The sequence below is a fragment of the Triticum urartu genome, chromosome 7A (assembly GCF_056163025.1).
Source record: "Triticum urartu cultivar PI428250 chromosome 7A, HENAU_Tu73, whole genome shotgun sequence".
NCBI lineage: Eukaryota > Viridiplantae > Streptophyta > Magnoliopsida > Poales > Poaceae > Triticum > Triticum urartu.
In genome coordinates this window covers 674,255,776-674,327,864 of record NC_141879.1, presented here as the reverse complement: position 1 = coordinate 674,327,864, position 72,089 = coordinate 674,255,776, and the positions used below count along the sequence as shown (strand labels likewise).

Genomic DNA, 72,089 nt, shown 5'->3' with positions numbered 1-72,089 from the left:
GCAGGGGCTGCGGAAGGCGTCTACGGCCTCCTGGCGTTGCGTTGAGCATGGTGGCAAGCTCGGGCGCTAGCTACGGTGGCCTTGGCCACGGCGGCGACACGGCCGGCGGCGAGGCACTCGCGGTTGCGACGGTAGCAGGCTACGGCATGGAATCGAGCACGGTGAGGGGAAACGGAGGAGAGCTCACAGCGAGGTCGATGAGCAGATCAATGGGCTCGGGGGCGACCAAAGCGAGGCGAATCGACGAACGGCGTCCAGCGGGTACCGAGGATGAAGACGACCAGATGGCGGTGATGCAGGCCTCCGGCGAAGCGTGGCTCGGTGGGGAGGGCGAGGGCGTTGCGGAAGAGGTCTTGGACAGCATGGGGAGGCGAGGGGAGAACGGTGGACGCGGTGGCAGTGAACGGCGGCGACGGCGTGTTCGGGCATGCGTGAGAGAGAGAGCAGAGGAGGGGGAGGGGTCCAGAGCGAGAGGGGAGAGACGCAGGGGGTCGAGGGCGTCTCCGTGGCGTCGTCTAGGCACACCGGGGAGGAGCCAGGCAGGCAGGGAGGGAGGAGGTGGCCGGCGCGTGCACGCGCGCGTCGGGCACACGCGGGCTGTCCTCCTGGCAGGAGGTAGGCGATGACTTGGCCTGGGCCAACAGTGCTGGGCCGGCACAGGTAAGGCCCAGGTGAGTCATTCTCTCTCTGTCCTCTCTAATTCTTTCTGTTTTCTAATTTCTGTCATTTGTTTTGACTTAGTAATAATACTGAACCATTTTATTTAATTCTGTCAAATTTTGCAGGGACCTAAGGGATTAATCCAAAGCCCCTCACCAAAATTCAGAATTTTTGGACATATATTGTATATATAGAAAATATATATATCCAAAGCAAATAATTACTGGATTAATTCCAAATGCCCAAAATAAATACTTATGAGCTCTTAAAAATATTGATTTGATTCTTATCTCTGTCCAATATTTTCAGAGAGCAACATGAGCATTTTCTTGGACCCTTTTGGAGCAATTTTTACTTGGGTCATTTTCAGAAATGATTCTGAGGGTTTCACAAATCCCCATTTCAAATTTCAATGAAATTTAAACATGATGCAAACATGAAGGCTAGCCTAGGTCATACTAGAACTAGGGATGTGACACCTTTCTCCAATAATTCCTTAATCTGCTTCTTAATTTCCTCCAGATCATTTGCGGGCATCCGGTACGGTCTCTTGGATATTGGTCCAGTGCCTAGTAACAATTCAATCAAAAACTCTATGTCCCGATCCGGTGGCATGCCGGGCAATTCCTTGGGGAATACATCAGGATAATCCTTCACAACTGGTACTTCCTCCTGAACAACTCCCGAAAGAGAATTCACTTGAGTCCTTCTTGATGTATGCCTCGACACATACTTGATCCATTTCCCCTCTGGGTGGTGAGAAGAATCGACTTACGGGCACAACCAATATTCCCTTCATACTTGGATAACTAGTCCATGCCTATAATTACGTCCAATCCTTGTGATTCTAGGATGATGAGGTCTGTAGGGAAAACATGTCTCCCTATGATCAATGGAAACTGAAAACATCCCCGACTAGCCATATACTCTACTCCTGGGGAACTCACTAACATAGGTGACTTAAGGGCTATGCTCGGCAACTTAAACTTATCCACAAACCCCCTTGATATGAATGAATGTGATGCACCAGTGTCAAAAAGAACAAGGGATGTAAATGAATTAATCAAGAACTTACCAACAATGGCATCAGGCTGGTCATAAACTTCCTCCACATTGACATGGTTCACCTGACCTCTGGTGAAAGGATTGGGCTTCTTTCCAGAGCTTCCATTTCCATTCCCGTTCTTCGCCTCGGGACACTCGGTGGCGTAGTGTCCGGTCTTCCCGCACTTGAAGCAGGTAATGTGGCTCAGATCCTTCTTTGCCCGTGTAGCGGGGTTGGACTGATGCTGATTGTTGTTTCCTCCGTTCCCATTGCCATTCCTATGGCCATTATGGTTGTGCCCATTCCCTCCATGATGTGAATGTCCTCCATGGTTATGGTGAGTGTGTCCATTATACTTGCCAGATCCTGGTCCATTATTTCCCGAGTATGGGGTATAGCGGGGCTTCTGCTGAACTCCAGAGTTGTACTTTCCCTGTCCGTACTTCCTCTTGCGATTCTCCATCTGCTGCTTGCCTTCCAGAATGAGAGCCTTGTCGACCAACTCTTGATAATTGTTAAAGGTAGCCACGGTAAACTGAAGTCCCAAATCATTGTTTAGTCCCTCCAGAAATTTCTCCTGCTTAGCGGCATCATCAGCCACGTCTCCGGGAGCATACCTGGATAACTTGTTGAATTCCTCCACATAATCACCAACAGAACGATTTCCTTGGCGTAAGTTGCGGAACTCACGCTTCTTCAGACTCATAGCTCCGGCTGAAACATGTGCGGTACGGAACGCCTACTGGAACTGATCCCAAGTCACATTGGCTATGGGGAAAGTGGTGGTGTAATTCTCCCACCACGAAGCTGCTGGTCCATCCAGTTGATGCACGGCAAAGCGCACCTTCTCAGCGTTAGTGAATCTGCGGTGGTCAGCTCTCTTCCGATCTTGCGAAGCCAGTCATCTGCAACGATCGGTTCCGTGCTGCTAGAGAACACTGGTGGGTTCAACCTCGGGAAACGGGTAAGGTTGTCGACCGGGGGTGGTGGCGGTGGGTTGTTGTTGTTCTGGTTCTGATTCTGGATTAGTAGCTGCATGAGGGCATTCTGGTTCTGGATCAACTGGGTAAGTTCCGGTGGAAATTCCGGGTCACGTCTTGGAGGCATCTGTTAGGTTTAGAGTGGACGAGAAACTAGAATAGAATAAGGGCCTAATGAGAGAAATCACTACCCATATGCTTATGATAGCAAGAAAAACTTCAAATCAAGCAATTCACACGAATCACACCACATAAGCAAAAACCTACAGGTAAGGTCATATCCACAAGAGATATGATCTCTTCATACTACCGCAATCATTCGTTGGACTCAACTTGGTAGTGGTGGTATGAACTAAATCTTCTCAAATTAAAGTCAACTCTAGCTTCTTCTTCTTCGTCAATGATGCCTTCATAGGTCATGGTCTCATCAAGCTGAGCAACTTGGTGATGGGGTTCAACAACTATTTTATTGAAGTGGAGAAGAGATAGAAATGAATAGAGAAGAGTATAGACCAACGGATATTTAAGGAAGTCATAAAATTAAGTTTTCTTCCTATGGCTTTCCATTTCCTAGTGGTCGCGTCCTACAGTCAGCGCGTGCTCTGATACCATCTTGTAGTGACCCGACCCAAAATGGATCGAAGTCTCTGTGCGTAAGTGTCATCCCTGGATCGGTATGCTGACACACACAGTACTCGAGGAATTATAACAGAGTTCAATCACACTTTATTACATCGAGATCCTCAAAAGAGTATTTATTACAATAACATGGCCAAAGGCGATCTAAATAAAAATAACTACGGAAGCTTCAAAGGTAAATGAGTCCATCCAACTCCACGGCAAACTGAGTGCAGAACAACGACCTATCGCACCTTTAATCCTCATCAGAAAAGTCTGCAACATGAGACGTTGCAGCCGTGTAGGTCAGCACATGGTATATGCCGGCAATTTCACACCATAGAATAATAATAAATGAAAAGACTATCTCTATATGCAAATTTAGCTGGTGGAGGCTCTAAGTTTTATTTTGCATAAAGCTAATTTTACCCTACAACAAAGGAATACATTTTTTTACTACTAAATTAAAATGCCATTATTGAGAAGGTTCCTCCAACTCAATCCCAAAATTCCCAAGTTATTAGTAACCCAATAATTTCATTAAATAGAGTGATGAGATCAACCAATAATTCACTTCTAGATACTCAAATTGTCCATAACCGGGGACACGGCTAATCATGATTAGTTTGTACACTCTGCATAGGTTTGCACAATTTTCCCCACAAGACTCGACCGCCTCCATGAGCGGAAGATCGAGACATAGCCTTTCAGAAGCGTTTCCCCTTAACCCTGGGTAGACCGGTACACCTACTTTCCCCTACATCAGCTAGTCTACCACGGAAAGAGGTCACACAACTTACTCAACTATGCCAGAACCCATAATGACTTGTGGCTGCACACGGAAGTTTCTAGGCATGAAATATCTTATGATCCCTTTGAGCCTGGGTGGCGGACCTAGGGTAATCACACGGGTACTCCGGGATTCCCCTTGGGGAAGCACTGGTTTCTCCAGGTGCCCCAAACAATCCACCCGGATGTGTATTAAAGTTGCCACCTTAGGTTATCCCAAAATTATTAACTCTCGCAACTTGCATGGATCACACATACCAATCCCCGTCTACGAGCATGGCTAAGCAATATATGACATAACGAATATTCCCGGGGTGATCAAGGTCATAGGTTCCTACCACATGAACTACAAAGCATAACCACATGTACCCAATCCTACTCATGCAATCTTTGAGGGTGAAACTGATGCATAGTAAAAACTGGGTATTGAAAAAAAATGATCAAAGTGTGAACTTGCCTTGCTGACGTTCATTTCACTATAAAGATTCGTAGTAGCAAGCTTCGCACTCCGGATGATCTAGCGTAAGCAAGCAATAACATACATAAGCATACAAGCAAAGATCCAAAAAGAAAACAAATGAAAGACTTCGAAAAACTCCAAAACATCCAAATATAGTTTCTGTACAGAACGTAATTTTTACAGCAACAAAAATAAATGGTTTTGGTTTTAACAGAAAGTACACGTTACGAACTTCGATTTGCAAAAAGAATCGCCTAAAACGGAGTTACGGAACTCGAGATACGGCCTAACGAAGTTTGAATTCAGATCTGTTTGAATTCAAATTTTAAAATTTTCAAAATATTTTTCGTTTGGTTCTCTGGATAGATGGGATTTCTATGAACTACTAGGAAAAATAATCAACTAAATTGGATCTATAGACTAAAAGATATACAAGAAACAAGAATTGGTATAGAATCTAACACTACTAGGAAAAGGGCTATAGATAGGATTGATACTAATGGCGCACCATGGAAGCAGTGCGCCACTACTATATACTAATTGCGCAGCGGTTGGTGATGCGCCATTAGTGTGGAAGACACTAATGGCGCACCAGAAACAGGGTGCGCCACTAGTATTAAATTTTTTTCCATTTTTCCATACAAACTAATGGCGCATCAGGTCGAAGTGCGCCATTACTAGTTCTAACTAGTAATGGCGCACCAGGCAGACAGTGCACCATTACTGTAAAAAAAATATTCTTTTTTTTGCAAAACTATTAATGGCGCACCGTTTCACAGTGCGCCATTACTAGTTTAAACTAGTAATGGCGCACTATTACCCGGTGCGCCATTAGTATATGTATTTATTTATTTTTACTTTTTTGCAAAACTACTAATGGCGCACCACCTGCAGGTGCGCCATTAGTAACCAGGGTTACTAATGGCGCATTTGCTGGTGGTGCGCCATTAGTAACCTGGGACCCCAACAAGATATTTTGGACAGCCCCACACCTACCCACTCACTTTCCCCACTTCATTCCCTCCACCTCCTTCTCCAAGCTTTTGGCTGCCTCCTCCTCCTCACCTCATTTCCACCATAGATTCATCAAAATTAAGTGGTGAAATTACCTTTTTTGATAGGTAAGTAAGGGGAAAGCTATCTTCATGATGTAGATCTACTTTTTTTCTCCCTTGCTCGCTCCAACAACGTGCACATGCACTTTTTGTGGCCTAGCTAGATCTATGTATGTTTGTGGTGTTGCATGTGTTTGTGGTGTTGCATATATGTTTGTGTTTGAAGGTACCGGTATTTGAAATGCGATAGTTGCCAATATTTTGCTGGAATGTTTTGATTCATTTCCGTTTCGGCGAGAATTTTGGCACTATGCATTATTTTTGGTCCTATTTTTAGGGAAGGTCATGCCAAATTTTTTCTTGGTTCTGAAATATCGTTTTGCTCTACCCCGCAGGCGACCATGGTCCGCACGATGACTGAAGGCATCGTGAATAGGTTTTTGAGCTCCACGAAGGCCGAGATGCTTCAAAAGAACGAGACGGAGATAAGATGTCCGTGTCGAAGATGCAAGCTGAAGAGCCTTATTGCGGACCCGGATTCCGGGCAGGTGCGGGACCACCTGCTCTTGCGTGGTTTCATGGATGGCTATCGGTGGCAAGGTGATGAAGATGACTATGAAGTCGTCCATGGGGGCCGGGCAAGAAATGAGGAAGGGCAACAAGACAAGTACCACCGCGGCGAGGGCGGGCGAGAAGACGAAGAATCTCCAGGACATGATCACGACGGTGATGTTGTACACAGTCATCATGTAGAAGATGTCATACATGATGATGAGGAAGATCAAGACGAAGGGCATGATCATGAAGATGAAGATGCCGAAGCAGACGGTGATGGAGGCTGGGTGCAGGACCCTCATATTCAAGAGTTGCTTCTCAAGTAGACGGATAACGCAAGAGCTGCCGCCCGAGAGAAAGCCAAGATGGATCAACTGGAGATAGACGCGGTTACTCCATTGTATGAAGGATGCAGGCCCGAGGATACCCGCCTGAAAGTAACGCTCATGGCTCTGGAGATGAAGGTAAAACACAAAATGACTGACGCATGCTTCGACGAGAACATGTCATTCTGGCACGAACGTCTTCCCAAGGGGAACAAGTGCCCGACCAGTTTCGAGGAGGCGAAGAAAATCATGTGTCCTCTGGATTTACCGCACGTGAAATACCATGTGTGCATGAACAATTGTATCATTTATCGGGACGAGCACGCGGAGTCTACCATATGTCCGGTGTGCGGCGTCACTCGATACAAGAAGAGGAAGAAAGCTCCTCGAAAATCGGTGTGGTACTTTCCGATCACTCCTCGTCTGCAGCGGTATTTCGCGGACCCTAAGGTAGCAAAGCTCCTGCGTTGGCACGCGGATAGAGAGGAGAAGAAGCGGGAAGATGACGGAAATGATTCGGAGATAAATAAAAAAGACAAGATGCTGAGTCACCCTAAGGATGCGAGCCAGTGGCAAGCGTTGAACTTCGAATACCCAGAATTTGGGAAGGATCCAAGGAACATCGTGCTGGGCGCGAGCACCGATGGAGTCAATCCGTTTGGCAGCTAGAGAAGCACACATAGCACCTGGCTTGTGTTTGTGTGGATGTACAACCTTCCCCCCTGGTTGTGCATGAAGAGGAAGTACATTCACATGAGTATGCTAATTGAAGGGCCGAAACAACCAGGGAACGACATCAATCTGTATCTGGGGCTGCTGAAGGAGGAGCTAGACACGCTGTGGAAAATGCCAGCCAATACGTGGGACGCCGCAGAGAAAGAATATTTCCCTATGAGAGCCGCACTGCTCACGATGGTGCACGACTATCTCGGTTACGGATATCTCGCGGGGCAGGTAGTCCACGGATTTTCTGGATGCGTAAGGTGCATGGATGACACAACGTATTGCCAGCTAGATAGAGATCCCGGGTCTTCGAAAACCGTGTTCATGGGACATCGAAGGTGGCTTCACGACGATGACCCGTGGAGGAAACACAAGGATCTGTTCGATGGTGAAACCGAACCCCGAAAACGCCCGTGTACGAGGAGCGGCGAGGAAATAGATGAGCTGTTGAAAAAGTGGAAAGACTGCCCACTGCCGGGAAAGAAGCAAAAGGCGCCAGAGCCGGGAAAGAAGCGAAAGGCACCAGAGCCGCTGCTGAAGGTATGGAAAACGAGGTCTGTTTTCTGGGACTTGTCGTACTGGAAGATCCACCGTGTGCCTCACAGCCTTGATGTCATGCATATCACGAAGAACGTGTGCGAGAGTCTGCTTGGTACCCTGCTCAACATGCCAGAGAGGACCAAAGATGGGCCGAAAGCAAGGGCAGACTTGAAATCAATGGGCATCAGGCAGGAGCTTCACGCTAATGATGATGATGATGATGATGATGTTGATGATGATGATGATGATGATGAGGCGAAGCAGGACACAGAAAGTCATTGTAAAGGCAAAAAGGCCAAGAAGACCGGAAATGACTACCCTCCCGCGTGCTTCACTCTAAGTCGGGAGGAGATCAAGAAGTTTTTCACCTGCCTCCTAGGAGTAAAACTTCCTTACGGTTACACGGGGAAGATAAGCAGATACCTAGACCTAGCGAAGCAGAAGTTCAGCGGGATGAAGTCTCACGACTATCACGTGCTGATGACGCAGATACTTCCAGTTGCAATCCGTGGGATCATGGACGCGCACGTCCGTCAAACGCTATTTAGCCTATGCAACTTTTTCGACGTCATCTCTCGGAAGTCGATTGGCGTGAGGCAACTCAAAAGGCTACAGGAAGAGATCGTGGTGATACTATGCGAGCTTGAGATGTACTTCCCGCCCGCATTCTTCGATGTTATGGTGCATCTGCTGGTCCATATCGTGGAGGATATCATCCAACTCGGGCCGAGGTTCCTGCACAGCATGATGCTGTTCGAAAGGATGAATGGTGTCATCAAAGGATACGTTCTCAACATGTCACGTCCAGAGGGAAGTATAGCCAGGGGCTTTCTGACCGAAGAGTGCATCTCCTACTGCATGAATTATCTAGGCATCGAGAACCCCGTTGGTCTGCCCGTCAACAGGCACCTCGGCAGGCTCGCTGGATGGGGTCACCGTGAGGGTCACCGCGAAATGCATGTCGACTTCGAGGGTCGACTCGCCGACTTTGAAAGAGCAAACCTAGTCGCGCTACAACACATAGACGTGGTCGATCCTTGGGTGGTAGAGCACAAAACCTTTATTGAGAAGACATACAATGACCGAGGCCAACATAGGACGGACGGAGATATACTCAAAGAGCACAACTCATGTTTCACGCGTTGGTTCAAGCGGAAGCTTCTGTCATACCCTTTACATGAGGATTCTTCCGCGGAAGAACAACTCATATTCGCCTTGTCATAGGGCGCCGAGCACAACCTGATGACCTATGAGGCGTACGATATCAACGGCTACACATTCTACACCGAGGACAAGGACATGAAGAGCGATGGTTATTAGAACTCCGGGGTAACGATGGAATCCTACACCGGTAATGAAAAGGACAGATACTACGGAAGGATCGAGGAGATCTGGGAGTTGAGCTACGCTGGAGAGAAAGTCCCGATGTTCCGTGTCAGATGGGCCAAGAGCGTCCTAAAAGAAGACCGGTATTTCACCACCATGGTTATACCCGAAGCCAAATCCAAGACCGCGGGCACAAACGTCACCGCGAAAAATGAGCCATGGGTACTGGCTTCCCAAGTGGACCAATGCTTCTTCATTACCGACCCGTCAAAGCCCAGTCGTGTTGTCGTGAGGAGAGGCAAAAGGAAGATCATCAGAATGGATGGAGTAACCAATGAGCAAGACTTCGACAAGTACGGCGACCCAAAGATCGAACATGAAGACAACGCTGAAGTAGCAGCACACACCACAAGAAGAAGCAGGACCACCCTTCCTAAAGGACGTCCGTTCCATAGAAGAACTCCATTTGCGAAAAAGAAGGGCAAGAAGATTGTGAACAGATAGCTAGCTAAGATCGATTGTATTTAAATCGTAGTCTTCATTTCTTGATTGTATTTCATGGGCACTTTTTGATATCATGAATATTTTTAAATTTCATGGGCACTTTTTGAATTCATGAGGACACTTGATCTCGATCCCCCTCCATCTCGATCTCGATTCCCCTCCATCTCGATCCCACCCGCACCCTTCCCCGCTAGCTCCACCGCCGCTGACGACCCACCGCAACCCTCCCCCGCTCCACCGCCGCCGACGAGCACCCGGCCCCCCGCACCCTCCCCCGCTCCACCGCCGCCAACGGGCACCCCCCGCACCCTCCCCCGCTCCACCGCCGCCGCCGATGATATTTTCAAGTAACAAATTTGAACATAGTTTTTAAAAAATTATTACTGTTTTTATAAAAAAATATTACTGTTATGATTTAAACAAGTTTGAACATATTTAAACACAAATAAATATAAAAAACAGCATTTAAAATGCATAAAAAATATTGGGGAGCCTGGGAATCGAACACAAGACCTCTTGGTGTGTGTGCTGCGTGCTGACCAGTCGGGCTAGTGGGTGGGTTCTATTGTAGATAGGGTTAGGTTGTAGATATGGCTAGTGGGCTAGATTAAAACAAAATTCTAATGGTGCACCGAGGGGTGGTGCGCCATTAGAATATTTGTACTTATGGCGCACGAGGGTATGGTGCGCCATTAGAAAGCTTCCCCCCACACTAAATCCCCAATCTCTCTAATCTCTCCCCTGCCTCATCGATCTCACCCGCTGCCCCCCGTGTTCGCCGTCCCCCTTGCCGCCCCCCTCGCCTCCTTCGCCATCCCCGAGCAGCGTGGCCAGTCCGGACCAGGGAGAAGTGCCCCGACGGGCTGGGAAGCTGCTGCTGCCAAGTGACTCTCGGGCCGGGAGGACCGCCGCCGTAGATCGAGGAGGACCGCCACCGTAGATCGAGGACCGCCGCACCGACCAACCTCCTTGCTCACGCCACCCGAACCCGCCCACCTCTCCCCGACGCCGGCGCGCTAGCCAGCAGGTGAGTGAGGCGACCCTACCCCAATCCCATCTCCTCCAACCGGCAATCCCCATATCCTCGGCACGAGCCGGCGGCATGGTTCTTAGTGGAGCGCCACCGATGGTTCTTTATACAGATAGTGGAGCTGCATGACCCATATTTGATTCTCATATTTGATTCCCTGAGATTGAACTGTACTAAGAATTTTTCCCATTGAAATTCAGTTCTGTGAAATCTGAAGAAAATTTCAGTGACAAGTATCTTGTTGTCTCTTAATAAGAAATCTGAAGAGAATTTTATTGTGAAAGCATGGAACTGCATTTTCTTTGTTTAGCTGTGTTGGATGGATGCCCAGGGCCTCTTTTGCTTCATGCAACAATATTCCAGTGAATTTGGATTCATGCAACAATATGAAACATGTAAGAAGTCCATAATGATAGATGTAACATGTAAGAAGTCCATAATTGATTAATGGATCTGTTAGTTTGATAGTTTTTTAGTGTTGCACCTTTTCCTTCTACAACTTGCAGATGTGCACACAGTTTTTTGTGTTCAGTTTAGGAGTTGGTCCTTGGGAAGCATAAATAAAACATTATTGGCAAGTGCAGTCTTGTTACTCCTAGGTATCTACAAATGAGTAGATGAATATTTGTTACTCCAAGAATGTGAACACTTGGTCCATATTCATTTGCAGTGAACATACATTTTCACTGTTCTTATATTATTTGCTTGATGTCAGATTATGCTATGAGGATATTAGTCTAAGCCCAGTCTTGGATGCATTGTTTTATCCTGCGGTGGTTAAACCAGTTCTGAAAAGTATCTAGTTTGACCTGTACTTGTCCAGCTATCATAATCTATTCTTTGACCATGGCAGTAGCTGGCATTTTTTTATGATAATTTTAGTATATATCTTACTATCCTTTGCTGATCTTGTTGTATTTTCAATTCACAGGAAACTCTCCAACGAAGTCTCCTCCAGGTAATATATGTCTCATGCTTTCTAAAGAGTACTAGTATACTGACCAAACTATCCACTTGCTATGCTTAGCTGCTCTATTCTCTGAATCGTGACACTTTGCCAGCGGAAACTTGCCTATCACACTGTCGCTGCATTGCCCAACTAAAAACACAAATATTTGTAGTTTTTGCCTGTCATAATGCAACTAAGCATACTAGTCTCAACTAAGCATACTAGTTTTTTGTAGTGAGACAGTAAGATAGTGAGACAGTAAGAAGGAAACTTCCCAGATTATGTAGAAAGTAAATACTTGGTTTGACAGCAAGTACCATGACATGAATCAAAAAACATATACGGTGGGAAAAATAAAATGGCAGAAACCTGGGAGGTTCCGGTTTGCTGTATCTCCACCAGTTTGGGTTGGTGAATGTGGATGATTTTTTTATCCTGTGAACTCATTGTACTGCTACAAGAATTTGGTATCATCATGGTGTAATTTTGTTAACATTCTGGTTTTGTTAGATAGTGGCTACACTAATCTAGAGTGATACAATTTTCCTTCCCATTTGGTATCATCATGTTCAGTGTATACAGTTATAACATCATGTGGGTTTTTTAAGTCTGTTTACAGCTCATGTGGGTTTTAACATCATGTGGGTTGGTGAATGTGGATGATTTTTTTATCCTGTCAACTTGAATGTTGCAATGTTGTTTTCTTCAGAGGCTACTGTCAAAAACTTGAGCTACTGTCTTGCAAAGATGATGATCATCTTGCTAGTTTGTTGGGTTTTGTCTCCGACCATTGTGTCGTGATGAATTTGCAGGTACCCCGAGTTGCCCTTGAGTTTGTCGGAATGTCGATTAACTTCCGTTCCGGCAAATTCGGGTACTCCATATGTCCTATTTTCAGCAAAGGTCATGCTAAAATTTTCCGTGATGAATTTTCCACTGATGGTGCCGCCGAGGATGCCACCACTGATGATGGCGGCGCACACACAGATGGCAGCCAACCGACGAAGCAAAGGAAGGACCGGTGCCCGAATGCGCTCCGCACCCTGAAGGAGGAATTCACTCAAGTGGACTCCGACGGGAATCCAACGGAGCCCAAACATATAGTCAAGGGGTACTCGGTTCAGCTCGGGTGCAATCTCCGGAGCACCGTCTCGATCAACACGAGAACCTTAGGCATAAGCACCGAGGGAATTTGCGCAACCTCCTCTTCACGAAGCTGCATGAACGATACAAGTTCCCCGCTGAATTTGAAAACACACGCCTCTCAGGGAATAAAGTGAACAGTGCCGCCCTCACGAAGATGAGCACGGCCCTGTCTACTTGGAGAAGCGCGGTGAAGAGAATGATTGATAAAGGTGATAGTTATGAGAAGATCAAGGCGAAATATCCTTTGATGAGCGAAGATGAGTACAAGGAGTTCAAGATCAAGTGCGAGAGCAGTGCAACCTCCGAATCAAGTCAGTGGGGGAAAGAAATGCGGGAGTTGAACTTAGGGGAACACAAACTCGGTCCCGGCGGTTACAGAGTGGCGGAGCCTATATGGGACAAGGAGGACGCGGAGCGTGCCGAGCAAGGCCTACCGCCCCGCTTCAAGAAATACAGCGGTGACAAGCAGACCAGGAACTATGTCAGGGCCCGGTACAAGGAGGACCCGATAACAAAGGAGCTTACCACGGATCCGAAGACTAGGGCGCTTGAGCTTCTTCTGGTAAGGAATACACCCCCGCGTAATTAGCTCCATATGGTTGCACTCTAATTAATCCCCAATATTTCTAAATGGTTCACGTTCCTTTCGCAGGACACTAAAAGCAGTAGTGCGGGGTCGTCTAAGAGCTCCCCTTTCGACACCCCTTTAAATAGGGCATTGAACGTAATGAAAAACAAGGATAAGCTCACTAAGCCGACGTCAGCTGGTCGTGTGGCCGGCAAAGGCTCGTCCACAAAATGGGGGTCATACTATACCGCTGGTGTGCGGAAGGAGAAAAAGACCAGCTCGGAAAGCCAGACGCGCGAGGTTGAAGAACTCAAGGCACAAGTGGTGCGGATTCCGGAGCTTGTCCAAGAGCAAGTGCAACAACAACTTGGAACGACGCTCAACGCCATGGTGCCTACATTGATTCATGGGCTGACGACGTGGATTGCGGGCGGCCAACAGGGGCCTCCCCCGGTTCCCAGCTTCACGGCCAGCAACTCGCATAGCGCGCAGGCGGCGCCATTGGTGTCTCCAGTGGTGCCATTGGTGTCTCCAGTGGAGCCATTGGTGTCTCCGGCGGCGGCGCCATTGGTGTCTCCGGCGGAGGCGGTATTCGTGTCTCCGGCGCCGGCACGGGCATTGGAGCTTAATGCACCCGGGTGTACGCCGGCCGGCACCTCGCCAACAAGCGCCCCCTCCGTCAGTTGCACGTCCGCCATTGGCGGTACCTCGACATTAGACGAGCTTGACGGCATCACGGTAACTAAGCCTCTCGGCTGATGACTTCATCTCCTTGCCTTTGACTGGGCATCCCTGACGCCATGTACATGTTTTCGCAGGGCACCGCCGACGTTCCTTGCACTCTTCTGCACTTCGTGGGCGCCGAGTTGGTCGATGTCGCCAAGGGCAGAATCGTTCAACCAGGCAACCCCATGTTCCACGGTAATCCGATGCCACCCACAATGTATAGGGTTGAAGTGGTTCGGGTGCTGCCAGGCTGCGACGAGCTGTTACCTCCGATTCGACCCGCTGGGGCCGATGAAGAAGATGAGATGACCCTCAGCGCCTGCGTAAACTGGCCCCTGCTTTGGCCGAAGAGCCAGATTCGTTTGGGGGCGGGGGACACCACCCCACAGACAAGACTGCCAGTCGTGCCGGCGCCAAGCCATGGCAAGAACGCCGCAACACTACCGGACCTGCCGGACATCCCTATGGCACAGGATCCGGACAGCCCTATGGCACAGGATCCGGACGGCGACGACAACGATGACGGTACATTTACCAATGTTGATAAGTACTTTGCCGAACATGGGTACGCTAACGAGTTCTCCGGGCCTCTTTCTCAAGAACCCAGCCAAGACCACCGCGATCTAGCTGGTACGGCGGAGAAATCCAATTGCAACAGGCGTCGTCTGGCGTTCAGTTCTCAGGACACGCCTCCAGCTCCCGCCTTCACCGAGCCTCAGATAGCTGAGGTGCGAAATATTATCAGCCCCAACACGCTCAAGAAGGCGGTCTGTGAGCAGAACTCGGTCCCATTACAGGAGATCAAGAAGAAGGGACGGAAACGAAAGACTAACAAGGGCGCCGGTGCGAGCCAGCCAGCACCGAGTTCGATCCGTGCTCAGGACGGGCCACCTTCACCTAAGGATATCTCGAGGAGGGTGCATGTGGCGGGTAGGGCGATGCTACTGCCAAATATGCTGAATGCTGCAACCGGTCATATGCGGAGTCTGCACGACAGTGTTCTTTCTTTGGAGAAGCGGTGTCTGAGAGAGAAGGATGTGGCATACCCGGTTTTCATGGCCAATGTGCCAGAGGGCAAGGGCTTTGTGGATGGCGACATCGGGGGTACGATCGTCCTGCGGTTTGATGACATCTTTGCTATGTTTAACCTTCATCCGCTGCGCTACACCTTCGTTCGGCTGTTTTCGCTGAGTATGGAGATGCGGATCATTAGAGACAAGACCTCGGACATCGTGATAGTCGACCCCTTCTACATGGGAGCCAAGCACTTGAGCAGCGCTGGGGACCGCCAAGTTGCGAGTTCACACCTCGAAGGCGTCATTCTGGCAAACCCAGATAAGGATAACTTCCTTGTGGCTTACTTTCCCGAGTAAGTCATCCCTTAACCGCCCCGTAACATATGATTTCTTAGATTTCGATCATTCTTTTTTTTTCTAACATTCTGTGTTCTGTGCAGTGACACACATTGCACACTCATCCTCTTAAGCCCGAAATATTCCATGGCCATGTATTTCGACCCGAACCGTAACTCCAACATAGACTACACAAATGTCAAGAAAGTTCTTGATGATATTCTCCCCGGCTACACCAAATCTGGAGGCACCTTCACCAGGGTAGTTCGTAAGTACGGCAAGCACATGTTCTCACACAATACGAAGTTCTGCTGCGTCAAGCAGCCGCCTGGCGGTCAAAAGGATGCCTACTACGCCCTCCATCACATGCGGGCGATCGTAAGGGACCATCATCAACTTCTGCTACCAGTTAATCTCAAAGATTGGGCCGCGAGCTTGTCGGCAGTCCAGGACGCGGACCTTAGACAAGAATTCTTTCGCATCCAGTCGGAGTTTGCAGACATCATCCATCAAGATGTCCTTCATACCTCGGGGCAGTTCTTCCTCAGATATCAACCGTCCAACAGTGAGATAGATGAAACGCTACAAATGCAGGGTGACAACGACCGCGATTTCATGACCATCACGACAGACGGCGGCTTCATCCACGCTCCTGTCCGATGAGTCGAGTCGAAAGTAGTGATGTGTAGTTCTAAAACATTGATTGGCTCATGTTGTAATTATACTTTAATGAATTCTTATGTCTCTTTGGTTTGGACAGTCGTTCAACTTAGATGTAATCGATGCTATTTATTAGTAGGACCATGAATCGTGCTATTAATGTCTTGCTTTTCTCTTCTGATCCTTTTGTTGCATACTTACATATTGCTTATGTATTGTCTGTTGTTTGGCTTGTGCATAGAGATGTCGTCGTATGTCGTGTACAAGGGTAAGGTTCCCGGAGTCTACGACGACTGGGAGGAGTGTCGGAGACAGGTTCACCATTTCAGCAGTAACAGTTACAAAGGGTACACCACTAGGGCGGAGGCCGAATGTAGATACGCCTGCTATCTAGCGGGAGAGAGGAGGGAGCGTTGGAGGAACCGGATGAAGACCAGTTTGATCAGTTTGATCGCGATGATGCTCATCGTGATGACCAAAGCTCTCTTCTATGTGATGGTAGTTTAGATGATCGATATCAACTTCTAATGTGAAGGAAAACTCGATACTCGCGGTCTTGAGACTTGTAATTTTTTATCTTTGTTTGGTCTTTTGAATTCGGAGACTAATATGATGAATTGTATTCGGAGACTAATCTTCTATTGTATTCGATGAATCTGATGTTGTTGTGTGCTGCTGTCTATATTCTGTCCAATAATATATTTTGTAACCTGTGCAAAAATCAGAAAAGCAAAAAAAAAACCTAATATTCATACTAATGGCGCACCACACAAGACACTAATGGCGCATTGTGATCATCACACTAATGGCGCATTAACTGCTGGTGCGCCATTAGAATGCCAAAGCACATGGGTACATATGGCCCCCTGGGAGGCATTCTAATGGCGCACTGCAGGCTATACTAATGGCACACTACGTGGTGCGCCATTAGAACACCAGATACTAATGGCGCACCAGTGGTGCGCCATTAGAATTTAATTCTAATGGCGTGATGCCAGTGGTGCACCGGTAGTGCGCCATTAGAAGGCAAACTCGGTGCGCCACTAGCATGCCTTTTCCTAGTAGTGTAAGATTAAAAAAATACTGAAAAAAAGAAAAAATTGGCCTGGGTGTTTACCGGACTTGTCGCCGGAGACGAGGAAGAAGGCGGCTCCGGTGTGCTTCGGCGAAGGATGCATGCGGGACGGTGTAGAGGACGATGAGGTGAACAACTTGTGGTTGTAGAATGTTTCATGTACACGTGGTGAGAGGTCGCCGGAATACACAAACTCCGGCGAGCAATTGGAGAGGTTAGAGAGAGGGAAAAACTCCAGAAGGAGAGGGCTTCGGACGAGGGGTGAGAGGGGCTCCCAGGGGTGCTTTATATAGGGCTTGGAGAGGTCTAGAGATGAGCTGAGCGTTGCCAACTTGATGATGTTAATGGTGGCTGTTACTTGGGCTTCTAATGGCCATTAGAGGGGGAGTTAAGGCGCACTAGTGAAGGGGAAAAGATAGAGGGAGGCGACGGGAACCGATTCAGAGTGGTTTTGGAGCGAGGGAGAGGAGGGGAGGGGTGGGGCGTTGGGTGGGAGTGCTACGTACGTGCTTCCTGCTCTCGTACAGGAGGTTGAAGACGACCTCCTGTCGTGTAGAAGGCTGGGCCTTCCTTGGGCCTTGGTTGCCCACGTTTTTTTTAAACGTTTTTTTACATAAGCAAAGAAACACCGAAAATACAAATAAAAGATAGCCTAAAAAATCCAAGAAAATTCACATAGTTATATGGTCTTATATATGACCTAGTGAACTTTTATCTGTCCTAAAACGCAAGTTAAAAAATAAACATTATTGCTAAACTAATAAAATAAAGTGCAAATAAAACCCAACAAATATATTTTGGTTCCAAATTCAATTTCCAATATTTTCTTTCTGTTTTTGAAGAAGTCATTTTATCTTCTCTCTTTATTTTATTCTTGATATAATGGAAATAAATTTTGGTAAAACCAAATTTCATCTAATCTCCCAACTTCGAAAAAAATTCAAAATTAGTTTTTAGGGAAACTTCCAACTCTCTCTTTTGGTCCTTGAGTTGCTCAAAGTTCCTTGGATCAAAAATCAAATAAAACAAATGGAGGAAAAATGCATAAATCATGGATGCATATGAATGATCTATTTATAAACATCCAAACTAAAAATTCGGATGTTACAGTTTTGCTGCCATTTTCGATCTCCTTGCTCAAAGCACCTCTCACAAAACTGCTTGGGGAGATTGTTCCTTGGTATGTGACTCCTCCATTGGTCCAATTAGTTTTTGTTCTAGTGCTTTATTCATTGCAAATTTTTGCTGCTTAGGTGACCCTGTTCTTGAGCTTGCATGTCAAATTTATATGGTCAAAAGTAGTTTTGATGCATGATATAGGCCCTAGGCACTTGTAGGAGTAGTTGCTATCAATATTATTGAGTATGGTTTACTTTTATTTTGAAGTTACTAAAAATTTCAGAATTTTTTCAGAAAATGATGAGGAGACTATTGAGGGGATCATCGAGCCAAAGCTCGAAGGAAAAGGCACCGAAGCCTAAGTATAATTTGCCGCGCACCGCGGAGATTCGGGCATGTGAATGGCCTTCCGATGATTTCTTGAGAGCAGCCGGTATTTATGAAGATTTTCATGAATTGGCTAAGAATGCAGGCCTCACCGCTTTCCTCCACTACCAATGCGATCAGTATCTCTTACTCACAAATACCTTTGTGCAAAACATTCATTTCCATTCTAGGAACTCGCCACCTACAGTGGAGTTTCATTTATATGATGAGCATAAGGAGATGTCACTTTATGATTTTTGTCGGATTTATTTAGTCCCTTTTGAGGGCAAAACAGAAGAACCACATCATGATGATGTGGAGGGGTTTATTGATACTATCACTATAGGGGAAACAAGGAAGGTTTCCGATGCACGAATCACTAGCATACATTTTCCTGTTTTACGTTACTTTGCATTATTTGCTAGTCGTTGCTTAATTGGTCGTGGAAACTATGGAAACCTTAGTATCCCTGATATTATTATTCTGCTCCATGGTTTATACAGTGATAACACTTTTAGTATGGGCGGTATTATAGACAAATGGTTAAGTCTGAACCGTACCAAGGGCCCCATCTTTGGAGGCATCTATGCTTCACGCCTAGCTGCACATTTTAACATACCTATTAGGCATTTTGAGAAGGAAAAAAAGGTGCCGCCTCGCGTTTATCTAGATTATAAAAGTATGGTGGCACATGATTTTATTGTTAAGAATAGGGAAGGAGAGCTTAAATATCAATTGTTCTTTAATAAACATCATCCCGAGACTATTACCCTGCCTGCTCCTTCTTTGTTTGATTTATCTTCAGGCACGTACCTTGTTTCGTTGAAGGCTATTCACGCCTACCGGAACCCTGCACCAGCTGAGGAGCCAGATCCGGAACCACTAGTTGATCCTTCACGACAGTCTAATTACCAGTGGGATCCAGAGATGATTGTCAGCCAGTGGCAATAGGAGCCTTCCTCTTCTTCATCGCAGTACGAACCCAACTACTATTATGGATATCCACCAGGCCAGTCGTGGCCATAGACCAACTTAGGCCAAAAGCCTAAGCTTGGGGAGTACGTATTTCTCACCGACATTACATTTATGTTCACACACTCATTGCTAGATGTCGGTGCTCATACTTTTTCATTGTATCATCCATGCTAGTTTAATTTCCTTTTTATGCTTTCTTCTTGTGTGTTTAAGAAACCTTAAGAAAAACCAAAAAAATAGTTGTAGCTTCTAGCTAGTTTTAATTTCCATGCTTATAGTAGTAATTAAAAAGAAAACCCAAAAATATTTCATGTTCTTATTTTGCTTGTTGGGAGCTTTCCCATGTAAATAGTTTTATTTCTTTTCTTTGGGGGTCGATAGGAGAAGACCATGATTAAATTGTTGAAGTGGCTCTTATATGCATTATTGTTGATCTGACAAAAGAGGCCATATTGCCTTGTCTTCTCCTGTTTTATTGAATGCTTGCAGATTCCAGCTTAGTCCAATGCACGTGCACTATTATTATTATCCACACTATTCGGTCGTGCAAGTGAAAGGCAATTATGATGATATATGATGGACTGGCTGAGATGAGAAAAGCTGGTATGAACTCAACCTCTTTTGTTTTTGTAAATATGATTAGTTGATCGTTCCTGATTCAGCCTATTATGAATAAACATGTTTGCAATGACAACTCGAGATCATAGTTTCTTGTGCCATGCTTGATTAGCTATGAGTTATAATGGTTTACCTTGCGTGCCAACATGCTATTGATATAGTTATGATGTGGTATGATAGGGTGGTATCCTCCTCTGAATGATTTAAGTAACTTGAATTGGCACATGTTCACGCATGTAGTTGAAACAAAATCAACATAGCCTTCATGATATTTATGTTCATGGTGGATTATATCCTACTCATGCTTGCATTCAGTGTTGATTAATTTTAATGCATGTTCATGACTGTTGTCGCTCTCTAGCTGGTCGCTTCCCAGTCTTCTGCTAGCCTTCACCTGTACTAAGCGGGAATACTGCTTGTGCATCCAATCCCTTAAACCCCAAAGTTATTCCACATGAGTCCACTATACCTACCTATATACGGTATCTACCTACTGTTCCAAGTAAATTTGTATGTGCCAAACTCTAAACCTTCAAATAAATATCCTGTTTTGTATGCTCGAATAGCTCATGTATCAACTAGGGTTGTCTGTATCTTCCATGTTAGGCGGGTTATTCTCAAGAGGAGTGGACTCCGCTCCTCACTCACGAGATAAATGGCTGGTCACCGGGATGCCCAGTCCCAAGCTTTATGCAAACTAAATCAAAATAATTGCAAACAAAACTCCCCCTGGGACTCTTGTTAGTTGGAGGCACTCGTTGTTTCGAGCAAGCCATGATTGATGCTTGTTGGTGGAAGGGGGAGTATAAACTTTACCATTCTGTTTGGGTACCGCCTATAATGTGTAGCATGGAAGATATTGCCATCTCTTGGTTGTTATGTTGACAATGAAAGTATACCGCTCAAAATATTATTCACCTCTGTTTCAAAATTGAGCTCTGGCACCTCTACAAATCCCTACTTCCCTCTGCAAAGGACCTATCTATTTACTTTTATGCTGAGTCGTCATCCTCTTATTAAAAAGCACTAGTTGGAGAGCACCACTGTCATTTGCATTCATTACTGTTAATTTACATTGAGTATGACTTGACTGGATCTCTTTTACCATGAATTACAATGTCTAGTCATTCCTTGGTCTTTAAAGGTGCCCTGCATTTATGTTTTGCGGTCTCAGAAAGGGCTAGCGAGATACCATCATGTTATATCATATTATGATTGTTTTGAGAAAGTGTTGTCATCCGAGATTTATTATTATGGCTCGCTAGTTGATTATGCTATTGATACAAGTAAACTTGGGACCTGGGCGTTATTGCAAATGTGGTTAGTTAAAATCTTTGCTGAAAACTTGAATGCTGGCTTTACATATTTACAACAACAAGAGCAAACAGAGTTTGTAGAAGTTTTTCTTTATCACTTTCAGTTTGTCAACTGAATTGCTTGAGGACAAGCAAAGGTTTAAGCTTGGGGGAGTTGATACGTCTCCAACGTATCTGCTTTTCCAAACACTTTTGCCCTTGTTTTGGACTCTAACTTGCATGATTTGAATGGAACTAACCCGGACTGACGCTGTTTTCAGTAGAATTACCATGGTGTTATTTATGTGCAGGAGCAAACGTTCTCGGAATGACCTGAAACTTCACGGAGCCACTTTTCAGAAAATAAGAAAAATACCTACAAAAGATGAAGGCCAGGGAGCCCACCACCTTGCCACGAGGGTGGGGGGCGTGCCCCCTACCTCGTGGGCCCCCTGTTGCGTCTCCGACTCCAACTCCATATATTGAGTTTCGGGTAGAGAAAAATCAGAGAGAAGAAATCATCGCGTTTTACGATACGGAGCCCCTGCCAAGCCCTAAAACCTCTCGGGAGGGCTGATCTAAAGTCCGTTCGGGGCTTCAGAGAGGGGAATCCGTCGCCATCATCATCATAAACCATCCTCCATCACCAATTTCATGATGCTCACCACCGTGCGTGAGTAATTCCATCGTAGGCTTGCTAGACGGTGATGGGTTGGATGGGATCTATCATGTAATTGAGTTAGTTTTGTTAGGGTTTGATCCCTAGTGTCCACTATGTTCTGAGATTGATGTTGCTATGACTTTGCTATGCTTAATGCTTGTCACTAGGGCCCGAGTGCCATGATTTCAGATCTGAACCTATTATGTTTTCATCAATATATGAGTGTTCTTGATCCTATCTTGCAAGTCTATAGTCACCTATTGTGTGTTATGATCCATTAACCCCGAAGTGACAATAATCGGGATACTTACCGGTGATGACCGTAGTTTAAGGAGTTCATGTATTCACTATGTGTTAATGCTTTATTCTGGTTCTCTACTAAAAGGAGGCCTTAATATCCCTTAGTTTCCGTAAGGACCCCACTGCCACGGGAGGGTAGGACAAAAGATGTCATGCAAGTTCTTTTCCATAAGCACGTATGACTATATTTGGAATACATGCCTACATTATATCAATGAACTGGAGCTAGTTCTGTGTCACCCTAGGTTATGACTGTTACATGATGAACCGCATCCTGCATAATTCTCCATCACTGATCCATTGCCTACGAGCTTTCCATATATTGTTCTCCGCTTATTTACTTTTCCGTTGCTATTGCTATCATCACTACAAAATACCAAAAACATTACTTTTACTACTATTACCTTTTGCTATTGTTATCACTACTATCATATTTCTTTGCTACTAAACACTTTGCTGCAGATATTAAGTTTCCAGGTGTGGTTGAATTGACAACTCAGCTGCTAATACTTGAGAGTATTCTTTGGCTCCCCTTGTGTCGAATCAATAAATTTGGGTTGAATACTTTACCCTCGAAAACTGTTGTGATCCCCTATACTTGTGGGTTATCACATCATATACAACTCTTCTTTGAGATATCCATTAAGGAATGTAGTGCCAAATTTCATAATCATAAGATGCGGCAATTGCTAAGATGATTCGGACAGACATAACCATCGCTACGGGTGAGAAGGTATCATCATAGTCAACTCCTTGAACTTGTCGAAAACCTTTCGCAACAAGTCAAGCTTCATAGACAGTAACATTACCGTCAGCGTCATTCTTCTTCTTGAAGATCCATTTATTCTCTATGTCTTTCTGATCATCGAGCAAGTCAACCAAAGTCCATACTTTGTTCTCATACATGGATCCCATCTCAGATTTCATGGCCTCAAGCCATTTCGTGAAATCTGGGCTCAACCTCGCTTCCTCATAGTTCGTAGGTTCGTCATGCTCAAGTAACATGACCTCCAGAACAGGATTACCGTACCACACTGGTGCGGATCTTATTCTAGTTGACCTACGAGGTTTGGTAGTAACTTGATCAGAAGTTTCATGATGATCATCATCAGCTTCCTCACTAATTGGTGTAGGAATAACAGGAACTGATTTCTGTGATGAACTACTTTCCAATAAGGGAGAAGGTATAGTTACCTCATCAACTTCTACTTTCCTCCCACTCACTTCTTTCGAGAGAAACTCCTTCTCTAGAAAGGATCCATTCTTAGCAATGAATATCTTTCCTTCAGATCTATGATAGAAGGTTTACCCAATAGTCTCCTTTGGGTATCCCATGAAGACACATTTCTTCGATTTGGTTTCGACCTTATCAAGTGGAAGCTTTTTCACATAAGCAGCGCAACCCCAAACTTTAAGAAACGACAACTTGTGTTTCTTGCCAAACCACAGTTCATACTGTGTCGTCTCACGGATTTCGATGGTGCACTATTTAACGTGAATGCAGCCGTCTCTAAAGCATAACCCCAAAACGATAGCGGTAAATCAGTAAGAGACATCGTAGATCCCACCATATCTAATAAAGTGTGGTTACGATGTTTGGACACACCATTACGTTGTGGTGTTCCAGGTGGCGTGAGTTGCGAAACTATTCTGCATTGTTTCAAATGAAGACCAAACTCATAACTCAAATATTCGCCTCCACGATTAGATCGTAGAAACTTTATTTTCTTGTTACGATGATTTTCCACTTCACTCTGAAATTCTTTGAACTTTTCAAATGTTCCAGACTTATGCTTCATCAAGTAGATATACCCATATCTTCTCAAATCATCTGTGAAGGTCAGAAAATACCGATACGTGCCTCAAGCATCAACACTCATCAGACCACATACATCACTATGTATTATTTCCAATAAATCTGTTGCTCGCTCCATTGTTCCGGAGAATGGAGTCTTAGTCATCTTGCCCATGAGGCATGGTTCGCAAGTATCAAGTGATTCCAAAAGCCCATTAGCATGGAGTACCTTCATGTGCTTTACACCAATATGACCTAAACGGCAGTGCCACAAATAAGTTGCACTATCATTATTAAGCTTATATCTTTTGGCTTCAATACTATGAATATGTGTATCACTACTATCGAGATTCAATAAAAATAGACCACTCATCAAGGGTCCGTGACCATAAAAGATATCACTCATATAAATAGAACAACCATTATTCTGTGATTTAAATGAATAATCGTCTCGCATCAAATAAGATCCAGATAAAATGTGCATTCTTAACGCTAGCACCAAATAACAATTATTTAGGTCTAATACTAATCCCGAAGGTAGATGTAGAGGTAGCGTGCCGACGGAGATCACATCGACTTTGGAACCATTTCCCACACGCATCGTCACCTCGTTCTTAGCCAATCTTCGTTTAATCTGTAGCCCCTGTTTTGAGTTGCAAATATGAGCAATGGAACCAGTATCAAATACCCAGGCGCTACTACGAGCATTAGTAAGGTACACATCAATAACATGTATATCAAATATACCTTCCACTTTGCCATCCTTCTTATCTGCTAAATACTTGGGGCAGTTCCGCTTCCAGTGACCAGTCCCTTTGCAGTAGAAGCACCCAGTCTCAGGCTTAGGTCCAGACTTGGGCTTCTTCACTTGAACAGCAACTTGCTTGTCGTTCTTCTTGAAGTTCCCCTTCTTCCCTTTGCCCTTCTTCTTGAAACTAGTGGTCTTGTTGACCATCAACACTTGATGCTCCTTCTTGATTTCTACCTCCGCAGCCTTTAGCATTATGAAGAGGTCGGGAATTTTCTTATCCATCCCTTGCATATTATAGTTCATCACGAAGCTTTTGTAGTTTGGTGGCAGTGATTGAAGAACTCTGTCAATGACACTATCATCAGGAAGATTAACTCCGAGCTGAGTCAAGTGGTTGTGGTACCCAGACATTCTGAGTATATGTTCACTGACAGAACTATTCTCCTCCATCTTGCAGCTGTAGAACTTATTGGAGACTTCATATCTCTCAATTCGAGTATTTGCTTGAAATATTAACTTCAACTCCTGGAACATCTCATATGCTCCATGACGTTCAAAACGTCGTTGAAGTCCTGATTCTAAGCCGTAAAGCATGGCACACTGAACTATCGATTAGTCATCAGCTTTGCTCTGCCAGACGTTCATAACATCTGGTGTTGCTCCTGCAGCGGGCTTTGCACCTAGCGGTGCTTCCAGGATGTAATTCTTATGTGCAGCAATGAGGATAATCCTCAAGTTACGGACCCAGTCCGTGTAGTTGCTACCATCATCTTTCAACTTAGCTTTCTCTAGGAACACATTAAAATTTAAAGAAACAGTAGCACGGGCCATTTATCTACAACAACATAGATATGCAAAATACTATCATGTACTAAGTTCATGATAAATTAAAGTTCAATTAATCATATTACTTAAGAACTACCACTTAGATAGACATCTCTCTAGTCATCTAAATGATCATGTGATCCATATCAACTAAACCATCCCCGATCATCACGTGAGATGGAGTAGTTTTCAATGGTGAACATCACTATGTTGATCATATCTACTACATGATTCACGCTTGACCTTTCGGTCTCAGTGTTCCGAGGCCATATATGCATATGCTAGGCTCGTCAAGTTTAACCCGAGTATTTTGCGTGTGCAAAACTGGCTTGCACCTGTTGTATGTGAACATAGATCTTATCACACCCGATCATCACATGGTGTCTCGGCACGACGAACTGTAGCAACGGTGCATACTTAGGGAGAACACTTATACCTTGAAATTTAGTGAGAGATCATCTTATAATGCTACCTGCGTACTAAGCAAAATAAGATGCATAAAGGATAAACATCACATGCAATCAAAATAAGTGATATGATATGGCCATCATCATCTTGTGCCTTTGATCTCCATCTCCAAAGCACCGTCATGATCACCATCATCACCGGCTTGACACCTTGATCTCCATTGTAGCATCGTTGTCGTCTTGTCAACTATTGCCTCTACGACTATCGCTACCGCTTAGTGATAAAGTAAAGCAATTACATGGCGGTTACATTTCATACAATAAAGCGACACCATATGGCTCCTGCCAGTTGCCAATAACTGTTACAAAACATGATCATCTCATACAACAATTTATATATCATCATGTCTTGACCATATCACATCACAACATGCCCTGCAAAAACAAGTTAGACGTCCTCTACTTTGTTGTTGCAAGTTTTACGTGGCTGCTACGGGCTTCTAGAAAGAAACATTCTTACCTATGCATCAAAACCACAACGATTTTTCGTCAAGTGTGTTGTTTTAACCTTCAACAAGGACCGGGCGTAGTCAAACTCAATTCAACTAAAGTTGGAGAAACAGACACCCACTAGACACCTGTGTGCGAAGCATGTCGATAGAACCAGTCTCATGAACGCGGTCATGTAATGTCGGTCTGGGACGCTTCATCCAACAATACCGCCGAATCAAAGTAAGACATTGCGGGTAAGCAGTATGACTATTATCGCCCACAACTCTTTGTGTTCTACTCGCGCATATAACATCTACGCATAGACTTGGCTTGGATGCCACTATTGGGGAATGCAGTATTTCAAAAAAATATCCTACGATCACGCAAGATCTATCTAGGAGATGCATAGCAACGAGAGGGGAGAGTGTTTCTACGTACCCTCGTAGACCGAAAGAGGAAGCGTTTAATAACGCGGTTGATGTAGTCGAACGTACGTCTTCGCGATCCAACTGATCCAAGTACCGAACGCACGGCACCTCCGCGATCAGCACACATTCAGCTCGATCACGTCCATTGAACTCTTGATCCAGTTGAGGCCGAGGGATCCATCGGCACGACGGCGTGGCGACGGTGTTAATGAAGTTACCAGCGCTGGGCTTCGCCTAAGCACTATGATGATATGACCGAGGTGTGTAACTATGGAGGCGGGCACCGCACACGGCTAAAAGATCAACTTGTGTGTTCTAGGGTGCCCACCTCCCCACGTATATAAAGGAGGAAGGGGGAGGCCCGCCGGCCAAGCTAGGCGCGACGGGAGAAGGGGAATCCTACTAGGACTCCAAGTCCTAGTACGTTTCTGTCGTGGGTCTAAGACTGACAGTAGAATGGGGGGTAGGTATGAGGAGGCAAGATCCTAGCTATGGAGTAGTTGTACACATGAGTTTTACGAGTTCAGGCCCTTCTCGGAGGAAGTAACAGCCCTACTTCTCGGTGCCCTGAGGCGGTCGACTGGATTATGCATGTATGTGTTTACAAATGATGCGAACCCTTGTCCTAGAGGAGGGGGTGGCTTATATAGAGTGCGCTAGGACACCTGCTCCCCTCCGTTACACAGGGTTCAATGTACATTAAGAGAGGAACGTTACTGGTAACGCTAGTAATTAAGTGCTATAAATGACAATTAATCCTATAAGTAAATGCTCGACCGTTGTTGATGCAGAGTGGCTTCAGATCTTCTGCTCGTCGAGTGGCTTCTGCAATGGTCGAGTGACATTGATTCTTCCGAGTGGAATGTCTTTGGTCGAGTGGATGATGGTACCCTTTTGTAACACCCTCGATGCGACTATATCTCTCACGTGTCGAGCCACGACTTAGAGGCATAATCGCATTGAAGGCATATGTCGCAAGTTAGACAATCTTCACAACATCCCATGTAATATAAATAATAAAGGGGAGATAACAATAGTTGGCTTACACTCGCCACGTCAATCAAGTACATAAATAACATTACATCATCCAAACACTCATGGCCCGACTACGGCGCCAAAATAAAAGATAACCCAACATGCGACACGGTCCCAATCACCCCCAACTGGGCACCACTACTGATCATCGGGAAAGGAAACATAGTAACATTGAGAGTCTTCGTCGAACTCCCAGTTGAGCTCATACGCGTTTGCTGGAGCGGAATCATCAGGCCCTGCATCTAGTGTAATAGTAATCTGTGAGCCACAGGGACTCAGCAATCTGGCACCCTCGCGATCAAGACTATTTAAGCTTATAGGTATGGCAAGGTAAATATAAGTGGAGCTGCAGCAAGCGACTAGCATATATGGTGGCTAACTTATTAGCAAAAGAGAGCGAGAAGAGGAGGCAAAGCGCGAGCGAGAAACTAGAGAGCAACATGCGCAAACATTACTCCAACACCGTGTCCACTTCCCGGACTCCGCCGAGAAGAGGCCATCACGGTAACACACTCGGTTGATTCATTTTAATTAATTAAGGTTCAAGTTATCTACAACCAGACATTAACAAATTCCCATCTGCCCATAACCGCGGGCACGGCTTTCGAAAGTTCAATCCCTGTAGGGGAGTCCCAACTTAGCCCATGACAAGCTCTCACGGTCAATGAAGGAATAGACCTCCTCCCAAGACGTTCTGATCAGACTCGGTATCTCGGTAATTCAAGACACTTCGACAGGTTAAAACAAGACCAGCAACACCGCCCGAATGTGCCGACAAATCCCGATAGGAGCTGCACATATCTCGTTCTCAGGGCACACTCATATGAGCCGGACGTCGGGTAGGCCAGCCCAGAGTTGCCCCTGGTAGCCCCGGACATCGCTCGGTTGGACCAACACTCAGAGGAGCACTGGCCCGGGGGGGTAAAATAAGATGACCCTTGAGTCTGCAGAACCCAAGGGAAAGAAAAGGCTAGGTGGCGAATGGTAAAACCAATGTTGGGCATTGCTGGAAAAGCTTTAGTCAAGGCGAAATATCAAGGGGTTCCCATTATAACCCAACCGCGTAAGGAACGCAAAATCCGGGAACATAACACCGATATGACGGAAACTAGGGCGGCAAGAGTGGAACAAAACACTAGGCGCGAGGCCGAGCCTTCCACCCTTTACCAAGTATATAGATGCATTAAGATAACAAGATAATATAATGATATCCCAACAAGTAAATAAATGTTCCAACAAGGAACGGGCTCCAATCTTCACCTGCAACTAGCAACGCTATAAGAGGGGCTGAGCAAAGCGGTAACATAGCCAATCAACGGTTTGCTAGGACAATGGTGGGTTAGAGGTTGACATGGCAATTTGGGAGGCTTGCAAGCAAGTGGTAGGCATCGTAGCAATGTCATAGCAACAGAGCGAGCAAACTAGCATAGCAAAGATAGTAGTGATTTCGAGGGTATGATCATCTTGCCTGCACAGTTGTCAGAGTTGACTGGATCCTCAAAAGCAAAGTCAACGGGCTCCTCGTTAGCGAACTCGTCTCCCGGATCTACCCAAACAAGACAAACAAGCAACAAGGACACAATCAACCACGTGCAAGGATCAAGCGATATGATGCAATGATGATATGCTATGCGGGATGCAAAATGCGAGATATGATAGGAAATGCATGAACCTGGCCTCAACTTGGAAAACCAAGTGTTCCACTGGAAAGATGAGATGAAATCACTTGAAAACAATATAAAGAACGCCGGAATCGGAGTTACGGTTTGGAAATGGCAAGCGATTCAAAAATGACACCGGTCTACGATTTACAGCAAGTAGGCCTCTAAATGCAATGAAATGAACATGCTACAGCACCCAAACATGACAAAAAAAATACATGGCAGGGATGTGCACAAGATGCTTAACAAAATTCTAGCACTGAGCTACGGCCAAATCATCCATTAACAGGTTCAAACAAGCATGGCAAAAATGCAAATGGCAAACAGATCTCAGACAGTGAAATCAACAATTGTCTGGAATTTCAGATCAGGTAGCCCTCTTCGGAGCAACAAAACTACATGCTACAGGACCTGATCATGGCAAAGTAAAGCATGGCATGGAGCTACTCAAAGAGCTTAACAAAAGTCCCTTAGTGACCTTGAGCCAAAGGGGATCAGAAAATACAATTGCAAGCACGTGAACATAGCAAAAACATAATCAGTTTTCAGACTTAGTGAAAAACTGACACATGCTGAAATATAACTCAAGTAGGCATGTTTACGAGCTCGATGCACTCACTACGGTGCAAGTCATGGCAAGGCAAGCATACACCATCAAGAAGGCACAAAATGCAAGCTAGACATGGCAAGAACAATAGCATACCATGCACGGATCAACTACAACATCACCGGCAAAATTGCAAACAAGTTGACAATCTGCCCAGATTCACAAAGTAGCAAAAGTAGAGCTCATTGACTCAAGCTAGGGTGCTCCATAATTGCAAACAAAGACATGGATGGATAGAGCACTACAATATTAACAAAACTCTCTTACTGATCATCCTCAAAAGAGTCACGGATCACTAGGAAGCAACAAGAATATATGGCATCATGAGATAAATAGCTCCAGGACTTAGTGAAATCACTAAGTCCCTGAAAACAGACTTAGCGAGTGCACCACTTTGCAAGCTTGCACAAGTCACCACACACATCCTAAAAATACATGGGTTGCACCTCTGGAAACATGACAAAACCCCTAACAAAACACATGTAGAACTCACGGGCATATCATGCACACAATAATCATGGCAAAAATGACAAAAGTGCTAAACGGAGTAGCAGATCTGACAATTAACTCAAGTAGCCCTCTTCTAACAGCATTTTGGGCATCAAGATGAACTCAAATGAAAATGATGCAATGGAATGAAATGATGTACTCTTTGAGATGAACATTTTGATATGCTATATGCATGAATCGGAGCTACGGATGCAAAGTTACGGAGCCGCGAACATGGGCATATGAACAAAAAAATTCTGAGGACTTTGGAAAAATTCAACCTCTAGATCTGGATCTAGGGTTTCGGGGGCACGCGGCCCGAGGTTCGCCGGCGCGAGCTGGAGCTCGCCGGAGTGGCCGGGGAGCAAGGGGCCGGCCGGATCTTCGCTGGATCCGGGCCGGCCGGCGGCGCGCGGCGAGGCGGCGGCGGCGGGGCGGCGCGGTGCGGTGCGGGCAAGGCGGCGGCGCGGTGCGGTGCGGGCAAGGCGGCGGCGCGGTGCGGCGTCGGCGGGGCAGCGCGACGCGGCGGCGGCAGGGCGGCGCGGTGCGGCGGCCGCGGGCGAGGCGAGGCGGCGGCGGCGCGGAGGGAGGCTGGCGGCGGGGCGGCTCGGCCCAGGCGGCGGAGGAGGAGGGCCCGCCCCGGGCCTGGCGGGCCGGCGGGAGGCGGCGGCGGGGAACGAACGCGATGGCGACACGTGGCGGCGGCGGGGACGGCCGGAAAACGTCCGTCGGCAGATTTTTGTCCGGCGCGGCGCGGGGACGATTTCTAGGGTTTCGGAGGTAGGAGGAGATCCGAAAACGGAGGGGTCTATTTATAGGCATAGAGGGAGCTAGGAGAGTCCAAAAGAGGTGCGGTTTTCGGCCACGCGATCGTGATCGAACGCTCTAGATGATGGAGCAGAGTTTGGTGGGTTTTGGGCCAAATTGGAGGGGTGTTGGGCTGCAACACACACGAGGCCTTTTCGATCCCTCGGTTAACCGTTGGAGTATCAAACGAAGTCCAAATGATACGAAACTTGACAGGCGGTCTACCAGTAGTAAACCAAGGCCGCTTGGTAAGTCTCGGTACAATCCGGAAATGTTTAATCCCCGCACACGAAAGAAAGCTAGAAATGGCCACCGGAGGAGAACGAAGCGCCGGAATGCAAAATGGACAACGGGAAAAATGCTCGAATGCCTAAGACGAGCACGCATGCAAATGCAATGCACATGATGATATGATATGAGATGCATGACAATGATAACAACACACGGAGACAAAAACCCGAACCCGAGGAAATAAATAACTTAACGCCGGAAACGGCAAGAGTTGGAGTACAAATAGGGAAAGTTACATCCGGGGTGTTACACCTTTGAATGATTCTGGCTTTAGGGTGATGTCCGAGGGGAAGGTGTCTAGGTCAGGCCTATGACCCTAGCCTAGGTACATAACCTCATCATTAGCCCCCGAATGGTTCAGGGCCTGAGTGGAGAAGGAGTTGATAACCTCTCCGATTCAGCTTTTGCGCTTCGGAAATGTCTTGTCCAGAGGTCGAATGAACATTCAAGATGACTTCAACTGCTTGTTCAGTCGCCTTGATCCATTCTTGGTTTTGTCGAGTGAACTTTCATTGTTGAGCTTCGAGTGTTGATATGGGAAAAATCTTCCGTCTGACGGGTTGCTCTGATGTCTTCGGATTTCACGGGATTCAAATTTTGGGAAGCGCGCCGGACGGGGGAGGCCGCAGTAATCGGGGCGGATTAGGCAGGCCGCCTTGATCTCCGCACCACCTTTTCCACCATGTATCGCGTGCGCAACTGTTGCGGGATTTGATTGGATCGCCTGGGCCCATGAGTCAGCCACTCGGAAATGCCCTCATATAAGGCGTTGGACAGGGATCTTCGCACTGTGCGTTCTCATTGTTCCCCTTCCTCCTCTGTTTTCTCCACTGCATCTGCCTCTGCTCTCGGTGTTGTCACCCTTCTCGAACTCGATCCGCTGCCATGGGGAAGGAGAAGACAGTGGCGTTGGAGCGTGCGAAGAAGGCGAAGGCGAAGGCGAAAGGGAAGAGGACCAGCCGGGGCAGATCTTCGTCGAGGTTCGGCCTGCCGCCTGGCTGGATCCAGGGCGACTGGATCCGCTCGACAATCAGCCAAGATGATATCAATGACTTGGTTGAGGGGGGACTGATCCCCACTAATCGGCGCGGCTCCCTGGGAACGAGACCGAGCCGCAGCCGCGGGAGGGTGAGTGCGTTCTCCTTGCCACTCATGTTGACCGCGGGTTTTCTTTGCCTCCCCATCCTTTCTTTCGCAGTTTCTTAAACTTTGTTGGGGCTCAACTCCACCACTTTTCTCCAAACACCATCGTGTACCTTGCCGCTTTCGTGTCCATGTGCGAGAACTTCTTGGGTTGTCGACCACACTGGGGTCTCTTCAAGCACATATTCACGTGTCGCTCTCAGACGGCCAAGAAGGCCAACCTGAGTGACGAGAGGACGCGCGTGATACAGATGTGCGGGGGTCTTGGAATTCAGATGAGGAACAAAAGCACTTTCCTGACTATGATCCTTCCCGACTCGGTCCTGGGTTGGCAGTCGACCTGGTTCTACTGCAAGGACCAACTGACTCCGGGCCAGTCGACTGTACTTCCTCCCTTTTCCATGACTCGAGTGGAGAAGCCCTCCACCTTGAGAGTGATCCCAGAGGAGAAGGTGCAGGTGAAGGTCTTGGTCGAGCGGGTTGTCCAACTCGTCCGCGACGGAGTGACCGGTATGGACCTGTTGGAGGTCTTCCTCAGTCGACGTATCCAACCACTCCAAGCTCGTGACCATCCGATGTGATGTACTCGGGACTCAAGGATTCCACTCGGATCCACCCAGAGGATGTCAGTGAGGACACGGTGGAGCAGTGGCTGAGAGGTATTACTAGCAACAAGGATAACCCCCGGGGGTCCAGGAGGGTGGTTCCATTCGACTATTTGCGCCAGCCAGAACAGGTACGATTCTGCATTGTCGACTGTCTTCTTGATTTACTATGTAACATCTTGTTGACGGCCGACTGTCTTTCTTTTGTTTGTTGTCTTTCAGGCCCTTGTTGATATGTACTCAATGCCCAATGGAGTGCGGGAGCAAAATGTCGAGGGAGAGGCGAACGGGGGCGAGCGTGGAGAGTGGCACTCGGATGCAGAGGAGGACGAGGAGAGCGACGACCCGAGTGATGAAGAAGAGGTCGACTCGCCTCCTCGCAGAGAAAGGAGGTCCAAGCACGCTCATGACCCGGCAAGCACCCCTGACCTGGTGGCCGCACCAACTGGGCAGTCTTCAAAGCACCATCGGACGTCTTCTCCAGTGCTGACCGAGAAGGTATCGAAACAGCCCAAGACTACGCCGCCTCCAGTGCTGAAACCACCGAAGGGCGCATCATCCAAACCTCCGAAGGCTTTGCCCAAAATCAAAGTGGTCATTCCCACAGTCTCTGGGTAACAATCTGGCCTGATCCTTTGGTTGACTTGGGTAACAGAACGTAACCGACTGAATGCTGATATTTGCAGTGCTGCCACTTCTGGAACTTCCACCCACCAGTACTGAGACAAGGAGATGGAAGACGCGGTTACCTCCGACCCAGGTACAATTCTCGTGATCTTGTTCTTGATTATTTGGTCGATTAAATTCTGGTGATTCACTTGGAGTCGACTGATTTCTTTGCAGCCCCACTCAATTTTATCGAGCTTCCGGATGACGATGAAGACATGATACCGAGGCCCAGAAGGAGCAAGAAAGCAGCAGCTGGCAAGATATCTCAGTCGGAACTGGCGACAGAACCAACAGTCCAGCAACCTGAAGATGCAGGTAGAGCCTCTATAACTTTTGGTGTCGCAGTGTCGAGTGAACGCCCCGCACCGTCGACTGTACCAGTGTTTTCTTCAGTCATCCAACCTCATGCCTCGGAGCCCCAAGCTACTGTATCTGGACCGTCTGTCCCCTTCTTCACCAGCTATCATGTTCCGGAAAGCCAATCGGACGCTGCTGCAGAGGCTATCCATCAGGCTGGCGTAATGATGGAGCGGATGAAGGCGGTGCAAGACAATAGCCAGGCTGCTTACGTTGCCAGCACGGCTCTCCGAGCCAATGTCAAGGTAAGTTGACTTCCGACTGAACTTGTTCTATTAGGATATGCTACTTGAATATTTTCCTTCGTACAATCTCTTGTTGTCTGCTTCGAATCTGTACACCCACTGGGTGTTTTGTTGTCTTTAGTATTTGCACTCTTCCACTCGGTCTGGTTGAATGGGATGTGAATCAGTGGGGGCACGCTAAGTGCACCCACTGGGTGTAGTCCCCGAGTCCGCGGTCGACTGCAGGCAGTCGGCTAGGGTCTGAGCGCTTCTTTCTCTTTCCTTTCTTCCACTCGACCTGGGCAGAGCATGCCGAGTAGGATCTGGACCAGTGGGGGCACGCCAAGTCCACCCACTAGGTGTAGTCCCCGAGACCGCAGTTGGCTGCTCGCAGTCGGCCGGGGTCTGAGTACTTTGTTTTTTTACTCAACCTAGGCGGACCTGCCGAGTGGAAACTAAACTAGTGGGGGCACGCCAAGTGCACCCACTGGGTGTAGTCCCCGAGACCGCAGTCGGCTGCTGGCAGTCGCTTGGGGTCTGAGTAAACTTTGAAGTTTTATTCACTCAGAAGTAAATAATCTTTGATCTTGTCGATTGATATGTCTTTTACTTTCTGCAGAAATCTTGTACTCTCATTTCCAAGTTCGCCGAATTTGAGGAGAAGTAGAGGCAGCTCAACCTTGACCTGGAGCTGGCTCAACAAAACTTGAAGAAGGCTCAAGATGAAGTTGCCGGTATGGAAGGTAACTGCCTGTTTACTGCTCATGTCGATCGCCTTTTTAAATTATCCCTTTGATCTTTTGTTTGATCTAAATGCTTATTTTGTATAGAAAATGAGGTTGGCTCTGGAGAAGAAGGACTTGGACCTTGCTGCTGCACAGAAGGAGGCTCAAGAGAAGACTACCCTTGCTGACCAGAAGCTGGCTCCAGTCGGAGCGCTGGAAGAGGAAGTCAGCAAACTGAAGTCCTCTCTCACTGAATCCAACTGAGAGGTGACTCGTCTGAAGAAGGATAAGGTGGCTCTGAATGAGAAGCTGGAATCCATGGCTCATAAGAGAAATGACTTGGAAGCTTATCTAAGAACTCTCGCCAAGAAGCTCTTTCTTATGCTCGAAGGTACCCCTTTTAATCTGACTGCTTTACTGCTTGCAAGCTAGACCTGTCTAGTCGACTCACTAACTCCTAGACTGCAGAATTCTGTCAAAACTTTGACGAGGAGACTGGACGGATCGAGACGGGTTTGGACCCTATCGTTTCTCCAGTTGGTGACGAGGCTGCCATGAATGTGCTTCGACTGGAATCCCGCGTCGCCAGTGTTACAAGTTATCTTGCTCGTCTGAAGGTGGCAGTTTCACGCATCGACTCATCGCTCTGGCCAAGGGTGACGCTTCAAATTGATCTCGAGTCTCTGATGACTCGACTCAATGAGGTCCCCGGTCGAGTGCAGGAATGGAAGAAGTCCTCTGCCCGATGTAGTGCTGACGCGGCTCTGTCGCTGGTAAGAGTCCATTGCAAGGAGGCCCGCGAAGATAAGCTAGCGGCGATCAAAGTCGCCAACACCAAAAGGCATGACTTCCTGTCCTTCATGAAGACTTTCATTGCTGCTGCCACTCGGATCGCTGATGGAATTGACTTGGACGAATTCGTCGAGCCTACGAGCCCTCCTCCTGTCGAATGAACAAACTTGAGATTTCAACTTGCCTTAAATTTGCCTCGGAATGCCGAGTGGTTTCTGTAACCGTTAAACTCCTTCGGGCCTGATGCCCGAGTACTTTTATCTTCGTTTTGAGACTCTTGAGATTTTATCCGATCTTGGTTTATCTTCTTCATATGCTTGCGTTTATCTTCGAGTATAACTTGTTCTTCGCTCGGACTCTCCTTCAAAATGCAACTCTGAAGGGGATATCCCAGTCGACCAGCACCTCGCCATCCTTGCAGATAAGGATGGAGCGCACATTGTATTTGTGGCGCAGCTCCGTGAGGGGATTGCAGTCGACCTGCACCTCGTCATTCTTGCGGATAGGGATGGAGCGGACATTGTACTTGTAGCGTAGCTCCGTGAGAGGATTGCAGTCTACCTGCACCTCGTCATCCTTGCGGATAGGGATGGAGCGGACATTGTACTTGTAGCGTAGCTCCGTGAGAGGATTGCAATCGACCTACACCTCGTCATCCTTGCGGATAGGGATGGAGTGGACATTGTACTTGTAGCGTAGCTCCGTGAGAGGATTGCAGTCAACCTGCACCTCGTCATCCTTGCGGATAGGGATGGTTTTGGAACTTAGGCGAGTATTGGACTGCAGCTAAGCCTCCGAGTGTGAGGTTTGCTCATCACTCGGTAGGATTTTTGAAACTTAGGCGAGTACGGGACTGCAGCTAAGCCTTCGAATGTGAGGTTTGCTCATCACTTGGTAGGATTTTTGAAACTTAGTCGAGTACTGGACTGCAGCTAAGCCTCCGAGTGTGAGATTTGCTCATCGCTCGGTAGGATTTTTTAAACTTAGGTGAGTACTGGGCTGCAACTAGGCCTCCGAGTGTGAGGTTTTCTCATCACTTGGTAGGATTTTTGAAACTTAGGCGAGCACTGGACTGCAGCTAAGCCTCCGAGTGTGAGGTTTGCTCATCACTCAGTAGGATTTTTGAAACTTAGGCGAGTACTGTATTGCAGCTAAGCCCCCGAGTGAGAGACTTGCTCATCACTCGGTAGGATGGTTTTGAAACTTAGGCGAGTACTGGATTGCAGCTAAGCCCCTGAGTGAGAGACCTGCTCATCACTCGGTAGGATTTTTGAAACTTAGGCGAGTACTGAACTGCAGCTAAGCCCCCGAGTGAGAGACTTGCTCATCACTCGGTAGGATTTTTGAAACTTAGGCGAGTACTAGACTGCAGCTAAGCCTCCGAGTGTGAGGTTTGCTCATCACTCGGTAGGATTTTTGAAACTTAGGCGAGTACTGGACTGCAGCTAAGCCTCCGAGTGAGAGACTTGCTCATCACTCGGTAGGATTTCTGAAACTTACGTGAGTACTGGACTGCAGCTAAGCCTCTGAGTGAGAGACTTGCTCATCACTCGGTAGGATATTTGAAACTTAGGCGAGTACTGGACTGCAGCTAAGCCTCTGAGTGAGATACTTGCTCATCACTCGGTAGGATTTTTGAAACTTAGGCGAGTACTGGACTGCAGCTAAGCCCCCGAGTGAGATACTTGCTCATCACTCGGTAGGATTTTTGAAACTTAGGCGAGTAATGGACTACAGCTAAGCCCCCGAGTGAGAGACTTGCTCATCACTCGGTAGGATTTTTGAAACTTAGGCGAGTACTGGACTACAGCTAAGCCACCCACTGGGGGATTTCAGAAACATGTGTAAACAATCGACAATCTTTTTAGAAGGCTGTAAAACTCTTGCCTTTGATAGACAAAATACAAAGGTGTTTTTTATTACATCTCAGCAGACTGAGTGTTTAAGTATAAAAGGAGCGGAGCAGCTCCGCATTCCAGGCGCGCGGCTCGTCTTTCTTGTGCTCTACGTCGGAAAGGTGGTATGCTCCATTGTGGAGCACTCTGGTGACCACGAAGGGGCCTTCCCAAGAGGGAGCAAGCTTGTGTGGTTTCTGTTGATCCACTCGGAGAACTAAGTCTCTCTCTTGAAATGCTCGACCCCTCATATTTCTGGCATGGAATTGACGCAAATCTTGTTGATAAATGGTTGATCGGATCAAGGCCATCTCTCTTTCTTCTTCAAGGAGGTCAAATGCATCTTGTCGCGCTTGTTCTGCTTCTTCCTTTGTGAAAATCTCGACTCGGGGTGCATTGTGGAGCAAGTCACTCAGAAGTACAGCTTCGGCTCCATAAACCAAGAAAAACGGGGTTCTGCTAGTCGACCGATTGGGAGTTGTCCTCAATCCCCATAATACTGATGGAAGTTCATCGACCCAGGCTCCTGCTGCGTGTTTGAGGTCACGCATCAGTCGAGGTTTCAGTCCTTTGAGAATCAATCCATTTGCCCTTTCAGCCAGTCCATTCGACTGGGGGTGAGCGACCGAGGCATAGTCGACTCGAGTACCTTGTGAAGCACAAAAAGTCCTGAACTCATCAGAATCAAATTTTGATCCATTATCAGTGATGATGCTGTGGGGAACACCATATCTGAATGTTATCTCTCTGATGAAGCTGGCGGCAGTACTGGCATCAAGGTTCTTGATAGGCTTGGCTTCAATCCACTTGGTGAACTTATCGACTGCAACAAGCACATGAGTGAATCCACTCCTGCCAGTCCTCAAAGGTCCAACCATATCCAATCCCCAAAAAACAAAAGGCCAGACGAGCGGAATGGTTTTCAGGGCTGACGCAGGCTTGTGAGACATGTTGGAGTAGAACTGACAACCTTCACATTTGTCGACTATTTCTTGTGCCATCTCATTTGCTCGAGGCCAGTAAAATCCCGCTCGGTATGCTTTGGCCACAATTGTCCGAGAGGACGCATGGTGACCACAGGTCTCCGAGTGGATATCATTGATGATCACTCGACCTTCTTCAGGTGTTATGCATTTCTGGCAGACTCCAGTCACACTTTCTCTGAACAACTGTCCTCTTATCACGGTGAAGCCCTTAGATCGACGGACGATCTGTCGAGCCTCTTCTTAATCTTCTGGGAGTTCTCTTCTAAGAATGTATGTGATATATGGTACCATCCAATCGGGGGTGATGACCAAAAGTTCCATGATCAAGTCGACCACGGCTGGAATCTCGATTTCAGTCGGATCAGTGGAACTCTTCGGCTGTGGGGGCTCTTCAGTGAAGGGATCTTCTTGAACTGAGGGTGCATGAATATGCTCCAGGAACACATTACTGGGAATGGCTTCTCTCTTGGAGCCTATCTTTGCCATATCATCAGCTGCTTGATTTTTCAGTCGGGGGATGTGATGGAGCTCTAACCCCTCGAACCTCTTTTCTAACTTCCTTACTGCATTGCAATAACCGGTCATGGTTGGGCTTCTGACGTCCCACTCCTTCATCACCTGATTGACCACTAAATCTGAGTCGCCATAGACCATGAGGCGACGGACGCCGAGTGAAATGGCCATATGCAACCCATACAGAAGTGCCTCGTATTCTGCCTCATTGTTGGAAGAGTCAAAGTGAATTTGGAGAACATAACTGAGTTTGTCACCACGGGGGGAGACCAATGCCACTCCAGCACCGGAACCATTCAGCATCTTGGACCCATCGGAGAACATGGTCCAATGCTCCAAGTGAATTTGGGCTAGAAGTTGCTGTTCGATCCACTCGGCAAGGAAATCAGCTACTGCTTGGGACTTAATAGCCTTCTTTGCTTCAAACTTGATATCCAGGGGAAGGAGTTCAATCGCCCACTTTGCCACTCGACCAGTTGCATCTCTGTTGTTCAGAATCTCCGACAATGGAGCGTCACTGACGACTGTAATAGAATGATTAGAAAAATAGTGTGCAACCTTCTTTGTGGTCATGTAAATTCCATAAACAAGCTTCTGATAATGGGGATATCTTTGCTTTGATGGAGTCAGGACTTCAGAGACGTAATATACTGGGCGCTGAACTTTATAAGTTTCCCCTTCTTCTTCCTGCTCGACCGTGAGTACTGTACTGACAACTTGTCCAGTGGCTGCAATGTAAAGGAGTAAAGGCTCTTTGCTGATTGGTGCAGCAAGCACCGGCTGGGTGGAAAGCAGGGCTTTGAGCTCTACAAATGCTGCATCAGCTTCGGGAGTCCACTCGAACTTATCAGACTTCTTCATCAGTCGGTAAAGAGGCACTGCCTTTTCACCGAGACGAGAAATGAATCAACTCAGAGCGGCCAAACAACCAGTAAACTTTTGGACATCATGCACACGCACAGGGCGTTTCATCCAAAGAATGGCACCAACTTTCTTTGGGTTAGCATCAATCCCTCGTTCGGAAACGAGGAAACCGAGTAATTTTCAGCCAGGAACTCGGAATGTGCACTTTGATGGATTAAGCTTGATATCATACCTTCTGAGGTTGGCAAAGGTTTCATCAAGGTCAGCCAGCAGGTCGGAACCTTTACGTGACTTTACTACAATGTCATCCATGTATGCTTCCACATTCCGACTGATTTGAGTGAGCAGACACTTTTGAATCATCCTCATGAATGTGGGTCCGGCGTTCTTTAGGCCGAATGGCATAGTGACGTAACAGAAACATCCGAATGGAGTGATGAAAGCCGTTTTTATCTCATCGGGTCCATACAGTCGGATCCGATGGTACCCGGAATAGGCGTCCAAGAAGGACAAGCGCTCACACCCTGCAGTTGAGTCGACAATTTGGTCGATGTGGGGAAGAGGAAAATAATCTTTCGGGCATGCCCGATTGATATTCTTGAAGTCAATGAACATGCGAAGTGAATCATCCTTCTTGGGGACCATGACAACATTGGCGAGCCACTCGGAGTGGTAAATCTCTCGAATGAACTCAGCTGCCAAGAGCCGAGCCACTTCCTCACCAATTGCTTTTCTCTTCTGGACGGCGAACCGTCGGAGATGTTCCTTGACTGGTTTTACTTTTGGGTCGACTCGCAAACGATGCTCATCCAGTCCCCTGGGTACACCCGGCATGTAAGAAGGATTCCATGCAAAGATGTCCCAGTTCTCACGGAGGAACTGGATGAGCGCTTCTTCCTATTTACTGTCGAGTGTTGACGAAATATGGGTCGGAGCAGCATTGGGATCGGTCGGGTGGATATGAATTCGCTTCGTTTCTCCTGACGACTGAAATGCAGACTCTGTGGTAGGCTTCTTGGCTCGCAGCAAATCACTCGGATCTGCATCTTTCTGGTACTCTTGCAGTTCCACTACTACCATCTGTGCATCGGCAATTTTTGAACCATTCCGAAAACACTCTTCTGCCTTCTGTCGATTGCCGGTGACAGTGATTACTCCTTTGGGACCAGGCATCTTCAATTTGAGATACACGTAACATGGTTGACCCATAAAACGTGCATAAGCGGGTCTTCCCAGAATGGCATGATAAGCACTCTTGAAATTCACTACCTCAAACATCAACTTTTCCTTGCGGTAATTCTTGGAATCACTGAAAACCACATCAAGTGCGATCTAGCCGAGTGACTGAGCCTTCTTGCCGGGTATAACACCGTGGAAACTCATGTTGCTTTCACTAAGATTGGACATCGGAATGCCCATTCCCTTCAAGGTTTCAACATAAAGGATATTCAGGCCACTGCCACCATCCATCAGCACCTTAGTTAGTTGAGTGCCTTCGACTACTGGGTCGACCACCAGTGCTTGCCTCCCAGGGGTGGCTATATGCGCTGGGTGGTTTGACTGGTCGAATGTGATGGCAGTCTGGGACCACTTTAGATAACTGGGTGTTGCCGGAGCAACCATGTTCACCTCCCTGTTAATAACCTTCAATCGACTTTTGCCAACATCAGCAAAAATCATCAGCGTGGAATTGACATTGGGAAAGCCGTCATCATCTTCTTCCCTATCCTCACCTCTGTCCGACTCTTTTTCCTTTTCCTTGGGTTGTTTCTCTCGGAACTGCTGAATCAGGAAACGACATTGTCGAGTGGTGTGTTTAGGGTAAATGATGTTCCCCTCTTCATCTTTCTTGGTATGAATATGGCACGGTAAATCCAACACATCATTCCCATCTTTATCCTTCACTTTTTTGGGATTCCAGGGCCCTTTGGGCTTTCCTTTGAACTTTCCTTGGGCAACAGCTAAAGATTCACCAGGAGCTTCTGGTTCGGCTTTTCGCTTCTGTTTCCGACTAGAATTCCCTCCTCCGGTTTCTTGGGCGACTGTTTTGTGTTTGCCACTCCGGAGTCAGTCTTCCTCTTCACCAGTGGCATATTTGGTGGCAATCTCAATCATCTGAGTCAGAGTCATATCCCCTGTCCGACCGAATTTCAGGTTCAACTCCCGATACTTAACGCCTTCCTTGAAGGCGCAAATTGCTTGGTGATCTGACACATTTTCCACTGTATGGTGCAACGTGATCCATCTCTGGATATAATCTCTCAAAGTTTCATTCGGTTTCTGGACACAACACTGCAATTCTGTCAACCCTGCCGACCTTTTGCAAGTGCCTTCAAAGGTCCTAACAAACACTCGAGCAAGTTCTTCCCAACTATATATACTGCCAGGGGCCAACTGATTCAACCACGCTCTGGCAGAGCCCTCCAACATCAAGGGGAGGTGCTTCATGGCCACATCATCATTGCCACCACCAATCTGCACAGCCACTCGGTAATCCTCAAGCCAAGTGTCTGGCTTGGACTCGCCGGTGAACTAGCTGACTCCAGTCGCCAACCTGAAGTTGGGAGGAATCACTACTACTCTGATGGCTCTGCTGAAACACTCGGGTCCTGAAACGTGTACCCTGCTTCCAGTTGGATGATCTCTATCGTGACCTTCTCTGTGAGCTCTGTTTGTATCAACCAGAATTCTTCGTTCGCCATTGCGGGGGCGCCTGTCATCTTGCCGCCGAGGCACGTATGACCCACTCCTCGGAGGAGGCGTGGGCACTCGACGATGGTGGTCGTGGTCGAGTCGATGATCATACTGCTCCCAGTTCCTGTACTGATCTTGCCGGTACCCACGTCCCTCATGCCGCGGAGGCGATCTTGGGCTGTGGGCAGATTGGACAGTATCCGCCACCACAAACCTGCTGTGAATCCTATTCCGCGAGTGAGATACTGTTGTATTTTGCTCCCCTGCTGCTCGGAGTAAAGCCCGGATCTGCATCAAACCTCGGCCAGCTTCTGACTGGGAAGGTTGAATTGACTCTGCTATTCTAGCTGCAGCTATGAGATTCTGGATCGGAGTCCGATATACCTGAGTCGGAGGAGGAAAAAGTTGTCGTCGACTGGACTCGGGGATCCGCTGCCGAGCACGCTCGTCGAGTGCGCGCTGGAGGTTCTCTAGTCGAGTGTGCTCAGCCAAGGTGGCCAGGCGCGCCTCCTCCAAGGCCCAGGCCTCGGGGGTTTCTCCAATGATAGGAGTGTGAAGTGCATCCATATTACGGCGACAAAGATCTTCCCTCTGCTGGGAAGAGAGGGGTTCGGGGCGGTACTCCTCGTCAACACGCGACGGATCACCGCCGCCATCGCCACCGCCTTCCCGAGTGAAGCCAGTAGGACTGCGTGGTCCATTGACCATCAAGACTTCCGCTGCGGGGTCGCTGCTGTCGCATTCGGACGCAGTCTCGACGGAGCCAGTTGACAGATCGAACAGGCCGTAGAGAGTTTCGTCAGGCTTGATTGGCGCAATTTGCGGGGTGGCCGATTGGCGGGCCATCACATGCCTCACCCACCATTGAAGCCGCGACCGACCGGATCGCTGGCGCCGGCGAATAACGGAGAGGGAGGTTGCCACAGGAGTCGACTGATACGGAGTCAACGGTTGTGAAAGAAGGACACCGCGAACGCACACACGGAAGTGCGTCGCCCCACGGACGGGGAGCGCCTTGACGTCGAGTGGAGCTTCGTGAAGCCAAGTGGAGTCGTCGGCGATGAAGACGAGCGCGCCGAGACGGATCTCGCGGCCTTCAGCCAATCCTCCGCCGGAAACCATGATGATGGGAATCGGAAGAATCGCAACTTATCCAATAAACTGCTAAGACACCCGCAGTCGGCGGGGGTCTGAGAGAACTAAAAATCTTCTTAGCTGGTACTGATAGAACTTTTTTCTCTCCGACTCAAAGGTCGAGTAGAACTTGAGTGATCTGGAGATGGTCTTGCGTCGAGCAAAATGTTTCTTTCTGAGTTCTCTTCCAGTGGGGGCACGCTGAGTACACCCACTGGGTGTAGTCCCTGAGCCTCTGTCGGACAAGATGAGTCGAGCAGAGGGTTTAAGTCTCTTGATAAACCTCCTCGCAGTCGACACGATAAATATCTTTTAGTCTGAAATTGAGTCAATCAGATGCATCTTCAAACGCTTGACATGGTAAATAAGCTCAGCCTGGAGCTGAGGCAGTCGGACTGATCTTCATGCACTCGGCACGGAATAAATTCAGCCTGGAACTCATTCAAGCAGGTGAATCTTCGTGCTCTCGGCACGGTGAATGAATTAGGCTTTGAAACTGCCGACTGTAGAAAAAAGCTGGACACTCCATGGAGTAATCGTTCCAGTAGTACTTCTTATATTGACCGTTAGATTTTGCGTGAAAGGGGTATTTGTAAGAGTACATTGTATCCGTAGAGGAGCTTCATTTGCACCCTTTTGCATGAAAGGGGTATTTGTCCGAGTGGACGTGCTTCTCGACTGATCGGGGTATGTTGACTGCAAGGAAAAACTTGGTGGCACTTGTATGTCTCCCGGAGGAGATAGACTAGTGGTCTGACATGGACGTGCCATGAAACCCGAGTGACGAGGCTAGTGTGTGGGCTGACTCCCCAGAGAGAAGCCACTCATTATCCCGGGGGAACACCAACACATGCCATCTCTGAGTCCAAGTTCGTGAAATTGACGCCTTGGAGCCTAGGATAAAGGCCAAGTGTATCCGTAGAGGAGCGTCATTTTCACCCTTTTGCAGTCCTGAAGATGACTTCAAGAAATGATTTGGGTGATCGTCCGAGTGGATAGTACTACCCTTATAGATTTTCGGTGGAATGAGCATGTATGGTCAGAAAGATATTCCTGATGTGATCAATGGGTTGATCGAATGGGTGTAACCCCTGAGGGCAGCATGGCCAATGGATGTGCGTAGACCCCGAGTGATGCTCGAAAGAGGTAAGCTTGCTACAGAGTGTGATATGTGGTTTGATCATATGAGTAACTTAGTCATTCCCGTGCTGAGGGTGTAGAGGTAAATACATGTCCAACTGATGGTGATGCGCGAGGCGGCTGAGGGGCGATGATATGTACAACCGAGTGATGACGTGCGGAGCGGCCGAGTGGTGAAGACGTGCCCAACCGAGTGGCGACGCGCGGGACGACCGAGTCGTGATGTGCGAGGTGGTCGAATGATGAAGACGTGCGCAACAGAGTGGCGATGCGTGGGGCAGCTGAGTAGTGAAGATGTGCACAACTGAGAGGCGACGCGTGGAGCAGCCGAGTGAGGATGCGCGAGCTGGCCGAGTGAAGGACTACGTGTCCAGCAAAGTGGTGACGCGCGGGGCGGCCTTGTGGTGAAGGCATGCATAACCGAGAGGCGATGCGCGGAGCGGCCGAGTGGTGAAGACGTGCATAACCGAGTGGCGACATGCGGGACGAACAGGTGAGGATGCGCGAGGTGGCCGAGTGCTACGTCTTGAGCTTGCGTTGGTTTTCCCCGAAGAGGAAGGGATGATGCAGCAAAGTAGCGTAAGAATTTCCCTCAGTTTTTGAGAACCAAGGTATCAATCCAGTAGGAGCCCACGCTCAAGTCCCTCGTACCTGCACAAAGAAGTAGCTACTCGCAACCAACACGATTAGGGGTTGTCAATCCCTTCACGGTCACTTGCGAGAGTGAGATCTGATAGATATAATATTTTTGGTATTTTTGGTATAAAGATGCAAAGTAAAAAGTAAAAGCAAAGCAAGATTAAAGTGATGGAGATTGATATGATGAGAATAGACCCGGGGGCCATAGGTTTCACTAGTGGCTTCTCTCAAGAGCATAAGTATTCTACGGTGGGTGAACAAATTACTGTTGAGCAATTGACAGAATTGAGCATAGTTATGAGAATATCTAGGCATGATCATGTATATATGCATCACGTCCGTGACAAGTAGATCGAAACGATTCTGCATCTACTACTCTTACTCCACTCATCGACTGCTATCCAGCATGCATCTAGAGTATTAAGTTAAAAACAGAGTAATGCCTTAAGCAAGATGACATGATGTAGAGAGATAAATTCATGCAATATGAAATAAACCCCATCTTGTTATCCTCGATGGCAACGATACAATACGTGCCTTGCTGCCCCTTCTATCACTGGGTAAGGACACCGCAAGATCGAACCCAAAGCTAAGCACTTCTCCCATGGAAAGAACTACCAATCTAGTTGGCCAAACCAAACGGATAATTCGAAGAGACTTGCAAGGATAACCAATCATACATAAAAGAATTCAGAGAAGATTCAAATATTATTCATAGATAGATTTGATCATAAACCCACAATTCATCGGTCTCAACAAACACACCGCAAAAAGAAGATTACATCGAATAGATCTCCACAAGAGAGGGGGGACTTTGTATTGAGATTCAAAGAGAGAAAGAAGCCATCTAGCTACTAACTATGGACCCGAAGGTCTAAGGTAAACTACTCACACTTCATTGGAGGGGCTAGGATGATGTAGAAGCCCTCCGTGATGACGGCCCTCTTTCGGTGGAGCTCCGGAACAGGCCCCAACATGGGATCTCGTGGATACAGAAAGTTGCGGCGGTGGAATTAGGTTTTTGGCTCCTGTTCTGATCGTTTGGGGGTACGTGTGTATATATAGGAGGAAGAAGTACGCCGGAGGAGCAACGACGGGCCCACGAGGCAGGGGCGCGCCCTAGGGGGGGCGCCCCCCACCCTCGTGACCGCCTCTTTTGTTCCTTGGAGCAGGGTCCAAGTCTCCTGGATCACGTTCGGTGAGAAAATCACGTTCCCGAAGATTTTATTCTGTTTGGACTCCGTTTGATATTCCGTTTATCCGAAACACTAAAATAGGCAAAAAAATAGCAATTCTGGGCTGGGCCTCCGGTTAATAGGTTAGTCCCAAAAATAATATAAAAGTGGAAAATAAAGCCCAATGTAGTCCAAAACAGTAGATAATATAGCATGGAGCAATCAAAAAATATAGATACGTTGGAGACGTATCACCGAGTGAAGGACTACATGTCCAACCAACTGGCGACGCGCGGGGCGGCCATGTGGTGAAGGCATGCACAACCGAGAGGTGACGCGCGGAGCGGCCGAGTGGTGAAGACGTGCATAACCGAATGGCGGCGTGTGGGACGGATGAGTGAGGATGCGCGAGGTGGCCGAGTGAAGGACTACATGTCCAGCCAAGTGGTGGTGCCCGGGGTGGCCGTGTGGTGAAGGCATGCACAACCGAGAGGCGATGCGTGCAGCGGCCGAGTGGTGAAGACGTGCATAACCGAATGGCGACGTGTGGGACGGACGAGTGAGGATGCGCGAGGTGGCCGAGTGAAGGACTACGTGTCCAGCCAAGTGGTGATGCGCGGGGTGGCCGAGTGACGATGCGCGGTGTGGCCAAGTGACGACGTGCGGGGCGGCCGAATGAAACATTGTGTGTCCAGCCAAGTGGCTGAAACGGTCTTCCAAGGAGTTAGCCAGATGCTTTCAAAGCTAATGTATTGACGAGGTGGATGTAGTGCGGTTGCGACGCAACAAGACCGACGTGACAACTGAGTCTGGGTAGGAATGAAGATGGCGTGCAGAGCGTCTGGGTGATTATAAAACTTGTCAAAGTGGTGGATCGAATGCACTTGTTGAAGTGAAGGATCTAACTGGCGATGAAGTTCTCGACCACTCAGGAGAGTGTCATTCCAAATGAGATGCATCCCCCGAGTGCGGCGTAGCCCCCGAGCGTACTACAGGCTTCGAAAACGGACATGTCGGTATATGAAAAATATAGTTTGGAATAGATGATTTACAATTCATCAAGTCGGATTCGGGTAAAGATGAGGAGAAGCTTCCGAGTGATGCTCAAAAGAGGCAAACTCGCAAAGGAGTGAAGTGTGAAGTTTAATTATAAAAGGGACTTATCTGTCTCATTTCTGACGAGGTCTATGTCATTGATACGATGCAGAGGATTCCACACAGAGGGGTTGGCCGGATGTGTTTGAAGTCAACAGAGCGACAAGGTCGGTGTTGTGGTGCGCTAGGACCGGTACGGTGACCGAGTCCGAGCAGCGATGAAGTTGGCGCATAGGGCCGTCGAGTGATCGCGTAACTTGTGTAAAAAATGGTACAAGCTGACGAAATAATTTCTCGAGGAAATTTGATGTGTGCTGAAATGATTTGTGTGAATAACACCCATAGACACCCGCTGGGAGTGCAAGGGGCTTGATGGTTAACTAGCAAGAGTCTGAAAGAGCGAAGGATCCGTTCGAACTTGTCAAAGTGACGGATCCGACTGAACTCGTTGGAGTGTTGGCTTAAATAAAACAGAAGTGTAATGTTCCGACTGAGTTGCAGCCCCCGAGGACCGATGCAAACTCGAAATGAAGAACACATGATATTCGTGAATGACGTATGCGAAAAAATAGATGTTGGACTCGGGAGTCACATAACCAATGCTAAGCTAGTATGTAAAAATAGGCAGCCGAGCGTAGAGGCACACTCGCTGGCGTGGCCTCCAAGTGAACGTGATGTATGAATTACAGGATACTCGGGAATCCAAAATAACAGAATGTAGTGCATGTAGAATGACTTAGCTGTCTGAAGGCGCACGAGTGGCCGAGTGTGAAGATGTGTTCACCCGATGGCGAGGCGCGGGGAGGCCGAGAGGTGATGAGGTAACGAACCGAAGGCGACGCGCGGAGCGGCCGAGTAGTAATGAGGTGACGAACCGATGGCGACGCGCGGGGCGGCCGAGTGGTGACGAGGTGACCAACCGATGACGACGCACGAGGCGGCCGAGTGGTGATGAGGTGACCAACCAAGTGGTGACGCGCGGGGCGGACGAGTGGTGATGACGTGACCAACCGATGGCGACGCGCGGGGCGGCCGAGTGGTGATGAGGTGACCAACCGATGGCGACGCGTGGGGCGGCCGAGTGGTGATGAGGTGACCAACCGATGGCGACGCGTGGGGCGGCCGAGTGGTGATGAGGTGACCAACCGATGGCAACGCGCGGGGCGGCCGAGTGGTGATGAGGTGACCAACCGATGGCGACGCGTGGGGCGACCGAGTGGTGATGAGGTGACCAACCAAGTGGTGACGCGCGGGGCGGACGAGTGGTGATGACGTGACCAACCGATGGCGACGCGCGGGGCGGCCGAGTGGTGATGAGGTGACCAACCGATGGCGACGCGTGGGGCGGCCGAGTGGTGATGAGGTGACCAACCGATGGCGACGCGCAGGGCGGCCGAGTGGTGATGAGGTGACCAACCGATGACGACGCGCAGGGCGGCCGAGTGGTGATGAGGTGACCAACCGATGACGACGCGCAGGGCGGCCGAGTGGTGATGAGGTGACCAACCGAGTGGCGACGCGCGGGGCGGCCGAGTGGTGATGAAGTGACCAACTGATGGCGACGCGCGGGGGGCGAGTGGTATGACCAACCGAGTGGCGACGCGCGAGGCTGCCGAATGGTTATGAGATGACCAACCGAATGGCGACGCGCAGGGCGGCCGAGTGCTGATGAGGTGATCAACCGATGGTGACGCGCGGGGCGTCCCAATGAAGTAGACGTGTCCCGTGGAGTGACGATGCGCGGGGCCTCCGAGTGAAATAGATGCATCCCGCGAAATGACGATGAGCGTGGCCTCCGAGTGAAATAGAGACGTCCCGTGGAGTGGCGATGCACGGGGCGTCCGAGTCGGGAAAGTTGATGATGACGCGAGCAGCTTTGTGACCGCGTGCAGGGCAGTCGAGTGCTGAGGATGTGCCCAGTCGAATGATGGCGCACGGGCAGCCGAGTGCTTGATCGGGTTTGGTCCGAGTAAGCTGGTCCCATCCAAGTGTCGATGCTGATTGGAGGGAGTTGTTCCCGAGTGGATGATGCAGGAAGGAATGTGCGCCCGTGCCACGCCGGGCAGACAATACATGAGGGATGAGCCGCAGAGGTCTGCTCGAAGGAGGAAGAGCAGGGGCTCCCGGTGCACCTCCAGTTGCGTCGGGTCTGTATCCGCCGCCGATGGTGCTGCTACAGGGTAGCTGTTGCCCAGGGGAGCAGCCATCGTGTGCGAGCACTGTGTTGGGCCCGTGTCTTCGTTGAGAAGGCCGCCGTCGAGCAGCTGTTTGAAGAGAAGAGCCGCTGCGCACGGATGCCGAGTCGAGCATGCCGAATGCAATTATTTTCTGAGTAAACCTGGTAGGCGATGGACTTGACGCCTTGACGTGAACGAGACCGTCGGCCGGCGCTGTAGAGCAGCTCGGGATGTTGATCTTGCAGATATCGCAGTCTTCGATGGCGCACTAGGCGTGGTGCATCACCTCGGTGGACTCGGCAGCGCTGGCAGGCATGATAAACCTGACTGTGGCGGCTCCGCCCGACAGATGCGCCGCATGTGGAGGCATGACCAGCTCCTTCCGAGTGAATCCTGCATGTTACTCGGACATTAAGGCAACAATTTAATGATAATTATGTGCGCTTTTGAAGATTGGTAACAGCAAATGGTATTACTAGCATGCAATTATGGCTGCACCGGACTGCACGCTTCGGTTTTGCATGCCACAAATTAAGCTCCCATTCAGCACTGGCTGCAGTTACGGCATGCATGCATCGGTTTCTGCGTTATATGCGCAGTTAATGGCATGGAAGGCTAACCGATCCAGTGAACATGCAACAGAGAGGATTGAGGAAAATACTAGTACGCATGCATGGATGTTTCAACGCTGGCCGGAGTTACAGCATGCATCGGCTGCCGCGTTATATACGCAGTTAATGGCACGGGTGCCGAACCGATCTAGTGAGCTTGCAGCCGAGCGGATCGAGGAAAAAAAACTATGCATGCATGTATGCGGATGGATGAGTATTAATTAGAGGAGGAGAGAAAGATTACGACCTGGTACGGACGCCGGAGGAGAGCTCCGCTGCGGCGAAAACGGCCGGTCTGGTCGGAACCGGACGACAGCCGAGAGGTGGCGACGAGGTCGACGAGCGGCTGGACGCAGCCCAGGCGCCGGAGACGCGGGCCGACGCTGCCAAGGGCGAGATCGACGCGGGCACTGGTGGCCGCGTTTCACTGCTTGGGGGAGCCGGAGCTGTGCACCGGTCGGAGCCGCTTTTCGATGCCTGCAGAGCTGGGCCGAGTGCTGGTAGCCGGGTCTTCCTCGAGGAGCCGGGTCGACCGCCGGTCGTCGTGCTTCGTCGGTCGAGGAACCAGGTCAAACGTTAGCGGTTATGCGTGTGTCAGCGCTCGGCGACGGCGTTCGTAGATGAGGCCGAAGATGACGACGGGCGGACAACGGCGCTTCATTGTCTCCCTGATTCTTTCGTATGATGAGGAGTTGTCCTCCTGTAGATGGTGTGATGGCCGGGACTCCAATGTCAATTTGTAGTGATGATAGCTTCGGTTTCCTATCGAAATTAGTCTATTGCCGGCGATTGAAGAAAAAACCCATCTGCATCATGGCTCGACACCATGCCCCACGGTGGGTGCGAACTGTCGTGGGTCCAAGACTGACAGTAGAATGGGGGTAGGTATGAGAAGGCAAGATCCTAGCTATGGAGTAGTTGTACACATGAGTTTTACGAGTTCATGCCCTTCTCGGAGGAAGTAACAGCCCTACGTCTCGGTGCCCTGAGGCGGTTGACTGGATTATGCGTGTATGTGTTTACAAAAGATGCGAACCTTTGTCCCAGAGAAGGGGGGTGGCTTATATAGAGTGCGCTAGGACCCCTGCTCCCCTCTGTTACAGAGGGTTCAATGTACATTAAGAGAGGAACGTTACTGGTAACGCTAGTCATTAAGTGCTATAAATGACAATTAAGCCTATAAGTAAATGCTCGACCGTTGTTGATGCAGAGTGGCTTTAGATCTTCTGCTCGTCGAGTGGCTTCTGCAACGGTCGAGTGACATTGATTCTTCCGAGTGGAACGTCTCTGGTCGAGTGAATGATGGTACCCTTTGAATGATTCTGGCTTTAGGGTGATGTCCTAGGGGAAGGTGTCTAGGTCAGGCCTATGACCCTACCCTAGGTACATAACCTCATTAGCTTCCACCTAAAGGAGAAGGGGGAAAGGGAGAGGGGGGCCGCGCCCCAACCCCTTGTCCAATTCGGACTGGGCTTGGGGGGCGTGCCACCTCCTAGCTGCTGCCTCTCCTTCCCACTAAGGCCCATTAAGGCCCATCAACTCCTCGGGGGGTTTCGGTAACCTCTCGGTACTCTCGAGAATACCCGAACTTCTCCGGAACCATTCCGATGTCCGAATATAGCCTTTCAATATATCGATCTTTACATCTCGACCATTTTGATACTCCTCGTCTGGTCCGTGATCTCATCCGGGACTCCGAACAAACTTCGGTACATCAAATCACATAACTCATATTACAAATCGTCATTGAACATTAAGCGTGCGGACCCTACGGGTTCGAGAACTATGTATACATGACCAAGACACATCTCCGGTCAATAACCAATAGCAGAATCTGGATTCTCATATTGGCTCCTACATATTCTACGAAGATCAAACCGCATAACAACATATGTTGTTTCCTTTGTCGGTAAGTTACTTGCCCGAGATTCGATCGTCGGTATCATCATACCTAGTTCAATATCTTTACCGGCAAGTCTCTTTACTTTTTCCATAATTCATCATCCCGTGACTAACTCATTAGTCACATTGCTTGCAAGGCTCATAGTGATGTGCATTACCGAGAGGGCCCAGAGATACCTCTCCGATATACGGAGTGACAAATCCTAATCTTGATCTATGCCAACTCAACAAATACCATCGGAGACACCTGTAGAGCATCTTTATAATCACCCAGTTACGTTGTGACATTTGATAGCACACAAGGTGTTCCTCTGGTATTCGGGAGTTGCATAATCTCATAGTCTGAGGAACATGTATAAGTCATGAAGAAAGCAATAGCAGAAAAACTAAACGATCATTATGCTAACCTAACGAATGGGTCTTGTCCATCACATCATTCTCTAATGATGTGATCCCGTTCATCAAATGACAACACATGTCTATGGCTAGGAAACTTAACCAACTTTCATTAATGAACTAGTCAAGTAGAGGCTTACTAGGGACACTCTGTTTGTCTATGTATCCACACATGTACTAAGTTTCCGGTTAATACAATTCTAGCATGAATAATAAACATTTATCATGATATAAGGAAATATAAATAACAACTTTATTATTGCCTCTAGGGCATATTTTCTTCATTATCATTTTGGTGATATGCACTTGAAACATCAACATATACACTAAACAAAGCACCGTCTAAGTCTACCGACACGACACCATATGAGTTATGAAATGGGAAGAAATCCAATTTTCGCATCTCAAAAATTGGGGTTGTGATTATGTAAAGCGTTTACAGCCAAATAAGCTCGAAGTAGACAAATGCTACTTTGTAAGTTATCTCAAAGAGACAATTCTGTATTCCTTCTACCACATGTCCGGTGACAAAGTGTTTTTGTTGCAAAGAATGGACACTTTCTTAAGAAGGAGTTTCAAGATAAAGTAAGTGGGAGGATCGTACAACTTCACGATATTACTGAATCTCTGGTGAAAGTAAGTTGGACTAACGAACCGGAATTTGTTTCAGAAGTTGTCCGCACAATTAAGCACGAAGTTACCACACCAGTTGTAGAAACTCCAATTAAGTCTATAGCTGAACCGCGTAGATCAGGAAGAATTAGCGAACCTCCTGAGTGGTTTCACAATGAAATATTCATCTTAGAGGAAGATGAACCTGCGCACTACACAGAAGCGATGGCGGCGCGCAACTCAAAAGAATGGCTTAAGGCCATGAAATCTGAAATGGAGTCCATGTACGAGAATCAAGTTTGGAACTTGGTTGAGCCTTGAGAGAGTGTGAAACCCATACAATATAAATGGATCTTCAAGAGAAAGACGGACGTGGATGGTGATCCTACTATCTATAAAGAAAGGCCAGTTGCGAAAGGGGTTTTGCAGATTGATGGAGTCAATTATGAAGAGGCTTTCTCACCAGTAGTAATGTTGAAGTCTGTGCAGATTATGATGGAACTGCATATTTCGAGTACGAGATATGGCAGATGGATGTCAAAGCTGCTATCCTAAATGGAAATCTTAAAGAGAATGTATATATGATGCAATCATAAGGTTTTGTCGATCCTAAGGATGACGGAAAGGTGTTCTAGCTTCAAGGATCTATCTATGGTTTGAAGCAAGCATCGAGGAGCTGGAATCAACATTTTGATCAAGTGGTTAAAGAGTTTGGCTTCATTAAAAAAATGATGAATAAGCTTGTGTATAAAAGAAGTTTAGTGGAAGCTCTATAACATTTCTAATCTTATATGTGGATGACATTTTGTTGATTGGAAATGATGTAAAGTTTCTTAGCACAATAAAAGATTCATGAAAATTGTGTTTTCGATGAAAGACTTAGGCGAAGCAACTTATATATTATAGAAATAAAGGACTATAGAGATAGATCAAGATGTCTAATTGCGCTGAGCCAAAGGACGTACATTAATAAGGTTTTAAAGGGGTTTAATGTGGAGAATGCAAAGAAAGGTTTTGTCCCAATGTCACATGGCACGACACTTAGCAAGAATCAAGGTCCTAAGACAGTTGATGAGTTTGTGCAGACGAGTGGAGTAACATATGCATCGGCAATTGGATTCATCATGTATGCCGTGATATGTACAAGATCAAATGTTTCTTATGCGCTAAATGTTAGTAGCAGGTACCAAAATGATCTTAGAGTGGCTCACTGGTTAGTTGTTGAAAATATTCTGAAAGGTACCTCAGGAGGACAACAAGACATGCTCCTTGTCTATGGATGAGATGAAGAGCTCGTTGTAAATGATTACATGTATGCCAGCTTCATCACTCATATAGATGACTATAAATCTCAATCGGGCTATGTTTTCACCCTCAATGGTGGGGCAGTGGTTTGGAAGAGTTCAGGCAGAACACTATTGCGGATTCTACAGCAAAAGCAGAATATATTGTGGCTTCAAAAGCTTTGGAGGAGGCGGTTTGGATCAAGAAGTTTCTTGAAGAAATTGGTGTGGTCCCAAGTGCAATGAACCCAATGGCACTCTATCGTGATAATAGTGGCGTCGTTGTTCAAGCAAAGGAACCGAGATCCCACATGGAGACTAGACACATCGAATGCAAGTATCACAATATCTGATAGTATGTCGATAAGGGGTTTGTGGAAGTACTCAAGATTCATATTATCCGACAGTATGTCGATAGGAGCGTCTGCCAGCGCTCGACATGGTCGCCGGAGTCGTCGGAGTGGATCGGAATTGGAGAAGTGAAGTGAGCTAGGGTTCCGAATTAGGCTTTTATGGGGCAGGGTAGGGTCGGGGCGGGTCGGACTAACGTGGCGGACGTGCCCGGACCGCCCCATATCCGCCCTCCATTTGGGCTAGATATGAGGGGCCCCGAACAACTCGGACGTTTGAGGCTATTGGGCTACGTTCATGTTGGGCTCACATAAAAAAGTTTTCCTTCCATGAGATAACCACATGGAAGCAAAATATCTGCTTCAGTGAGAACTGACAGCTGACTAAAGTTGCCCTCTGTTTCATAAAAGCGAATGTACATCATGTTAAAGGATGTCCTATTTGCTGACCATTTTCGGCCGGCCCAGGTCCGGGGCTGCGCAACCTATTTTTCTTTTTTTATTGTTCCCTTTTTTCTTCTTTGTAATAATTTGGGATTTAAAAAATGGTCGTGATTTCGAAAACAATTGTTCGCATATACCAAAAAAATTAACTGACCTAAGTTGCTCCTTGTTTCATAAAAGCGAATGGACATCATGTTAAAGGGACGTCCTATTTGCCGACCGTTTTGGGCCGGCCCATGTCCAGGGCGGGATGCAACCTGGTTTTTGTCATTTTGTTTTATTTCTTGTTTATTTAATATTTTTTCTTCTTTACAATAATTTGGGATTTCAAAAATGGTCGTGTATTCGGAAACAATTGTTCGCATATAAAAATATTCATGATTTTGAAAATAATTTTTCTGGAAATAAAAAGAATCATGACTTTGGAAAAATGTTCGTGTATTCAGAATATATTCGTGAATTTTGAACAAATATTCGTGAATACAGAAATGTTCACTTGATTCAAAAAATGTTCCCGAATTTGAAATTTGTTCCCAAATTCTAAAATAGGTTCATTGATTCAAAAAATTCATTCACTTCAACATTAAATATTTTGTAAGTTTCAAAAATTATTCCCAAATTTCATAAAATGTTTGTCAGTTCAAAAAATGGATTCAAAAAATGTTGACAATTTCAGAAAAACATGAATTTGAAAACAGTTCATGATTTAATAAAATATTCGCAAAGTTGTAAAAAATATTCGTATATTTGAAAAATATTCACGATTTTAAAAAAGAGTTTGTGAATTCAAAAAATATTCAAGAATTTGAAAATTATTTTTGTCTTTAAAAATTGTTCATACATTTCTAAGAAGTTAACTAATTAAAAAATTGATCGCAAATATGAAAAAAAATGTGTATGATTCTGAAAATGTTAAAAAAAAATAACAAACACATTTGCGGGCTTGGAGAAAGATCACGACTTCAAGAACCTTCAGGAGTTTGTAAAATCATTCACGGATTTGATAAGAGACGAAACCGATGTGTGTTATGTGAGGAGCTCGTGATATTCTTTTTCCTGTTGTAACGCACGGGTATGTTTTGCTAGTTAAATCGTAAGAAAACATATACATCTCTTGAATGAAACTGAAAATGGGAGATGGCTCCACAACAGCACATGCAAAACAGCCGAATGTCTCTGAAATATATTTCTTATCATCAATTCAACGATCAGATATACAAACCACACAAATGAACCTCGTACCCACTAGCAATAGCAGGCGGAACAAAATTCTTGGATGGCGGCTCTACCTTCAAACCTCAGCTAGCAAACAATTTCGTGACCCCGTGGATGTGCCCGCCCATACGGAGCACACATTTCGTAATCAATAATTTTATCGGTTACATCCAACATGGCTACAAGGAAAACATCACGATGCTTCTCTTGGGGTAACAGTTTCTGCGTGACTTCCGCTCCCGCTTCTTCACGTCCTTCACCATTGGTATCTCTTCGCTATATGGTCAATAAAAGTGACTGGGGTTCAGACACTGTACACCCGAGGCCAGCTTAATGCACTGGTTTCCAGTTTGCAATGCTTCCAGACTTTTCTGACAACCTACTTTCATAGCAGAGACAAGCCTCAGCGCAGGCTAAGAGCCTAGAGAAATAAAGGAGAGCAACGATCATGAATAATCATAGTCAAGCAACGATAAAATTAATTGCGCAAACATAAACGAGAATGGTCCCAGAATATACAGTATCATCTACTCCCTCCGTTCCTAACCATAGTGAAATCTCTACAAAGACTTATATTTAGGAACAGAGGGAGTACAAAACATGCACAACTTAAATGTAGGACACCACACACTTTCAGGACCATTTGTTTTAGATCAGCTTAAATGACATGAGCACATTGAACGGGCCAATGTTAACTTCATTTCAGTTACCAATGCAGATAGGATCAATCGGCATTTCAGTACTCATCAATGAATAATTTGGCACGACTACTTTTCCATTACACCACGTATGCTGATAGCATCAGTAGTTCAGTACACAACTAAAGGAAGGTCGATATAACTTAACATGTTGAACTCACAAGAAAGCTAGGACACTGGGCACTGACAAGTGGAAGATTGCCTTTGACTCGCTCCCTTTATCCTGAACTGATAGAACCTGAGATGGTCCAACCAGGTTAATACTCTAGCTAGTTATATTATTGCCGTGCCCGAATAGGGCAATTTTCTAGTTAGTCCAAGAAAGTTAATGTTTCACCCAGATTAAGGAATTCTAATTTCGGGTCAAGGTATTTGCAATATCCATCCACAAAACATTGTGTTTGCTTGATTTAATATTCTAGTCTACACTTAAGTACAGTCTTAATCCTTGATAGGACTATCTCACTTATCAATACGAGGTTACAGACCTAAATGAACCCACATACTGCAATATCCTGGGACTAATTCCTTCGGTTGTAAATGTATCGTCGTCTAACAGAGTGTCCAATAAAATTAAATAGCTGAGGGTGAAGGGGGAAAGGGAACTACATCCTGACAGAGAACGACCACATTCATTCAACAACCTAATGATGGTATATCTACCTAACACTGAGTCCAAGTCAGTATCAGATTACGCAAATGGTTGACCAGAAGAACAAAATAATTTGGAAGGGAACCATATGAAAGCACAACACCTATGGCAGACCGTGTGCTTGTTCAGCATATGTATAATCACCACAGCAAGCAAAACTGGAATCTGACCAAAAAATATACAAGCCTCCATCACCAGAGAGCACCATCTTGCATCAGATTTTCATCGGTCATCAGCATAGGCTGCAATTATGCATGCACATAGATATGTACAAGCCAAAGCCAAATCGATCAGCGGCAACCTTACATACCTTAGCAAACCACAGAAAAAAAAATGGTGTGATAACAGGAGACCGGGGGGGAGGGGGGGGGGGGGGGGGGGGGACCTCCCATAGGTTCCACTGCCAGACAATCTACCATTCCCAATCGATGAGAACTTGAGACTTAACAATAACCTAAAATGGAAAATTATCCAGTATCTAACAAATGACATACACATGAAACCATATTTTCCATTGAAAAAACAACATAATACAAAAATATAAGACTAAATAGCCTCTCTAGGAGTATCAGATCCATTTCTCCAGAGCCTATATGTCATGGCACTTGTGCAGTGCCTTGGCAAGGAAAGAAACATAAATCCCAGTACACTAAAAAAATATTCCTTCATAGTTTTACCTTCGACAGTTAAATTACAAAGGTGTAAAGCTAAAACTGAATCATAAAGATTATGGAACCACTATTGCCCTCCTTCCTCAAAACAGATAGTTGCCAAATTCAGCCCGTGTCATTTCCCATGATGAAAATCAGAGCATTTGGACTCACAATCATCCTTCCAGATGAGGTTTAAGCTTCAAAAATCAGACAACGCATTTCTCACATAAAAAAGGGTGTTCACAAAATTACATCTCGCAACTCTGACGATTCATTGTTTTACTCGTAGTGCATCAACATGGTCTACTTATGTAATACTCTAAAGAGGTCCTTGGCTGTAAGTGGGTACGTCTCCAAAGTACGAAACTAGACAAAGAGAACAACTCATTAAGCTTTGGATCATACTAATGATATATGTCGCCCTTCTCAAAAGCTCATAAAATATGCATGATAATTGATCCACTATAGAGGTCATTAATTGGTTTATCTACTGTTGAGTCTAACATTCAGTTACAAATCCCTCTCCAGGTGTTTTAACTGTGACATAAATTGTGGAATTACACTATCCAACAGGCAAACAACTTGAGCAAATAAAGAAAGAAAAAAAAACAGATAAGAACAGCCAAGAGGAGTGCACATACCTTCAGCTTGCTTTCCCACCTTTTAAATGTTTATCACAAATGCAGCATCCTTGTCAATGGAGAAAATCATGGGTTTCTCATCTTTACTGTACTGAACCACTGAAGAGATTAAAATTTCAGTTGTGTAGATACAAAAAATATCAAAAGTATTTGATGGACATACCTTGGCAGGCCAGACATCAGCTTCCTTCAAGCTCAAGCGTGCTTCAAGCTGGTTCAATCCACCGTATATGCATGCGCTCGAGGCAAAGAGCAACCTGTAAGACCAAAGGAGGAACATATTAGAATCAATATGTGCTTCATAACATTATGTGGAGTTGATTACTTGAAATTGGTTATGTGGTTTGCTAATTATAACATGGCAGGGAAAGGCAGAGTTGATTGTCCAAATATCAAGGAAGCAGTGTGGTTTTCTTAAGTACAGTTTGGTAATGTTAGTGAAAACTCTACTAGTATACAGACCTGGACATGCTAAATGATAATTCATCAAACTGATGCCTCAAAATGTAACCAAAATCAATGAAGAGTTTAAGACTAACATGCATATGGAATGCAAGGCATCATAAAGAGTTGCAAGCACAATCACATATGAACTATCTTTGTTCTCTTCTCCTTTTGCAGATACTTTAAGACACACATGAAGTGAATCATCACAAAGGCATCCAAATTCAGCTGGCTTTAATTTCAAAGTAGATTAATTTTGAAGAAGTTAGCTGGCAAGTAAGACACCTAGTGAACACTTGCAAGTAAAGGTTGGGGTAATGCTAAGATCTTAAAACCTAGACAGCATGATACACAGGCGTAAATCAGAAGTGGGAGGGGGGGGGGGCATGATCTCAGTTCTAAGATATAAAGATTCTAAGAACTTCACCTTTCAACAAGTACTCCAAAAAATGCACATTGTTGTAGTACGCGTCCATATAAGCACACCTCAAAATGTCTCTTGTACTTATATTTTGAGTTGAATAGAGCACTTGAGCTGGTTTAAGAGGTTGAGTCTCATTTAGACTGCATTCTGAGAATCTGCTGTAAATGATACAACGCAACAAGTGCAATCAGAAAACTTGTGATGCATACACATTAACTGTCAAGAGTGAGATCGACCACCATCAGCCACCAAGAAATCCAGAGTTCTCTCACAATAAGCGAGAACGAACAAATTCAGAGTTCTCCCACGAGCATTGATTCTGTGAGAACTTCCAAGGCGTTGTGTCTGCACCGCAGTTTGAACTTCCAAAGAAATGTTGGGCTCATGCTGAAGAATGTGAAGTTGTGATAAAGCATTTTTTGAGCATAGAATCGGAGTGCTATCTTCACAATCGCCAACATTTGTAATGACTTTGCTCTTTGGACTAACCGGTTCCATGTACCGGTAGATAAGGTGTCAGCCAGATCCTGGCTGACGTACCTCTCCTTACGGCTTGCCGTCACCCTGTAAAAACCTCTCCTCGGCTTTGGCTGAGCTTTGAGTGATATAATTCAGGTGGGGATCCCCCCCCCCCCCCCCCCCCCGCCGGTGATTCCTCAAAAAAAACGATGATGGTGGCTCTACATCGAATACCCTCACGACTTTCATCGATAGTGTTGGTGCGCATAACTCCACTGACTACGTCTCTCACTGTGCTTTCCCTTCACGCTTGGTGCTTGTGTGCCTGCGACCTTGTCTCCTCCACTGACTTCTACAACCGGTACCAATGGTGCTACACCGCCTCCTCTAGCGGCTTACACAATAGTAGCTGGCCACTACCTCTCCGACATCTCTAGGAGGCCGCGCCTCATCGCTATGTACAGAAGATCATCACCTCGCAGCCATCTCCAGCTGGTTGGCGTCCAACCGCAATCTCGAGACGTCCCCTACTGTAGGTCACAGTCTCGGCTCCCTCTTTTGCTACACGCAGAACCTCAACACCAGACTTCGGAGCGGGCAGAATGACTTTAATACGTGTAATGATGTGCCGCGTGGCAGTACGTAGTACATGTAATAAAGAAAGCATGTTGATGGGGTTACCTTTTCGAGCTCCTCAAGTACAGCCTTTGCAACATCATTTTTCTGCTCAAAAAGACTGTCCAGCTCCATTCTTGGAACTATGGCTCGGACCACTATTTTCCAGAGAAAGAACACCAGCTTAGGCTTCAAAGAGATAGTATAAACAATACAGCAAGATATGAATTTTTACCAGCAAAGACGTAGGACTGAATTTGCTGTTGGGGGATTCTGCAACTTGTAGAATGCATCATCTGCATTCTCCTAACAACCCGGTATTGAATTGTAGAGATCAGTTGAACAAAGACATTATCCTGCAAGGGAAAACGAGGTCATCAATTATTTCAGCAAGTATACAAATAAGCAAAGTTGTCATTGCATTCACTTGGATTTTATGTACTACAGCAGATTAATCACATGGTCGGTCATTTTTTTGTGAATAACGATTGGGTCATTTTGACTAAGTTTCCAAGCATCTCCCATCAGTAGCAAAATTAGATAAAAAGGAAGGTTTGCTCCAGTTATAAACCCAATTCAAGTCCAGAAGACCCAACGTTGTGCAAACAATGTTCTCCAACTGTCACACATAATTTCTCTATCAATATTAACATCATCCCACAGCGTTAACACTACTCTCTGTTTTTCACATTCGGAGATAGTTGAGCAGTGATATCTAGCATCCCTGCCTGCTGTGATCTCATTGTAACGCAACAATGATTTGAACTAATAAATAAACATCTCCCAAAGACCAACCTAGCACTGACAAAATCGGTTTGGAAACGGCCAAACAAATTCCCTCCACTAGCTTACATGGGTATTGCAACCCGCAACTACATATATGTATTATTATGCGGCTAAGGTAGAAACTAGTAACATAACATTGTTTATAGGCTCGCTTCACTAGACCGACCGGCCACAGGGGCAGAGACGGACCATGGGCTTAGAGAGTTCTTAATTTCGCGATTTCAGGATTGGCCAGGCGTGTTCAACTCATAGCAACAACTCTTCCCAACACTGCAGAGTTGGGCAACTACAATTAATTAATTATTTAATTATGCTAAAAAAACATGAGCAGAGCAATCTCGTCTGCTTCTCTTTCAGCAGTTCTTAATTATGAATCTGGCAGCGGCAAGTGACGCAGACGATCAATCTAGGCTACCATCTATCCAAGGGAGGACAGAGCTATCGTTACGTGGCCGAGGGATAGAAAGCATAGCACAGATTTGAACTACCAATTCTGTGTGCTGCAACCTCATTGTAACTTAACAAATGATTTTAACTGCCAACCACCTCCCAAAGAACAATCCAGCCCCGAAAGAACTGGTTCGGAAACGGCAAACAAATTCCCTCGTTTGCTGATATGGGGATTGCAACCAGCAAACACATACATGTATTATTATGTGGCTAGAATAGAAACTAGTAACATGACTTCATTGATAGGGTTGCTGTACCGGATTGAACAGAAGGTCCTGGGCGAAGAGAGCTCTTAATTTGGCGAATTTAGGCTTGGCCCGGGTTGTTTCAAGTTTTCAATCTATATCAACAACTCTGCCCCCAACGCTGCAGAGAGTTGGGCAACAAGCGATTAATTAACTACTAATAGTTACTACTACAGCATTCCAGCAGAAGCAGTAGCGTCTGCTTCTGGCAGTTGGTATTAATCGCGAATCTAGCGCGGGCGAGTGATAAAGATGGTCAATCTAGGGTAGGGTACCATCAATCCATGGGGGAACAGAGCAATCGTGACGTGCCCGGGGGACGGGAGGCGAAGGGGGGAAGAAAGAGAACCTTGGTCTTCGTCTCGACGCGGACGACGAGCGACTGGACGCGGGTGGAGAGGGTCCCGGCGACGAGCACGCCGGCGCAAGGTTGGAGAAGTGAATGCCCGGCTCGGCGAGGCGGAGGAAGAAGAAGGCGCTCACCATCTCCGACGATCCCTCCTGCTCCTCGCCTACTCCTACGTTCCCGCCGTCGGCGGGCTGGGTTGCTTGATCGACGATTCTGGCGACGAATTCGGCGGCGGCGGGCGGGATTTGGGTTCGCGGCGTTGAGACACGCTTTCTCCGTTTTCTGGGTTTTTTTTTTTGAAAAATTGTTCATTCAAATCACGAATCAATGCGGCACGGATACGAGTGCGTCGGACGGTGGGACGCGCCCTGGCCGTGCCATTGGGAACCGGCTCCTCTACCGTGCCTTCTTCTTCCTACCCAGGGTGCGCACTCATATGGGCCAGAATATTACCAACGTCTCAAAAAAAAACCCATTCACCTCGCGCACTGATATGGGCCAGAATATTACCAACGTCTCAAAAATATGGTTTTGCTAATTATTACTCCATCTCAGTTGCCTCAAACAAATGCTAATTATTATCTCAGTCATATTTTATATCCCTCAAAAAAAATCTCAGTCATATTTTATGCGGAGCAAACTTTGTATATTATATTATATTTTCCTATTTTTATATTTTATTATTGTTTTATCAGTTGGATTAGTACTTTTATTTTTATTTTTTTGTGCCTTTGTTTTTCTCCTTGTGACGCTCCTTGCTCACAGACCGGCCTACCTAGACTGCTACTTGTTGTTTGGCCTAAATTTATCGGATAATCCTATTTGATAACCTCGGATAATTCGCAAAAAACCCCCCGAATAATCCACATCTGTCAGATATTATTGATATCATATACGCTACCATATTCGTCAAATATCCAATTGACCAAAATCCATATCCGGGGGACTCGTGCGACCGCAGCTGCATGTCCATCGATCACACGTAATTGCAGTCGTGCGTTCGTCAGTCACACATAAATGTGTTCACATGTCTCTCATAGGTGCTCATAAGGGTACAACAGCCGGCGCAGGCCACCCTGTCTCCTCCCTTGGGCGGCAGGCGGCGACCAAGCACTAGTAGAAAAATGGCCTAATGTTCAGCTCATTAGTCCCGGTTTGTATTTGAGCCGGCACTAATGTGACATTAATGCTAAAGGTTCGCAACGAACCGGTACTAATGAGAGCGGCCCGCCTAGCCGTTGGAACCGGCACTAATGGTCACATTAGTGCCGAACCGGTGTTAAAGAGAGTGGTGGCTGGATGTTGTCAGTATGGGGCCCCTTCAACACATTTAGTACCGGTTCGTGCCACGAACCGGTACTAAAAATCGTCCTATATATAAACCCTTCGTCCACCCGCGATCGATCTCGCTCTGTTTTTCCCCTTTGCCCTTTTCTCTCTGTTCTTCCCCTCTTCATTGACCTCATCACACATTTTGCCCAAATTTTGTCAAGATTTGAAGGCCCCCATCCATTCAAGTGATCACAAAGGTAAGCAACTTTGTCCTTTTATCTCTTATTGCTAGATTAGCTCTTGCAATGCTTTTTATAGTAATTAATTTATGGGTTTAGTAATTTGGGAGGAATTATATGTGGTAGTTTGTTTGATTTATATGCAATCTGAGCTCAAAATAACTCTTAGTTTGCATATGTAGGTGTGGTTTACTTAGTGCCTTCCTATCTCCGTCCTAACCACCGTCGATCGTCCGCACCGTCCCGTCGCCGGCACCACCTTGTGGTGAGCCTCTTATTCTTATCTTTTTTATATAAAAAAATCATGTTTGTGTGATTTATATGTATAGTTACTTGTATAATTATCTTACCCGTACGTTGTTTGTTATTTATAGTGTCATGGTTTTGATATCCGTCCCCATCGGCCCTCATTCGGTTTATGATTCGGATGTGGTATATTTTCTTTTATAACTATTTGTTGCATTTCTTGTTTACGACAAATTATGCCCATCAAGTTGACATAGATATTTTTATCTAGGAGGTATGTGAACCGGAAATTCCAACCGACCCTATTGTCGAGAGGTTAAATTTAGTTGAAAGAGAAAACGGGTATTTGAAAGAAAAATTGAAAAGAATTGAGGGGAGAAGATGGAATTGGAGTTGCATGTTGCCGATGTCGTCGATGATCAAAAGATCAAGATGGAGAAAATGCGCTTGAAGATTAGAAAGAGTAGAAACTATGCCATTAATTATGAGGCTTGGTATCATTATGCTGTTGGATCAATTGTTATCTTAGTTGCGATCTTGATCCCATTTGTTGTTGCATTTAAATGCTTTAGCTAGAGAGTTATTTATATGTTTGTTTTATGAGAATAAGTGTTGTATGAACTTTATGTATTCACTTTATGTATGAACTTGTATTAATTTGGTCTATTCGGTACTGTGTAATGAAGATGAGCCGGCAATGGATGTATGATGACCGATGCTCTCCCAAGTTCGTTGATGGCGTGCATACTTTTCTGATTGCGGCTCAGGCAAACAAGCGGGCGGATGGTTTTATGCCTTGTCCATGTGCTGGTTGTAAGAATGATCACAATTACTCTAACTCAATAACCATTCACGTCCACCTGTTTGAGTCCGGTTTCATGCCCCACTATAATGTTTGGACCAAGCATGGAGAAAGAGGGATTATGATGGAAGAGAATAAAGAAGAAGAGGACAACGATAGCTATCCTGGCCATGGGTTCCCTGAATACGATGATACAACAATGCGGGAAGAAGCTGAACCGGCGATGCAGGAAGAATCTGAGCCGACAATGCGGGAAGAAGCTGAAGAAGAGGCATCAGATGAGCTAGCTGATGATCTAGGTCGGGTCATTGCCGATGCAGAGAGAAACTGTGCTAGTGAAAAGGAGAAGAAGAAGTTGCAGCGCATGTTAGAGGATCACAAGAAATTATTGTACCCGAATAAGCTGACAAGAAAAAGTTGGGCAACACACTGGAATTGCTGCAATGGAAGGCGGAGAATGGTGTATCAGACAAGGGATTTGGAAAGTTGCTGGTAATGTTGAAGAAGATGCTTCAAAAGGATAATGAATTGCCCGAGAGTACGTCGAAGAAAAGAAGGTTGTCTGCCCTCTAGGGCTAGAGGTGCAAAAGATACATGCATGCCCTAATGACTACATCCTCTACCGCGGTGAGTACACGGATTTGAACGCGTGCCCGATATGCGGTGCATTGCGCTATAAGATCAGCTGCGATGACCCTGGTGATGTCGAGGGCGAGCGCCCCGGGAAGAAGATTCCTGCCAAGGTAATGTGGCATGCTCCTATAATACCACGGTTGAAACGTTTGTTCCAAAACAAAGAGCATGCCAAGGCGATGAGATGGCACAGAGAAAACCGTAAGAAAGACGGGAAGTTGAGAATACCCGTTGACGAGTCGCAGTGGAGAAAAGTCGAGAGAAAGTACAGGGAGGACTTTGCAGGTGACGCAAGGAACATATGGTTTGGTCTAAGCGCAGATGGCATTAATCCTTTTGGGGAGCAGAGCATCAACCATAGCACCTGGCATGCGACTCTATGTATCTATAACCTTCCTCCTTGGTTGTGTATGAAGCAGAAGTTCATTATGATGCCAGTGCTCATCCAAGGCCCTAAGCAACCCGTCAATGACATTGATGTGTACCTAAGGCCATTAGTTGAAAAACTCTTACAACCGTGGAATGAAAAAGGTGTACGTGCGTGGGATGAGCACATGGGGGACGAATTTGACCTAAAGGCGTTGCTGTTCGTGACCATCAATGATTGTCCAGCTCTCAGTAACCTTTCAGGACACACAAACAAGGGATACTGCGCATGCACGCACTATTCGGATGATACTAACAATATATATTTGAATAATTGTAAGAAGAATGTGGACCTGGGACATCGTCGATTTCTTCCGAGCAGGCATCCCGTAAGAAAGAAAGGCAAGCATTTCAAAGGTGACGCGGATCACCGAACAAAGCCTCGCCACAATACTGGTGCTGACGTGCATGATATGGTCAAGGATTTGAAGGTAATCTTTGGAAAGGGTCCTGGCGAACAACCTGTTCTGAATGACGATGACGGACGCGCATCCATGTGGAAGAAGAAATCTCTATTTTGGGGCCTGTCCTATTGGAAAGACCTAGAGGTCCACTCCGCAATCGACGTGATGCACATGATGAAGAATCTTTGTGTGACCCTGCTTGGCTTCTTGGGTGTGTATGGCAAGACAAAAGATACACCGGAGGCACGGGAGGACCAGCCACGTATGCATGGAGAAGACGGCATACATCAGGGTCATGCCAGCTATGCTCTTACCAAAGAAGAGAAGGAAATCTTCTTTGAATGCCTGCTCAGTATGAAGGTACCATCTGGCTTCTCGTCAAATATAAAGGGAATAATAAATATGGCAGAGAAAAAGTTCCAGAATTTAAAGTCTCATGGCTGTCACGTGATTATGATGCAACTGCTTCCGGTTGCATTGAGGGGGCTTCTACCGAAAAACGTTCGATTAGCCATTGCGAAGCTATGTGCATTCCTCAATGCAATCTCTCAGAAAGTAATCGATACAGAAATCATACCAAGGTTAAAGAATGATTTGGTGCAATGTCTTGTCAGTTTTGAGTTGGTGTTCCCACCATACTTCTTGAACATCATGACGAACGTCCTAGTTCACCTATGCGAAGAGATTAATTAACGTCCTAGCACTAGTAGAAAACAGGGCTTTGGTCCAGGCCGAGGTGGCCCATTAGTCCCAGTTCAGTCCAGAACCGGGACCCATGGGGCCATCTGTCCCGGTTCGTGAGGCCAGGGGCCTGCCGGGCCTCGTGGGGGCATTGGTCCCGGTTCGTCATGCCCCTTTGGTCCCGGTTGGTGGGACAAACTGGGACCAATGGGCCTCGCTCCTGGCCCACCACCATTGGTCTCGGTTGGTGGCTTGAACCGGGACCACATGCTTCCCTTTAGTCCCGGTTCATGCCACGAACCGGGACCAATGAGGTGCCTATATATACCCCTCGCCCGCGAGCAGAGCACACCAGTGCTCTGTTTTTCTCTGGCCGGCGAGGGGAGGGCATTGTGGTGCTCTAGCTCACCTCCTATGCACATGAGGTGTTCGATGAAATGCCCGAGCCACACTAGTTAAGCTTTCTCCTCTCGAAGCTTGACCTCAAAGCTCCATTTTCCTCGAGATTTGTCTAGGTTTAGCGGCCCATCACGTCCCACTCCCGTCTTCACCGCCGTGGATCGCTCGCACCGATCTCGTCGCCGGCACCACCGTGGTGAGCCTCTTGTTCTTATCTTCTTTCTGAAAGAAAAAATTCTTACTTTAGCTAGATAGATACTTGTCTAATTTTCTTACTTTTATTATTGCTTGTTATTATATAGTGCGATGGTTTTGGTATCCGCCCCCGTCGGCCCTCGTCCTGGCTATGATTCAGATGTGGTATATATTATCTTTTTATAACTATTTGGTTCATTTATTGTTTATGACAATTATGCCGACCAACATGACATAGATTTTATTTATCTAGGAGGTAGCTGAACCAGAAATTCCAACCGACCCCATTGTCGAGAGGTTAAATTTAGTTGTAGAAGAAAACAATTACTTGAAGGAAAAAATAAAAAAAATTGAGGAGGAGAAGATGATATTGGAGTTGCATGTTGCGGATGTCGTCGATGATCACAAGATCAAGATGGATGCAATGCGGTTGAAGATGAGAAAGATTAGAAAATATGCCATTTACACCGAGGCTTGGTATCATTATGCCGTTGGATCAATTGTTACCTTGGTTGCGATTATGATCGCATTTGTTTTCGCATTGAAATGTTTTACATAGTTTCAATGTATGGTTTAATTAATTAGATGCTCTGGAGAGCTATATGTTGTTAGATGAGAACTATGTATGTACTTTGGTTTTAATGTGATGATGAACTTCTATTAATTTGGTCACTTAATTATCTATTCATGATGTTCTGTAATGGTTTTTGACACGCTTAATTATATATAATGCACGTAGATGAACCGGCAATGGATGTACGGTGGCAGACACACCTCCGAGTACATTAAGGGCGTGCATGATTTTCTCGAAGTGGCTGAGGCAAACAAGCAGAATGGTTTTATGTGTTGTCCATGCCCTAAATGTGGGAATACGAAGTCTTACTCTGACCGGAAAATCCTTCACACCCACATGCTTTACAATGGTTTCATGCCACACTATAATGTTTGGACGAGGCACGGAGAAATAGGGGTTATGATGGAAGACGGTGAAGAAGAAGAGGACGATGACAACTATGTGCCCCATGAATACGGTGATGCTGCAACGGGGGAAGCTGCTGAAGATCAAGAGGAACCAGACGATGTGCCCAATGATGCTGCAACGGGGGAAGCTGCTGAAGATCATGAGGAACCAGATGATGTGCCCGATAATGATGATCTCCGCCGGGTCATTGTCGATGCAAGGACGCAATGCGAAAGTCAAAAGGAGAAGCTGAAGTTCGACCGCATGTTAGAGGATCACAAAAAAGGGTTGTACCCCAATTGCGAAGATGGCAACACAAAGCTCGGTACCATACTGGAATTGCTGCAGTGGAAGGCAGAGAATGCTATGCCTGACAAAGGATTTGAGAAGCTACTGAAAATATTAAAGAAGAAGCTTCCAAAGGATAACGAATTGCCCGACAGTACATACGCAGCAAAGAAGGTCGTATGCCCTCTAGGATTGGAGGTGCAGAAGATACATGCATGCCCTAATGACTGCATCCTCTACCGCGGTGCGTACAAGGATCTGAATGCATGCCTGGTATGCGGTGCATTGCAGTATAAGATCAGACGAGATGACCGTGGTGATGTTGACGGTGAGCCCCCCAGGAAGAGGGTTCCTGCGAAGGTGATGTGGTATGCTCCTATAATACCACGGTTGAAACGTCTGTTCAGAAATGAAGAGGATGCCAAGTTGATGCGATGGCACAGTGAGGACCGTAAGAAAGACGGGAAGTTGAGAGCACCCACTGATGAGTCGTAGTGGAGAAAAATCGAGAGAAAGTACTGGCCTGAGTTTGCAAGTGACCCAAGGAACGTATGGTTTGGTTTAAGCGCGGATGGCATTAATCCTTTCGGGGAGCAAAGCAGCAATCACAGCACCTGGCCCGTTACTCTATTTATGTATAACCTTCCTCCTTGGATGTGCATGAAGTGGAAGTTCATTATGATGTCAATTCTCATCCAAGGCCCTAAGCAACCTGGCAACGACATTGATGTGTTCCTAAGGCCATTAGTTGAAGAACTTTTACAGCTGTGGAATGGAAACAGTGTACGTACGTGGGATGAGCACAAACAGGAGGAATTTAACCTGCACGCGTTGCTGTTTGTAACCATCAACGATTGGCCCGCTCTCAGTAACCTTTCAGGACAGACAAACAAGGGATACCACGCATGCACGCACTGTTTAGAAGAAACTGAAAGTATATACCTGGACAAATGCAGGAAGAATGTGTACCTGGGCCATCGTCGATTTGTTCCGAGCAGGCATCCCATAAGAAAGAAAGGCAAGCATTTCAAAGGTGAGGCAGATCACCGGAAGAAGCCCGCCATGCGTACCGGTGATCACGTACTTGCTATGGTCAATGATTTACACGTAATCTTTGGAAAGGGTCCCGGCGGACTAGCTATTCCAAATGACGCTGAGGGACACGCACCCATGTGGAAGAAGAAATCTATATTTTGGGACCTTCCCTACTGGAAAGACGTAGAGGTCCGCTCTTCAATCGACGTGATGCACGTGACGAAGAACCTTTGCGTGAACCTGCTAGGCTTCTTGGGCGTGTATGGGAAGACAAAAGATACACCTGAGGCACGGGAGGACCTGCAACGTTCGCACAAAAAAGACGGCATGCCTCCGAAGCAGTATAAAGGTCCTGCCAGCTACGCTCTTACAAAAGAAGAGAAAGAAATCTTCTTTGAATGCCTGCTCAGTATGAAGGTCACGACTGGCTTCTCGTCGAATAT

General features: G+C 46.7%; 2 long non-coding RNA genes across 3 annotated transcripts; both read right to left on the bottom strand.

Annotated features, from left to right (window-relative positions):
- Positions 1 to 57,607: 57,607 nt before the first annotated feature.
- On the bottom strand, positions 57,608 to 61,729 carry LOC125525836 (uncharacterized). 2 transcript variants are annotated; one of them, XR_007291448.2, is made up of 4 exons: positions 61,165 to 61,729; positions 60,457 to 60,550; positions 60,294 to 60,392; positions 57,608 to 59,241 (listed from the first exon to the last, which is right to left on the bottom strand). It is a non-coding gene; the product is annotated as an uncharacterized LOC125525836 (long non-coding RNA). The 2 variants fall into 2 exon arrangements; XR_015610823.1 differs by having other exon boundaries at positions 60,294 to 60,384.
- A 548-nt stretch (positions 61,730 to 62,277) lies between these two features.
- On the bottom strand, positions 62,278 to 64,195 carry LOC125524805 (uncharacterized). Its single transcript, XR_015611893.1, has 3 exons — positions 64,066 to 64,195; positions 62,471 to 62,591; positions 62,278 to 62,393 (listed from the first exon to the last, which is right to left on the bottom strand). It is a non-coding gene; the product is annotated as an uncharacterized LOC125524805 (long non-coding RNA).
- Positions 64,196 to 72,089: the final 7,894 nt, after the last annotated feature.